A 72,089-nucleotide genomic window follows, 5' to 3' on the forward strand; every position below is an offset into this window, starting at 1 on the left:
AAGACTACTAGGAACATATTTCTAGTGAAAATGAAGTTGAACTTTTCTTAGCCTTCCTTTATTAGGTATAAGTTTAAATTCCAGACTCCTTCTGATTTCCCACTGGTATGTTGTCCCCAAAGCAATGCAAGTCTTCCAACAAAAAATGAATAAATCACAACTTAACCCAAGTACAGCCTGCAATCTGGTTTTGCTTTGCACAGCAAATATTGTGTTTCATTTAATTTTTTGGTCTTTTATATATTCTGGTAGTTTATTTGCCTTTAACTGTAACCACATTTTAGACATGTTTCATATTTATTTTTTTTTTACAGAAAATAACTATCAACAAAGACACCATTAAATCTCCAGAGCTTCTTTGTTTCTTCCTGAAACTGTTTTTGAATTTGGAATCAACTTCTACAAGACCCATTAGAAATGTTCCATATTGTTTCTATACCCCACTTTTTCTTATATCTTACACAGTTACCAGGTCGCTGCTTGTTGTTGCTGTTGTTTTTACTAGATACTGTTTCAGATTCAGTCATCTTTCTGCTCTGTGAGGCCTATAATATTGATCTTTCTGATTCTAAAACTATCTGTATCCAGAGATGGACCTTTTTTTGGATGCACATATACAAGTAATAATTTCAAACCTCTAAATGTCCAGGTACTGTCCAGAAGGGAATAGTCACTCTATAAATGTTCGACATAATTTGAATTTTGTATCAGGGTTCTGCTTATCTCCCATTCTACTGTAGTGTTGCTGCAGTTAAGCAATGGTAGATGTTTGTGATGTGTAATTATCTAATTTTATTACTTATTAAATACTGCTAAAGTCAGAGATCACATTGGCCTGCAAATTGTGACATACATCTAAGGAAGTGGAATGTGTTTCCTGGAAATTTTGTTTTCTGAAAATCATCAAAACTTCCATAAATTTGTAAAACTAATAACATTCTTTGGTGTCGTGAGGTGACCTGACACCTCCTAGAGGCTGGATAACGTAGTAAAAGAAGCAAGGTGACAAAATGTTGGCAGGGAAACAGAGGGTGCTTGGCCCTGGCATCTCTGCCTTACAGAATTCAATTACAACATTGGTCATAAAGCTCAGGAAACTTAGGTAAGTACAACAACTTATTTTGAGGGCATGGTATGGGGGGTGGAAGATACCTCTGTGTTTTAATGTACACTGAAGAGGAACCGCTTGGCTTCTTGGTTATCTAAGCACTTCTGTTGCAGTGGAGTCAGGTAGGCTGCCAAAGAATGGGAAAGCAGCAAGGGCACATTCCTACCACTGAATTCAGCACCAGTAAAAGGGAAATCTCTGTGACTGGGTATGAGGAAACCATGTGGGATTAATGAAATAAGCATGATATCTGAATTTTGTATATGAAAGAAACTGGATCTAAGGCACTTAATTTTAGGAGTTTGTTATATGTGTAGCTTGTACATATGAATATTCTACTGCTAGCTTGGGATTTATGGAGCGGATTCCCAGATCCTTTTCAGTTTATAAATTAACAATCTGGACTGAGTCCAAGTGCTCTGTCTGAGTTGAAGCCCAGTGCCTTAAGAGAATACTCATCAGCTTTCTGGCAGGCACAACCCTGGCCTTGCACTGCACTGCTTCCAGGGGTCACCGCTGCAGGGCAGATCACACAAATACACAAACCCGTGCTTACTTTTCTGAAAAGAGGTCTTAAGCACGAGGGTACAGAGTATTCTGTGTAATGACTCATGATTTATTCCCCTCTCCTCCTTTTTGTTGACAACTTAGTATTTTGCAACAAAGGCTTGAGGAGCTCCTGTGCTCGACGAGTATCAGGAGGAGCTGTGTAGATCAGCACCGCGTTCAACTGGGAAGGGAAGACTTTCTACAATCACTCCTTTATTTTGTCCAGGCTATGCTGAATATGTGTCATATATGTAGAAAGTGAATTTGACAGCACAGCCCTGTGTGCAGAGCCATGCACAGTGGGGTGTTACACCCATCGACTGGCTCAAAGTATTTTCTTTTGCCTGCTCTCTTTCCAGCATCCTGTGTACTTTAACATGGTAAAGCTTTAAAAGGACAGGTGCAGAGTACCTCACTCTAGCAGAGAAAGTCTCTTAATAGTTGCTGATATAAACCTCTGCAGACTGAGGTGAAATCCATTGAGGTGAAATTGTTTTCCTCAATGAGGACAGTTGCTAGGTAAGAGATGGCTGCCACCATCATAGTCTTCCTTGACTCCTTCTACAGGTTTTAAAAAAGAAATGTTACTATTCCACCTTAACATGTTTTAGCCAAAACACATGCATAATTATCAGACCTAACAGATCAGATCTATCAGTCATCTTAAGCATATGAACATGTGGATTTCAGATGAGTGATAGGATAGGTGTCAGTTACTGAGCTCTGAAGTGTTTCTGAGACTAGGAACCCAGATGTCTAGTGATCTTCAAAGCAAAAGAATAAATTACCCACAGAACCTGCATACTTCTAGCTTTAGGTGGTCTGAGCATTGAAATGGCATTTGCTCAATCACATCTTAGGTTTTATGAAGCTAAATTCCATTTAATTGTCATATTAAATTCATAAGCGTCTTCCTGGATTTTAGCCAGCCTCCAGGCTAGGAAGCTATTTGGCCTAGTGGTTTAATGGGTATCTTACTGTGTGAAAGTTATCAGCATGCTGTAAAGCAGAATAAGTAAGCCAAGTTCTCTCAGTTTCACGGAAAAATTTCCTTAACCTCCTGAAGCCCTGTAACATTTACATTGGTGCAACTTGGAACTTTCCTCCGGGAGTTAATTTCCTTTTGCAGGCTAATTTACAGCATTGCTTTGATAAATGGTAAGATAAGAGCTAATTACTGTATGCTTAAGATGTATATTCATGCTTAACGAAAATGTTAATAGGTCATGGTTTGACACTGTGAGAAAGTTATAATGGGGAGAGAAGAGGTAGCTTGTTAATATCCAAAGCCAGTCCTGCCATGCTCTGTTTGCATGGCTCTGGTGAATGTGTACGTCAGTGATGTGCTGGGTACAAACTGTTACCTCTCGGAGTTTGCTTTCAGTGATGCACTCCAAGGAGTAGCCCTGAGCACAGCTGTGTAAAGAAACGGCATGGAAGTTATTTGATTTCTGAGAAAGCACAGATCTCTCCTCTATGCAGTGGTCTGTCTAAAGGTTCTTCTGAGAGGAATGTCAGCAGTAAAAGCTTCTGACCTCATTCTTATATGGACTTACAATTTGAACATCTGAAGCTCACTATAATGTAGGTGAAAGAGACCAAAGCTGAAGAGGGAGATTCCCAATTGGTGAACTTGTTAAATATGACCGAGGGTGATAAAAGGAAGAAAAGTGTAAAAAAACTTGTTGTTTCACTAGTCTGCTACTTTGCTAGGCCTGCTGAAGATTAGCAGTGCCTTTGTCTGACAAAAATACTAAATGAATACTTTTAAAATCTATAAAGTTTTGCAGCAGTTTTCAGTGGACTGGCAATCCTGGTAAGCTCACACAGGTATGACACCTTGAGACACCTGAGCTCTCTCCAAATGTATGTTTTTATTTTCTGAAATTCCCAATGTAAGACACCCAGATTAAACAGGAGCAACTTTCCTTCACTGTGGGAAACTTTCTCTTCTCCAGGTTGAACAATCCCAGCTCTCTCAGCCTTTCTTCAGAGGAGAGATCTTTCAGTACCTTCATCATCTTCATAGCTCTTCACTGAACTGTCTCCAGTATATCCATGTCTCTTTTATACTGAAAAGCCCAGTTTTTCAGATTTGTCTCACTTGTTCCAGTGAGAAAAGGTTCACCTCCCTTGACCTGCTGGTGATGCCAATTGTTAAGTAAAAGCTGCAGTTGCCAGGGTATTTTGGAAGAAATTCAGTGTGATGTGTCACATTGACTCAGATGTATTGGGTCTTTTGGGTGTTTAGAACGAACATGTCATCCCTGTATCACAGCAGAGTCAGCTGTGGGACAATTATCTTGCCAGGACTGAGGCATCTTTTGATCAACTCAGAATTTCACATTCTGGGGGAATAGTCAATTTGTAAGGCAAAATATTAGTGTGCAGTTTAGCAGCCTTCAATACTTAGCAGGAACTTAAGGTGGAGGTAGGAATGATAACTCTGGATAAAGGAGCCTAGTTTCTGTTCCAGCACCATTTTCCAAGAGTGAACACTTATGTAAAAGCTGGTTGTTGATCAGGAGTTCAGTGATACAGGTAAAGTGTGAGCCAGCATAGAGATTTCTGAGTTATATTGCTAATGTTTCAGAAAAGGCTGGCAGGCAATGCCAGAAATGCAAATGTTGTTAATTACCCTGTCATTAGTTCATTTTTTTTTTTTTTTTGCTGGTGTTTGGAAAAGGGTAAATGCTGTTTTTATCACTCTTTAAATGGGAAAGGAATGGATGTCCTTGCTACTAGTACATAGGAAATGTGATAATATTTGTAAAATTGTTTCCTTATGAAAGGTTAGAATATTTTTTAAGTTTGTACCTTTGATTTTTTCAATCTAGACGTAAATATCGTCTTTGCCAACTCTGTAAAGAATCTCTGAAACCTGTGATGCTGAGCTGAGGTCAATGCACTTAAAATGTATTTACACAGCTTTCTGTCCAGAAATTTGCTCATTCTGTAGGTGAAGTGTCAATTAGACTATTGATGTCTCAGGTTTTAACTTTAATATTTTTCAAATCCTGTACTGCCTAGTGTGTAACTCTGAAGTTTCTTGTGGCCTGTTAGCTGCTGTTCTCTCATGAAGGTTAGACATAACAAAACCTCTCTAGGTTTCCACCTCAAGGACACCAGGCCCCAAAATGTGTAAACTAAAAGCCTCTGAGAGGGGGGTAAACTTGGGGAAATTACATCATTAAACTGAAGTTATAATTGGACAATTAACCCTGATATGCAAATAGACCAAACTTATAAAAGCGTGAAGAACTCGTGATCCGGGGTGTAGCCTTTGGCCTGCCCAGGGTGTACCTTTGAAGGCCCTTCAAATAAATCCCTACCTTTATTCCCTTATTCTTGTCTAGTCTCTGTTTTTAGGTGGCCATCTCAGGCATCACTATGGTGGGACCAGCAATGAATTCTTGAGTGAGTTACTGAGTGACTAAAGTACCTAAAACTGTACTTGCTGTCATAGGGTAACATAACTTGATTTTTTTCCCAATAACTATTGCATAAACAATCATTTTAATATAATTTCATAGCAGTCAGATCTTCTATCAGTTTGTGTAATTGGGTATCTTCTCACATGCTATTATGAAAATGCAGTTACAGCCCTCCTAATGACTAACTTCTGCCTAACAAGCTGTGTTGAAAATTTTTAAGGAATGAATCCATGTTAAACACATATCCTCTTGTTTTCTTTGTCAAATGAAAAATTAGAAAGAGAAAGTTAAGGTTTTTCAAAAAATATATGATAAGAAAACATTTCATTATTTTTGGATGTAATTTAATCACATTTCAGCCCATTTCATCAATTTTGTTCTGAAATTTCATTTTAAAATGCCAACTGAAACATCCAAAAATGCTGGGATAATTGTTTCTTCCATTTTTAGTCAAAATTATTCTGTGACCTTTATATGGATTAACATACATGATTAATCAAAATAAAATATCAAGTGTTGGTATAATATATTTTTCTCCTGGATACATTTGTTATTCTCCTGGATTCCATTAAGCATAATTGTATCTTCATTAATTTTGGTTCTTTGAAGTCTTAAGATCAAATCATTAATGCACATATTAGCTGCTCTGACTACAAACACATGGAGATAAGAGATCACAAAGTTCATGAAGAATCCTAAACAACAGTAGGACAAATGACTCATGATGCTTTCTATATCTCAACACATTCTTTTATGGAACTAATGAGATAGAACTGTTTGTCTGAGCATTACGATCCATCACCTGAGATTTCAGGTTCTTTTTTTAGTAGGCAACCAATTTTTGTCAAAATAGTTTTTGAATCCGTATTGCATTCTGTGCTTTATTTATAATCACTACAGTTTCCGTTAAGAAAATTAAGCTTGGTGAGGCTCACATGAACTAGAATCCAAATCAGTAGTGAAGAAATTCAGGTTACATATTGATCTCTTTTCCTTCTTTCATTTTCTTCTATAGGCTGAGCTTGGAGTGTATAGTTTAAATTTTATTTTATTAGGTAGACATTGGCTTTTAAAACATTTCCCTCCTCTTTAGCTGAAAAATTGTCAAGTGATTTGAAAAATACATAGGTACCCAAAACTGGAAAAATTTCTGTGGTACTCAGTGCTGCAATGCCTAAAAGTCTGGCTCCTGGCTGTGGGATGAGACGTTATGACACTAGACCCTAGAGGGGGAGAAGGGACCTGTCTGGACCAGGAGCTCTCAGGCTGGTTTTTTGTTTACCCCATTGAGAGTCATAACATACAACCTTTGTTTTAAACTGGACATGTGTGCTGGGTGAGCAAGCTCCCCACTCTGGAAGACATCGCTAATCCTGATGGTGGTACCTCCCCAGTTATATGGCCCCATGGGAGAAGGCAGCTGCCCACCAGAGGCAGGAGAGAGGGATCTGCTGAAGTTCACACCTGCTGTTTTACTCACCAGGTTCTCTGGCTCTGCAAGTGCTGCAGCTGAAACCTCTTCCTTGAATTTGAGAAACTCCAGGCTCTTTGTGTGATTTATGAGATTATGTGAAGCTATAAATCTGCTACAGCTAAATGCAGCAACGATACTGTTTGTGTAACAATTTGCGTCAGCTTTTCTTGACCACATCTGTGTTGATGCCGAATTGCTGAAGGACTGAGTAATGGCTGTACAGAGAGCATGACTGAAATAACAGCAGGCTCCCAAAGGGAAGTTCCAAAGGGAACTACCCTAGCTTCCTCTGGTTCTCAGGGAATTATCAGAATCAGTATAAACAAATCCACGAGAGTTTCAGTTAACCTCAAATGAAGTGACATCCTTTGAAAAACTAAAATAAACCCCCTGAGGTTTAGCTGGCAGAAATATCCACCAGCAATGTCCAGCTGACCTTTCTCTATGGAAGAACAATGCTCTTCACAGGATGGAATATATCCGTCACCATTAGTGTCTGGACCAGAATGCCAGAGAAACATAAAGAGCTCATTCTCTTTCTCCAGTAGCAAAATTAAACTGAAAATTCTTCAGCACTTTTAAGAGTTGAGTTTTACTTCTTCACTTCTCAGTTTTGGATTGGTGCCAAAAGAAGAAATATTTGGTGTAAGGTGCTCTATTTAGCTTTTTCACAGCTCAGAATAAAACTACCAGAAAATGTGTAAGAAATATTATACTTTGTGAAATTTACAACCTACTTCTGTAAACTAATAGACATATGGATAAATACAACATTTGGAAGAGCTTTAGTTTTAGGACAAAGTGTTTGGCCTGTACAAGAGATGTGTAAAGTCTAATGGGTGCATGCTAAGACTAGCCTTTGACACAATCAGCCTATTTTCACATGGTTGACAAGCTGCCCATATAATACCTTGATTACAAAAGCCAAACACTAAGTCTGAGACTGATTCAGTGCAGATTATTTCAAATGTATGTCAATATAAATTTTCTTACATAACATACCATCCTAGGGTTTTTTGTACTCTATATATGTAACATAGGCCAATTGTTTTAGGAACATTTAGACAATTTAGAAGAGACTCGTGGCAATGGGGTTTTTTTAATGTTTCCCTTTCCTTGTATCTAGAAAGTCTATTACCTAGAAGAAAAACACATGTTTTTAACCTGAGTTCTAACTGACCATTCTCTCAGTTATGGTTTTCTTTGTTATTTACATGTGCTGAAAGATTGCTTCCTCCAGAACTTTTTCAGGATTGCAGTCCTTTTCTAGGATCATACTGAACTCTACCCAATCAATAGGACTGAAAATTCATGTTTTCTGTTTTCTCCCTTTTTTAGAAACACTTCTTTAAATGTTCCTGTACTTCCTTTCTCCAAAAACTTCTTCAAGGTAATATCTTTTTCTTCTGACATTAGGTCAGTTTCTGTTATCTCCTAGAACGGAATTCATCAGATCCAACCGATTAAAATCCATTGAATTCTCCAAGTATTTTTTTTTCATTCTACTCTAGAGAAAGACCTTTGTTCCTTGTCAGTGGAGTTAATTTTGATAGCAACTCTTGTCTGACTGACCTGGGGAGCACTATTTCAAGGGGTTACAGAAAGCATCAAGTTGGTTGGCAGTTTTCCCTTTCAGTGTTCCTGCTAAACAACACTTCCAATGGTCTTTTTGCTACTTAAGAACTCATCAATTACACCCTGGTGCTCTCATGGTGTTAGTCGTATTTAGGTTTTAGCCTTGACTTTTCTGATACCCACTCTGCATGGTTGGCTTGGTATTTATTTCTTGTTAGGACTTTTATCTCTGTGTCTTTGCTTTTTGTGCTGAAGGGGAATGAAGCGTTTATATGCAAGTCAAATTACTTTCTTACTGCATTTCCTATTTTTTCAAGATTAGGCATAATTTGTACTCTTGTTGATCTCTTTATTTCCCCCTACGGAAGTGCCAGCTCTTTTAGGTAATGTTTCACATTTTTATATTTCATTTAGCAATACTGCAACTTGTCGCTATTCAAATGATGGGAGCAAGGACATTGCTCTGCAGTTATTAAACTTAGACCTTCAGATCTTCAGACCTTCAGCTTCAGCCCATGTGTTCTATTGTGTTTTTTTGATCACAGTAAGTGGGTGTTGCCATTGCTTACTTTGAGGAAAGAATAGAAACCCAAGAGGTAAACAAAATTATTGATAAGCAACTTAAGAGTTAAAATGAAAATCCTTAACAGTGAAGGATTTATTGGCATGAAATAACACATGGCAACAAACAGGAAAAATGCTTTTAAATGCGAATATTGGACAAAACCCCAAAATAACATGGCTCAGTAAGCAATTTTTATGACTTAGGGAGCCATGAAACCCAAAACAGGCAGAACAAATGCAGCAAAGCATTAAATTGCACTGTTATTTTCTATCATAATATATGTGCGCTGTATCTTTAAGCCAGCAAATACACTCACACAAAGGAAACCAAAATCTGCTGAACACTGCCAGATTTGGCTTTTCAAGAAGCTGAAAGAGGATGATGAAAGTATGTGAAGTAATGAGAGCTTTTTAAAAGACCCAGATGGTGTTTCATGAACAGCTGAAGGTACCCATCACATTGCATAACAGAAGCAAGGACTTCTGACAAAGATGTGAGCAGATGTTTTATGTCACTTATCCTAGGAGTTAGAAATGGTGAGGCAAGGCAAATGTACTGTGAATGTATGACTATTGAGTCCTGGTTTCTGTGGCCTTCTCCCATATTTTTTTTCCTGAATAATCATAAAATCATAGGATCGCCTGGGTTTGAAGGGACCTTAAAAGTCATCTAGTTACAATCTCTCTGCCGTGGCCAGGGACAGAACTCAGAGTTTCATCCAGCTCCTGATACCTAATCTAAACCTACTCTCTTTGAGAAGGAAATGTTTGAATTCATAACAGAAGAATTACACTGGTTTAGGCCTGCCTGGAGAAGCAAACTGCGTGATTTTGTTCAAACACCTTTATTGTTAAAATAGTTAAGACATGTTCTCTCTCTTTGATCTCCAGTGATAGGAAGACTTAATGATTGATTTAAGCAAAAGTCCTAAATCAGAAATAATAAAGGAAAAGTTTGAAGCACTAAGAATCTTTAGGCCACTGACTTATTTTTGTCTATTTCCTGGAACTGCATAATTGAATTTCAGGCTCTGAAATGCACAGAAATTCATGCTAATAATTAAAAAAACAAAACAAAAAACCCCTCTGGAACAAATATACAGCTCATAATGGCTCCACAAATCCTAACTTTTAAGCAGATGTATACCTACCAGAAATCTTTTAGTCCTGTTATATTCTCTGACAATGTATAAATAATTCCAGAGAACACTTCAACACAGTTCAAAGCAGTGTTTTATAAGGTATAAAAGGTGTCTAAAGATGGAAAAGGCTTCATTAAACAGAACAGTTCTATCAAAGTGTAAAATTGTGCCACATGTGGTGACAACTTAGTTGTCTAAAATGTAGGGCAAAAATAAAGCTGGACAAATGGATTTTCTCATAGAAAGTTTCAATTTCTTTGAGGGGGAAAAAAATTATTAATTCTGCACAAGCTCAAAATACGTTGACTGAAAAACTCCCATGGCAATCTCTCCTGGAAAGTGAGCACAGGTACCTCACATGACTGTCCTCCTGAGCCAAGGTCAGGAAAATAGACTCATACAACCCACAAAGCATTGGAACAAAATCCATTTCTGTAATCAGCTTTTGACTCCTTCTTGGTGGTTCCTTTATTGTACAGTTCACTGCTATGGAGACAATGTGTGTAGTCATTTATAATGAATGATTCTGCCTGCTGTAGAGTTTTCTGTCTTCTGCACCGACAAAGAAAAAGAACCCTGAAGGACACTATTTTCTGCACATCTTAGGGACGAGGTAATGGACAGTTGTGGGAAAGTATGGAAATGAGACGCTTCAAGTTACTCAATGGCCACATGAAGCTCCAGGGATCCCAGCTACCAGTCCATGTTTTCTAACACTTTGGGGTTTTTTAGTTAGTAGTAACAGTAGTATTAGTGATACTATTAATCTTGTGGTTTTTTTAAGAAATATTAATTTTGTTGATAAATATTTACAGTTTATGAAAGGGAAAAAATGTAATACAAAAGAATAGATTATCATCATAAAAAAAACCCACTTACTTAAAAGACATGGTCTGACAAAACAGAAAAAACAGCTTGGTTTTTTTATAAACATGATTAAAACTTTCTTGGGTGAGGGTAAACACAGGTCTTTTCCCCTTATATGTGGCATATGCTCTCTTAGAATGAAGACTTCACGTATTTTGAATGGTTCATAACTTCCTTTAAATAAGAAGGCAAGCAGTGTCTTTTACTCTTTTTCTCTTTAATGAGATAGGAGAATGCATGAACCAGACAATGTCATAGTTTTTCCACATATAATATGTATTTAAAGTTGCACTTGTATCAGTGACCTCAAAGCATTTTTATAGGCTTAAAAAATTTATTGTTATTATTATTATTATTATTACATTCAAGATTATACTCATTACCAGAAACAACAGAAAAAATGCTTCTTTATTATTATTTAATTATGTGTGTAGGGTTTATATGTATTGGCTATATTTCTTCATATAATTTGAAATTATAAGGACTCCCACAATTTTTTTTATGCTTTTACAGCTAGTTAAAAGCTGCAACTGCCTAAATGTTTTGACAATGAAGTCTAAATACCGAAGATTAATTCTAACACTGAATACCTTAAAAGACTTTAATGAAGATAGCCAAAGACTGTGCACGCTATGCATCAGGCTTACGTTCATTGCAATGACTCTTCCTTTTTTGGGTGAAGAACACTCACTAAGGCCGAGTGAAACAAAGCAAATTCCCAATTTAGAAACATGAAATATCCCCTGGATAACTCAAGTGTTTTTGTACGTACTGAAAAGGAGATTGAATCCACTATAGAGATCTTCACTCTTGCGTAGATTTACACGTGGCAAAAAGCCTTATTGCCAGAAGTCAAAGTGCCAGAGACTTTCCTGTGGTCCAGGGTGCGTGCCTCTGCAGGCAGGAGCACCTGGGCTGATTGTACTAGCAGCTGCGCTTCCACCAGCTTTGGAAATTGAACATTTTGGGGAATCATTATGTGAACCGGTCTGCAAACCACTCAGAACTGGTATTTCGGCCAGCACCACATCAGTGCATTTTCAGCTGAGACAACTTGTGCACTGAGTCTCAGCTAACTACTAACAAAAACCATAATGATAAGAGCATTTTAAAATATTGAGATTGGGCTGGGTAGAGGGAACAGAAATCTTTCCCAAGTGAAGCCTGGGGAAGGAGGTGCAGCTTTAGCAATGGGATTTATATCTCACAATATAACCTGCACTGAAGTATGGGGTCAAAGCCATAGTTTCTACTTCCTTTGCTTTTGTTGCAGCATTAAAAATCTATCTGACAAAAAAAACAATCCAAACCAAACCACACCAAAAAACAAAAAAGCAAACTAGGGTAAAGTATTATGCCAGAGTTTTCTGTTACTATGTTGGAACATTCCGTGGATGTGAAGACTGTAGTGGATGATCTGTTTGGTCTGTTTACTAAGAGTCTGGCTGACTACATTATGGTCTGCCTGAAAGTATCCCTGTAATCATGTGAACATCATGTCTTCATGTCTTCTGCTGAGGACTCATAGGATTCACCTAACTTTAGATCAGGCTCTGGTTACCTAACTTCTTCAGCTGTGTTTTGCCCCTGAGACCCTTCCTTTCCTGATTTTGTGGGTAGAGATGAATTTTAAGTGTGTGGGTGGAATCTTTGCTCTTAAAGACTTGTTTCCTTGCTTGTCCACACTGGCTTACTGAATTCAGCACATACTGCTCATGTGCACATGTACTTGGGTGTTCTATTGGAAAACCCGAGCTGGTGAGATGATGGTTACCATAATTGTCACAAATCTGACCCCAGTTCTGGAAAGAGAATGCTCTCCAAGGTTCTCCGGTTCAGGCATATGTGTGGTGTTCTCCAAAGCAAAGAATTTCTTAATTTTATCAGCAGAAATAAGGTCTAGTATAAGTGAAAAGTGCTAAAAAATAGCCGGACAAACATCTATTGTGTTGAAAGCTGTAATAGAGAAGAATGTTTAAACAGGCAAGTCTCCACAGGGCGGTCTTTTTTGCCTTGTGTGATTGCTTGATCAGCCTTCTGGCTGCTCTTTTATCAGGGGTGAGCACCTGTGTTTTCTCAGTCTGCAGCTTTCTGACTCTGCTGATAGCTGGTATCTATGTGTAAGTGAGTGAATCTGCTTCAGGCACATCATGCCATATGAGGACAGTGGCTGTATCCATGCTGTTCCTGTACAAGTGGATTGGCTCATCCATACGGTGCATGAATCCAAACCTTCTCTCAACCCTGCAGTTCTTTGGTCTGTGCCTGTCCAGAGTGTCAGAAATAACATGAAACCTGTGTTGCAACCTTGCAGAACAATATGTCATGAAATTCCCATAGAGAGGTTGCATCCAGTATTTACAAATTGGTAAATTTTCCATGTGTGTCTTCTGATCTAAATATTGTGTGTTCACTTTAACATCTTAAAAATATTTTTTAAAATTTGGAAGTGATGTACTGCCAAACTGCTATGGATATCTGATGTGACAAAGAGGATGATAGGGTTAGGTGGAAAAATAATTCTATGACTGAATTAGCTGAGCCTGTTTCAGAGAGCTCTGGAATGCCATTATCCAAAACCGACTCCTTTCTTAGAGCAACACCAGTAAACCAGATTCCCTAATTACACTTCTGTTTCAGTCAGTCATTCCCTTGGAAAAAAACCCTGGCCATGAGTAATTTACACCAAGTTGTGTTTTAACTAACAGCATCTCAGACCATAGCCCAGGTGTTCCAATTTGCACACTGGTATTTTGAGGCCAGTAACTTCCACAGCTTCATCTAGGTGATAGTCATAACTGCAGACTTTCCTTTCCCTGGATACTGAGATAACAAGAGCCATAATCTGTCTATTTACTGTAGAGCAGATGACAGACTTAGGTACCTACCTTAGTTTCAAAGTCCAAGAGGAGAGTGATGTAGGTCCAAATCACCCACACTTCAGGACCTTCCACTCACAGCTCCCTTTGCTGCTAGGAAATGCTGGAAGGAAGACCATCTCATGTACCAAGCCACTGACATCATGTATTTAAAAGTTTTATTCAGATTCAGAGTCACAACTCCTCTTTGTAAGGTAATTTAATAAATTATGGGTGGAGAGACAGTGCCAAAAGAAAGGAAAATATTATGATGTACTCCTGCCTCCAGTAAAATTGACAAAACTCCCACTAGTGTCTGCAGGGGAAGGGAATCTCATCCCAGATTATATCCACCTAATGTCTGTGATGAAACAGCTGTTAAAATATGAGTCCCAGTGATATATTTTGCATATTTAAAATTAATCTGATAAAGTGACCATTACATCTGGTACTGGATCAGTTAATGAATATTCAATTTCAGCCCCGATGATTGTGTAGCTGAAAGATTGTTGCAGGTATAGCCATAGCCACCAAAAAATCTCTTATTTTCCTGTAGATTGTTGAAAAGATTAGGAGAATAAAAAGAAACAGTGGTATCAGTGAAGGAAAATTAAATAATTAAATTGCAGAAGTAAAAGTTTACCACATTAAATAATGCAGAGAAATGAACATAGGGATATATCTAAATAGGGAAGAGGTTGGTTAATTTTATCATTATGTTCTTGTGTGACCTGAGAGTACTTCTGAAGTGCAGGGCTTGTGCATGACCTGCCATCACCCTCATGTTTGGGTGAGCCTGGGTCATGCAAGGATTTCCTCTCCACACTGTAGTTTCCCTGAGGGGAAGACATGGTGACCAGAGCGGAGAGTGAAGCCAGACTGGCTTCTAATAGTGCCTCATCACCCATGAATGAGTAAAAGAGAATCCAGGAATGGACATACAAAAAGTCTGGTTTGTATCTTCAATATTCATTATGACTTATGTGGTAATTTTTCACTGTAAAAATATTTTTAATAGCATTCACACAAAAACCACACAGAGTTAGATCACAACCTCACAATTTGATTATATGGCAGTATGGAATTTTGGACAAGGAGAAAACAACTTATCCAAAAGAGCTGTTTAGCACTTGTTTTAGAATCTTAGTGGTGAAGGTATCAGTGTAGGGAATTTTAATGATTGAAATGATTTTATGATTAAAACAGAATTTACCATTGAACTACCCTTTGAGCAGAAGGAGGACAGTCCATGATTAATGGCATGGTTGGGTACTTTAGCATTTCTAAGCCACAGGCTCATAGGTAACATGTGACTCTGGTTGCTTATATAAAATTTAGAGGAGCTTTTTTTTTCACATAGCAGTTCAGAGTGGCTGGCTGCTGTACTAAGATAATTCGAATTGTACTATAAAACCAGGCTTCAAATTTTGACATTTCCAGTTGAGTACCCAGTTAAAAATGTGCAGAACTCTACACGTGGGGAAATCACAGTGACTGTGTACATGGCTTATATGGACAGATGAGGCAGGCACATTCTGAAGATTCCCACTGAGTAAAGTGAAGATGCACATATAGCTTATTTTCTGTCTATGATCAGCTAATACAGCCTGATTTTGTCTTGTTATTTCAGTTATCAGTGCTCCTACTCACAGGTAGTTCTGACTGTCAAACCATAAGCCTAGGGGCTTTCTGAACTTTGAAACTCAGGGTCTAGATGCCAAGAGCTAAATGAGTTGAAATGGTTTCCTGATTCATGGGCACAGTCCTGGCATTATGGCTGCCAATGGATGAAGACTTTCAGACCAGTAAGATTTTCAATGATGAAACTGAAAAGCATGCTGAATTTTATAAGCATCTGCTGCCACACTCCTACTGACATAACCTTACTTGATTCATAAGAAGTGTCAACAATTACACAAAATAGTTTTTCACTGAATGGTGTTGAAAAAATAATTTGATTTTGGGACAAGGAGGAAAATACCTAGAGCTATTTCCAGTTCATAAGAAATTATTCACAAATGCAATAGAGTCTCTAAATAATTTTTAGAGCTCTAGTTGGCCTTACTGGAGTAGTGGGTTTGGACCAGATGATGTCCAGAGCTCCCTTCCAACATTAAACATTCTGTGGTTCTGTGATTTCATGAACCACACATCCTGAACTTATATGGCATCATATGATGGCAAAAAAAGAAAAAAAGTGGCAGACCTATGAGACCATCCACAAACTAAATCAAAGTCAGTAGTTTGTTCAAAACCAAAATAGTTATTCAATGGTACAAATGTTTCAGGAAAATATGAGTTGTTTATTGTCACATTAACAGGAATGTTCACCCTTGGTATAGCTAAAGCAGTTGTCACTTCTGCTGAAGGACTACTTGGTGGAATACATCTGCTTTATTTGATGGCAGGTAAGACAGGAAGGGGAACAAAATATAGGAAAGTGGCTCTGAGGAGAGTATGAGAGAATGACTGTGGGAAGGTACCACTCATCTGGGTAAAGCATTATGGAATGCAATAGTGGGGAGCAATCCAGTCTTGGCAAGTAGACTGATAACATAATCTAGTAAGACTTTTCCTTCTGTAATGTCTCTGATCCCTAGGTGGAGAAACAATAAATACACATTTGATATGCAGCTGCTTTGTTCCAGACTCGCTTCTATTTGGATTGTGGCATGACATATCCATGGCTCATGCTTTTAGAGTCCTTTCTGAGGACTGGAGGTGGAGGAGTGTACACATTGAGGTATTGTTCCAAAAGAGTTGGGGTTTTTTTACACACATGAAGATCCATTATCTTGGATTTTACATATATATATATATATATACACACACACATATATATATAGTCCAATACTCCTGGGGCTTCTTCAGGCTTGTACAGGAGGTGTGGGTCTTGCAGTGGTTACATGCAGTATTACTGAGGTCTTGGCACTATGGGATAAGTCTTTCCAAAGACAGCCTCATCCATATCCAATTTCATATGAAAATTCAAAACAAAACCCCCAAAACAACAGCAATATACTTCTTATTTTAAAAAAGGTCTCTGCCAGGACTCCTCTTTAAAAATTGTACTTAGTGCATTTCCTGTCTCTGTCCAGCTGGGATCCAGAAATGAGTTTTCCTTCTGCCCTCCCTGGAAGGAACAGACTTCCCCAGTTATGTCTCAACTGCTTTTTTCTAGAGATGGGACAAGAGGGCACAGCAGTCTCCTCACCACTACATCTATACCTTCAAACGCCATCCGGGCACCTTGTAATCGTGGTCTTCACAGAAGACAGAAACCAGTCCTACTAGGTCCTCCAGACAAATGAACCTAGGTAGAAAGATGGATGTGAGATCTGGATTTACTATGGACCGTGGTGACAGTGACAGGCAGGCACATGAGCTTTGGGGGATTGCAGGGATATTGATGGCCTTAAGAGGTTTTTTTCTCTAGTCAATGAGCTGAAGGTAAATTTCTGCAAATCATACCCCGTATTACTCCTGTCTATGCCTGAAATTATCCCTGTCTCTTTCCAGTGCTTTTTGCACTGATGCATTTTTCTCAATTAACAAACATGCTGTTTTTATTCTGTTTAGCATTACAATCACATCGCATGGCTTCAATGTGCTCCTGACTCAGGGCACATGTTGAGTTGGTGAGAAATACAGCTGTTCCATGTGAGAAATACAGCTGTTGGAAAAGCTGTTAAGTATTTCACTAAGAAAAAGATTAAAATACAACTGGACTAGCAATTAGAGGCATAAATGCCTGTTATCCAACCCAGACATGATTAAAACAGCCCTAAAATGTACCAGCAGGAGTTATTCTGAAATGAATTAATATAAAGCAGGCATGCAGAAAGCAGTGCTCCTCCTGTCTTAAACACCCAACACACCATGACAAGCAGCATCTTCCATTTCTTAGTGGTATATCCCTCAGCAAGTTTGCAGATGACACAAAGCTGAGCAGTGCAGTTGACACAATAGAAGGATGGAATGCCATCCAGGGCAACTTGAGAAGTGGCCCCATAAGAAGCTCATGAGGTTTAACAAGTCTAAGTGCAAGGGCTGCACCTGCATTGGGCACTAGGTGGTAAAAGAAGCTGAGGACAAAGTGCTGGTAGTGTGGATGAAGGCTGCCTGTGCCACTGGATCTGAATACACAAGTAAAGTGTCTAGTTATGTTTTTACTTAGTAGCATAATAAGCATAATAATAAGAAATAAAATCAAAAGTCAAGAAATCAGAGCAGACAGGAGATGCATCAGATCAGAATGCAACCTAACACATGAGGATTGATGAACATTGTGATCCAAAGTGTAAGTGCTGATGCCATTCCTCTGACTTACACATTCTATCATAGAGGTTACTTTTGTTTAGCAAGAAAGAAATCCATAAAAGAAGGCTTGATCTCTGTGGTATTTAAAAGACACTAGTTAAAACAGCAAGAAAAGAACATTTTAATCTAGTATGATGTAAGGAATAAATTAGGATGGCTGTAAAGGACGCTGAAAAGTCTGAATAGAAACTGCTTTTACTTTCAGTCAATAACATGCTTGGCTCCTAATGATGTATTGTCATCCTGATCCTAATTACTTGTACCACACGGAATTTTTCTCCTCCCCATGTAGAACAATTAGCTAATTATCCTCTTTTGTGCCAGCTGTTAAATAAAAATCCCATATATCACTGAATGTTTTAATTAGTCTTGGTTAAAGAAAAAATAATATACTGAATCAAATTTTTCCCATCTCTTATAAAAAGATTAATGCTATACTGAAAAACAACCCTTGGGATAAGCTTGCATTTTCTTGAGATGGTATAAAAACCATAGCTGTGGAGGAAGGGGACACAAAGGAGAAAGTGAACCTTTGAAACCTTCACACTTGGGGTTTATGCAGAAGAGAAGTGGAGGCAAATCTTGTTTTAATAAATGAAGATGAAGCTCTGTGCCACTATAAATCTTAGAAAATCCCACATGATCCAGTTACACATCTTATGCTATCACTGGGAATTTTGCAGCTCAGTACTCAAGGAAAACAGTTCTTTCATTTGAGTTGTGCTTAGGCTTTGGTATCCCTCCTCAGAGCCTCCATCTGGGATTGGTGTTTATCAGTTCTGAGCTTTAGACAGTAAAAGAATTAATCACATTACAACTGATCTGGCAGGACTACTGCCTCCACCCACTATTTTATTAAAATACTTTGTGGACAAAAAGTGGAATTTTTTAGTTTAGTATTGCCATTCTGGTCTTATGAGAGATGAATGGCATGAAAGGCCATTGAGAGGGTCACTTGCTTAGCACATTTTCAGTTGTCAAAATGGAAATGGTAAAAAAAAATCCTTCCTGACATATTTTTTTCAGATTTCACACAATTTTCTTTATAAAGGAATCAAAAGACTCATTTTATTTTACTTAGATCTTATAGTCCAATCCCCATATTTAGTGTTCGTGTAGATTATTTATGTGCACTTACTGCTGGCAAAACTGACAGATTTGGGAACACTGACAGTTAAAAATTCTTCTGCATTAGTTTTTATACAGGATATCAAAGGAAGCAGTAGAAATGCTTTGAGAATTCCACCACCAACTCAACTGGACATTCCTGCTTATAAATACCTGAGTGACTACAAGGAAGCACAAAATAAATAAGTGGGTGCTTATTCTGACTTGGTAGTGTGCTAACCCCCTGTTTAATCACATTACATTAATTTAAATTGTTCTGAGGTGAGGGGAAATAAATAGCAGGGCAGGAGAAGTTGTCAGTTCTCCAAATTTGCTCCTTGGTAAAAGACTATCTGTGTTGAAACAGAAATGGCTAAGCTTATAAAAAGCAAATAAAAGAAGATCTTGATTTTCTTTCTGCATTGGGTCCTGGAAAGATTCTTGTTCAGATAGCTAGAAAAAGCCACTCCACTAAAAGAAATGTCACTGTTCATTGTAGCTGGGCAGACATCTACTGTGGTCTAAGAAGGACTAAGAGGGACGATATGCCAGGGAAACAAGTTTTCATGGAGAAGTACCCTTTATATACTGTTGTATTTAACTTGTATTGTATTATATATTACTATTATATTATACATTACATATTATTAATAGATTCTATTTAAGAGTGAAGTACAGAAATGTATTTTAGTGAATACCAGATGCTTTAAAATGTTATCAAAGCAGAAAACATACCAAAGTTATGGTATGTCACCAATTTATTCCTAATTGAAAAGGTAAAATTGTCCTACCACAGGATAGGTTTTAATCATTTTTTTGCTACCTTCTACTTTCTTCCTATTTTCTGTCCATTCTTTATCTGTCATTACCATTCCATTTTTTTTGTTATCTCCTAAACTTTTTTGAGGCAAGAACACAGACACACTCTTCAACTAAAATAATTCCTGTCATTTAAAATCTTGCTTGACTGAGAGCTTATGGTAGCACAGCAATGAAGGAAGAAGTTTAAAGCCAATGATTTAATGACAATAAAGTGTCCCAAACTGACAGCTTCAGTTCACCTTCTAGATAGTCCTAAGACCTCTGATGCTGACCTAAAAGTCATCTAGGTCTTGCCTGGGTTAAAAGCTGTCCTTCCACTAAAGCACTATCATAGTAGATACTGAGGTTACCTTAGTGACATCTGATGGCCCAGTAAGGCTGCACAACTTATCAATCCCATTCTCAGATAGTTGTATTGTTTTAGGAGCAGTGTTTAGGATATGTCATTATGGAATTAGGGAAAGTTTTTAATTGTTTAAGGAGAGTGATGCAGTTTAAGTCCATTAGCACATGCTAAGTAAGAAGAGAAGCATCAGTTTTCTTCTGTGAAAGCATATTTTGCAATTACCAGATAGACTAAAAATCTTAAGAATATTTAGAATTTGCTTTACTGCTAAAAAATATTTACAAATGAAAGAAAGCACAGTTCAGCCAAATTCTTTATTGAGTATTGGTTTCAAAACAGAAGTAGAAAAGCATGTTAGATGATGCCTCTGAAACTTTGGTCTGCAAAATTAAGGAACTTTGAATATGTTTTTTCTACTCCATTAATAATTGCTTTTCACCTTTTGTTGATAAAAGCAGAAAACTTCTATGAATACAAAACTAGAGTTATAAAATTGACATAATTTACAGAAAACTCCTCATTATACCAGATATTAGCAAAGCATGCTTTGTTACAAAAGCTTTCGGACCTGGCCTCATTTTTGTAAGACCTTTTTCCATGCTGAGTTAACTGTTTGCATGCATTTTATTTATCCCTTTTGCAATCCACTTTAATAATCAAAAGACACATTTAGGGTAAAGTGGGAAAACACTTAAGAATCTCAGTACATGTATTGTTATAAGATTCCTTTAATGGGAATGATTTTTCTTAAAGGTAAAGAAGTCAACATGATCTTGAATACATTGCAAGAAGCTCATAATGTTTGCTTTTTCCCTTTTTTCAAGAGCTTCCATTAGCCAAGTTACTAGGAGGTATTTGGATATGCAATGTAGGACAAAAAGAGGATACATTTAATATAAGGCGTATTTGTTTGCTTAGAAAAGGTAACATTACTGGTATCATTACAAATTTAAACACATGATGAATTTTGACTTATAAAAAAGCATACAATACTACTGAACCAAAAGTGCTATGTTAACATCTCTTATTTCCTTAGATTACTATAAAAGTCACCTGAGGTGATTTTTTTTTTCCTAGAAATTATCTAATTCATTTATATTTCTTATTTAGTGGAAATAATAATAATAAAAAAATACACGCTCTGTTGTTCCCTGCTCATTTTTAATCCAATCCATCAAACACTTACTAGCCAGCATAAGAAGGGATCCTGGTTCTACAGAAGTTTTTGGGCTTCCAGGACCCCACTTTGCATAGCCCTTACTATCAAGAGCAGTAAAAGCACCTCCAATGGACTACTCCTAATGAGCACTGTGCTGGCCGTGAGTATCTGCAGCTTCACATCTTTTTGTGGATTCATGGTTCAGTTTATATTACTTCATCAAAACAACGTCATTTTCTAATGTTCTCATTTCAAAAAAACCCCAAACAACAGTTCCTCTCAAAGACCATGTTGTTAATTTGCAATTCTGTGAATTCTGTCTTGGCAAGCTTTTAGGAATGAGCTAGTCTTGTCCTCCGTCTTGCTGCTCCCCCTGCAAAACATGGAAAAAGAACTTTAATTATTACCTATAATTATGTATAACATAGTAACACTACATACTGTATTTACTTGTGAAACAGACATGTGAAAAGGAAAGATGAAGCCTGGTGGCGAACATTTCTCTCCTGTGCTGGCAGCTGTGAAATTAAATGGATCTTCCATCTTCTTCGTTAATCATAATATCATAGATTCTGAGAGTTATAAGTCCTGTGGTGGAAAATCCCAGATTGCCATTTTCCCATTGTTAAGACTCCAAAGTCAGATTTCACTTTGATGGCTTTATTTTCATCTGAAACACTTTTTGACTGAAGCACATAATCTTGGTTGTTTTCAAATATCAGAAAAAAATAATTAGCAATTCCAGATTTTTTTTGTTGGTTTTTTTTTCAAGCAGAAATACAACCTTTTTTCTTTTGGAGTCTGTATTTTTAAGAGCTTTTTTCCCCTCCTGACTCTTAAGATAACTGAGAATAATATTTGATATGTGCTATATGTTTAAATGTATGCTTTGCTTTTACCTTGTGTCCTCCTTGTTGGTTGTGCTCTCCGTACAGGTGCTTCTAGAAAACAGAAATTTTGCAGTCAGAAGTTATTTGCTGAAGCCTTTGAATTAAAACTCATTAGGAATATTGGAAACTCATTGCTGACTTTTGAAGTTTGTTCTTTAAATTTTTCAGTAAATTAAGAATTTTGTTCCAGTAGCATGTTGGCTTGATCACCTGAAACATGAATGCTTATAATACAATTCCCACATTTCACTCATGTGCAGTCATCTATTAAAGCTTAGTAACATTTCAAAAGTATTCTTGCATTTTAAACATATGAATGAATCCATTATCTGCACTGATCCTCTACAGATGGTTACAGGATGTAGGCAGGTGCCAGGGCATTTTGTCTATGCTCTTCATTCATCAAAAGCCGGGTGACACTGTCAGTGAGGTAAAAGCTCAGGTTAAGGCACAGGACTCAGTTTCAGCTTTCAGCAGAGGATATCCAGGTCTGTTGCATTGCCATTACTTCAGGAATTATTAATGAGCTAAATGCCTGAAAGCATTACAAGATGTCGTCCACATTTCCAGCTGTGTTTGGGGCTTGATTTGTAACCGCATTGTGAGCCCACCGTGTGATTCCACATCTAGGGTTCAGTTAATTTTCTCAGGCTTCCGCTATAAAAGGTGGAGCAGAGCAAGGGCTGTTGAATACATACCACCCCGATTAGATATATCCTTTTTTTTTTTTTCACTTATTCAGTGAAACTATGGACATGTTTTTCTTTTTCTCATCAAACCTTGAGCCTTTTTTTTAACCAGATGTCTCCTCATTGGGAGGAAAAACACATCACAAGCATAAGAGGTAATTCTGTTACTGTCACAGAAATGTTACTGCAGTGATTTTTCCTTCTTTACAACCACGAAGTACTTATTTATTCACTTAACAAGCTGCAGCCAGTTTTCTTTTCATCCTGAGGTACAGGATATACCAATGCATAGCCCTGAGATACAGGCTGGACCTCATTCCAGCTGAGGCTAAACACTGGGTATCTGCCTCACCATGGCAGAAAATTTCAAGCTCTGCACTGCCCTGACAAGGACAGAATATGGTTCATCCAAACCATGCTTTCCATACTTAGGTGCTGTCTGTACAATTATTCTTTCAGATAAGCCTCATGTTTGAAGATCACACCCGTCTGTCATTTTCAGGCAATAGGGGACTCCCCAGCCTGACTTGTACTATTCAGCACCAAAGCTGTACAAACACTATGTATCAACCTTCACTGTTTGGCACAGACTTCAAAATTAAAAAGGTAGAAACACATTTATTTAATTTCATTCTCCAAAAGCCATAATATTTTCTCCTATGTATTTGGTTCAAAGGCTGACAGAATAACCTATTCTGCATTATTAGAATTAGAATTAGAAAAAGACATAAATACAAAAGAAACCGTAAGCAAATTACTTCTTAACTTTGAATGAAGATCCTTAAACAATGATTGTTAAACTTGAAGAACAAATTGCTGCTATAAAAGCAGATTGAATTCTAAATGGGTCCTTTTGGACCTTTATTCCATTCTGGGTTTTCAAATCCAAGAGCTTCCCTCATTTAACAACAGGACAAAGGTAGAGAAATACCAAGACACTGTGAGATATTTACTCAACCCCAGAGGTTATATTCCCTGCACCCCACCCACTCCTTCACAACGCTGAGAAACCCTCACAGCAACAGATCACATTTACTCTGACAAGAAATAACTCAAGTTAAAAGCAACTCACGTGGTCTTCTTCTTTATGTGCTGCTTAAAGAAAAGTCAATTCTTTATGGTGCATTTTTCTTCAAAGGTTTTACCTAAGCTTTGTGGTTGGGCATTTCCTCCTGTCTACTATGCTTGCCAAACGGTTTAGTTACTTTTAGCCACAAGGTAAGCCTCAGCATTTTTCTCTGCAACGTCAGTGAAAGGATTCCTTTCCAAAACAATTACAAAATTCTTGCTAAAATGCTGGCTTCAGACCTAGTAATTTTTGTGAACAGATACTATAAAATCACCTGGAATGATCACTTTAGACAAAGCAGGTCTTAGTGATACTGAATTTTTAACAAACTAACCTTCCAGATGAACTTTCTTGATTTCTCTCTCGATAATCTGTGGCTCCCCCTCAATTACTTTAGTAACCTTGGTGTACTCAGTTCCGGCTACGATAAGCATCAAAAACAAATGAGTTAAATCTGGCATAGCATTTTTCCATATACAAGGAGCCTTCAGTGGAAACAATGTCATTTTTGGGCATAGATGTTGCAGGATGCCATGCTATTCATGCCATCAGGCATGTTATTTCTAAGGATGAGTTGTTCATTGCAGTCTTGGCTTAAAGTTTTGTTTTAGCACACTGCTAATTGTTTTAAGCAGTGTTGGGTATTTTATGAGCAGAATTAAAGCCCATATGAAATAATTCCTTTATTTAGACAGTGATAATACATTTGTTTGTGACTGTACTCAAATTTAAATGATTAGGAAATTCTCAGTAAAAAATAATTTTGTGTAGACAAGGGGGCCATAAAGCATTATCGCCATTATCACCCACAACCCTAAAGCAGCATGTATATCTGCTTTTATTGGCTAAATGTCTAGGAAGGTATTATCATGGCAGCCAAGGGCAGCTGACTGGATAAATCATGGAAAAAATAGAGAAAAATCAAATTAAAGCAAAAGACAAATCTGCCTGTTCGGTCCATTCTGTGAAGCAGGATGCTTAGGCAAACTAACATATAATAGCAAGGAAAATAGCAAGAATTCAAGAGATGATGTTGTCTTTTTCAAATTTCCTGCAGAGAAACTATTTATCTCTTTTCCATACACCTATGCTCTAAGAGGTATCTCTACAGATTATCCCTGTTTAATTGTATACCTCTGTATCTGAAGGTGATTACAGGTACAGTTATAATTATTAGATTCTGGCATCAGATCTGTCAGTTTTGAACAGTTCTACAGATAAAGTTTGATCCTGCTCATTGTTGCCTGGTTTAAACCAGTAGAACATAGTGCAGTATATGGAGGAATTTTCTTGCTGCAGTTTTTAAATTTCCAGCTTTTCTTTTAAATATTCAATCCAGAAATAGGCATCTCCAGAGAACAAATCTTTTCACATAGATGGATATTTAGGATAAAATTAAAAATCCTCTGGAAGTTTAGGTTTCTGTCCAATATTATAGGCAAATTCTGGCTTAGGTCTGTAAAACTAAGATTCAGATGTTTAAAACAGAACAAAGAATTACAGTCAACAGGAGTCATAGCCATACCTTGGCTTTTCTCTAAGACTAGCTGGGTTATCAACCAGCATGTTTAAGTCTGGCAGACAGCTGTTCACCTGCTCAGCCATCAGGAAATTTTTCACTTGACTGAAGTTTTTCACATCCATAGAATAGTTTTTTTAAAAAACTACAAGATTTAGTTCATTGAACTAAATGTGGCTGCAAGTTACTTTACTGGTATACAACTTGGTAACTTACTAAAAAGTGAACATAAAATGAAATGGATTCATTTAATTTATGTCAAGAGAAGCATCCATCCATATTTTTGAGCTTCTGACTCAGGTTTAAACTAACTTTTACGAAAACCTTGTCACTTAAATTCCTTTTTTATTCCCCATTGCTATTATAGATAGTTTTTCTAAACTACATTAAGCAGAAAACATTCCAAATTCATAGATAAAGATTAATTTCATAAGCAGAAGTTCTTTTACTAAGTTTCTACAGCTACTGGTTATATACTGCCAAAACTGTTAGAATTAAGAGAGCAAGAAGGAAAGAAAACCATTCCTTGGAATGCTGTATTTGAAGAGAATTAAAGTTAATTTCTTGATATCCATCACCTGTAAGCATTTAAAGAAGGATATTAAACATGCCTTTAATTATTAACTTGAGGGCAATGAACATTCATTTCTGAAGAACTGATAAGTAAGATGAATTTGGCCTGTTACAATATGTTCCATTTCATAAGTGTTTTTCACAGATTTAAATTTACTGAAAAAAAAAAAAAAGGAATAAATCTTCATTGCTCCCCTGAGTTTTAATTAGGTAACTTTTTAAAGACTGAAAAAACCCAAATATTTTATTTTCTGTGATCAATGTAATTAAAAATATTGATAACTCAGACTTTGGTATTTATTTCCATTTCACAGATATGTGACATTAGAATAGAGTATTCTATTTTTTTCCATTAAAGTTCCACTTCTACTATGTCAGTCTTTAAAATGTTGAGTTCAACATATCTGAGAGGAGTTTCAGTTATCATAACCTGTTGCAAAAATGTTAGTTATAATACACTGAATTACCTCCCTGTAGAAGTCTTTTGATTTCTTCATCTTCCAGTAAATGACCATCACCTTCAATAAATTTGGTCACCTTGGTAACCTCTGATAGGATACAGGTTATGGCAAAAAAATTGATTTACAGAAAACATCTGGTAATCCCACAAGAGCATATGAATGAATTAATCTTGTCATATCATTGTTCTGAACTGAAAAATTCATCTGTTATGATATCAAATTCCACATAAACACTGGAAACACCATATTCTTCTGATAAACATAGCATACTATATAATAGACCCAGGCAGCCTCAACTCTAGAGCTGACTGAAATGTGAAGGTCAAGAACTCAAACCAGAACATTACGTTTGGGTGGTTCCAAGGTTTAATCTCTGGGTAAGATTTAGCAGTATGAGCATCATTTTTTAAAACATGCAATATCTATTCATTATTTAAGTTTTATAGAGAATGATATATATGCATGAAAGAAATTAAACAAAACAAGCAAACTAACCTTCTTCGAAGATTTTCTTTAGCTTCTCTTCATTGTCTGGATCCCCTGCAGTAATTCTGGTGTATTTTATTTCAGGACCTGGAAAAAAAATTTATAAGATAGTGGCTTTTATCAGATATACCAGGTTTGTCCTTTAAATTATTTTTTCCTATTTAATACATGTGGTGATTCCATGGTTAACATGCTGTAATCTCCTTATATGATAACTTTATTTTTTACAATTTCCCAAATTAAACAGAAAGAGCATTAAAAACAGTAGTTAAAACTATTCTTGAAAGTAACTAGGCAAATTTATCATAATTAGAGTAATTACCTGCTTACATTCTTAGACTAAGACAATTTTAAACACTTCTGTATTAGGTCATAGATCAGATATTTCTGCAGTCCCATGATTAGTCTTAATTGACTGTTGCAAATAGACATTTTTGCTTTTATAACTGTTATGATTCATTTGAAAGCTTAACATTTGAGATTCCTTATCAGTTTCTACAGGTTAAAAATAAGGAGATATCAGCTCAGAAACTCTGGCATTTTATGTTATATTTACCACTTCCTGTGGGATATTAGTGAAACTTGAATCCAATAATTGAGAAAATTATATTTTATTCATCTCCCCCAAATTTTTTTCCAGAAAATAGTCCCAGCTTTATTCAGAAACCTTTAATGCCTTTCATTCAGTTATCTTCACCGTAGCAAAAAGTTGTATGATAATAACTTAAGTATGGTTCTTTATTTCTGTCTTGCTCAAATGACTTCAGTTAAATTTCAATATTTTCTAAATAAACTGAATATTAAGACTTACAGCTAATTCAATATGTTGTTATAACAGTGTCTTTTCCTTGCAAGCTCCCTGGCAGACAGAATTTTAACGGCAGCATTCAAACTGATTTTTAAACAAGGTGATCAAAAAGTGTCAATAAAGAACTCCATATAGCACCTACTATGCTTAAATACACCTCACTCCACTTGTAAATTTCTAGGATGCTTAAAGAAATATCTCTGTAATAGGTCAAATACAACTGAAATTGGCCAAGGAATTTGGGAGCTTTTGTGTCAGTAAATCAAGGGATGCAGATGCACATTAATTTTCACTCACATTAGCTGTATCCAAGTGTCTAACTTGTGGATGTCAGATAAAGTCCCCACCTTACAGAGAAATAGAGATCTTTTTCTGACATGGCTGTCAAGAGAGCCTGGGATGACATGCAAAAGTAGGCATCTACACATTAAATATCTGTGTTTGGTAAAATGAAACCTTCCTGGAGGTATATAATCCAGAAGTTCTGGAAAAAAAGTTTTCCTTCTAAAGGAAGACAGAGAACAAAAACACAATAAAAGCAGTCTCACTGTGAAATGATAGCAAGAACTTTGCAAAAGAAGACACTTAGCTAATATATGAAAATAAAAACCAAAAAAAGAAGACAAATTTTTGTAGTTTTCATGCTGTTAAAATATTGTTGCCATTTCTGTATATGTGTGTAGGACACATGGCCAGTTTTTCAGCCTTACAGAGACAGTGGGAAGCATTAAGGAAAATTCATCTGTCAAGGAAATGCAGTTTAGGCACTAGGACAGAACTTAAGATGTGTTATGTTTGTGTGTAAATGTGGACTTTACTAAGAATGAATATCTCAGCTTAATTTACCTTGAATAATTCTTTCTTCTGTTACTTTTTTCTCTGTCACTTCCACAGGCCGTCCATCAATGATTTTGGTATATGTTTTAATAATTGGTTCTACAAGGATTTTTAAATTGAAGACATTAATCAAGTAATGAACTTTCAAGGGTTCTTTTTGAGATGTGGAAACTGACTGAAGCATACAAGGAGATACCATAGAATATCTTATGAAAAATAAAAGTGTTCAGAGACCAGGAACTAATTCTACTCAAAATTTTGGATGATCACATGTGATTTTTCCTTTAAAAACATCCTAAATGTGAACATCTCAGTGCCCTTAGCTAAGAGAAGGCAAGGTTTACCTCACTTTCTGACAAATTAGCCTTTTATTCACAGAATCATATACTACATATTTGATAGCAGGACAACAATGACCAAATAATTTTAACTGAGACATATGTTATGTCAGCATGCAGAGTATTTCTAAAACTGTCTCGTCTATAGCTATGGAACACAACTAAGGAAAAAAAAACATTTTGAAATGCATGAGAATTAAGAAATAAATGATGCAATAAAATTACAGCACTTCATAAAAGTTTTGTTAAAAGCAGAACGGCTGTCTAACATGAATCACCCAGATAAAGTAGAAATTGACGGGGAATAGTGAATGCTTCCAATTTAAGCTAATACAAATTGAGTTGCTGAAAGCATACCAACCTCCATGAATCACTTTAGTTATTGTCTCCCCTTCCCTGACTATTTTGAACTCAGGTTCCCCTTCAATAAATTTAGTGAGCTGTGTGATAGATGGGTCTGTGACATAGGAAAAAAACAACACGTTACAAATAGTCATAAAATAGTCATAGTATTGCATGGGGGTGAGATGAAGCTTGCATTTCTCCCCCTACTCTAGATAAACCAGATGATTGTAATAAATGTTTAAATCTGAGAGGTTATTTGTGGCAGCATGGTACAATCCTTTGTTTCCTCACACATGATCTCAAATATAGATCCTATTGTACAGTAACTCTTTATATTTTTTAATATAATAAAATTTAATTTTTCAGTTTTGTGTATATGATATTTTTAATGTTTTTTGACCAGTTTCAGGCAATAAACCAGATCCTCAGCCACAGAAAGGAAGTCTTTTTCTATATGTATTGGTAAGAAGGCTGCTCTGCATCTTTGCAGGTATCTTATAGCTATTGCTCCACTGGTGATCAGCATGCAATCTACATAGTGAGACCTTTTATTTTTTAAATTTTTTTATTTTTTTTGTTTTGGAGGTTATTTTAATTGTTGTTTTGGAGTTTCTTTTATTTTTTGCTTTGAGGTTTTTTATGTGGCTTTTTTTTTTCCCCCATTGTATTTAAGACTTGGCCAGTGATTACGCAGCTTAAAAAAAAAACCAAAAAGCAGATTTCTGAGGTCAGCTGGAATGCCTGTAAGGGTATTTATCAGCATTACTGGCTGTCATTATCATGAGTGAAGTCATGTTGATTAAATTAATCCAGATGTATCTAAATGTATCTAAAGCAGGAGATACTGGATAAATTAGGAACATACATCAATTAGTAGTAATAACATGGTTCTTCTCTAAGGAGTGCCATGGCACTCCTTCTACTTACGAAGCTGCTGTAAAACAAACTTCCTTTAATCATTATTCAGAGACAGAGACTTAGCATAATCCATCTTTTTTACTTTCCTTAAAAATCCCTTAAATATCTTTATATGAATTTTTGTAGAACTTGATTATGCATTGGGGTTTTTTTTCCATAATTACTGATCAGGATTTAACAACAGCTTTTAAATATGTGTGCCTCATGTGAATTGTTGAAAACAGCCAGTTTAGGCTAAGTTTAATAGAGAAAAAATAAAAATGCACTTTTTTTTTCATTTGCAATAGCAAATGATTGCATAAATTAGAATTTAGAGGTAAATAATTTATTTATTTGCTGCAGAGGAGATGATATGATGAGATCATAAAGATTCTCTGTTATTATAGACCTCTATTTATCTACTCTGAGTTCTAAACAGCTGAACAAGCCATCTCTTCTTTTATTTCCTAACAGGTCTGGATGAAAACCATTTATAAATATTTTAAAGAAACCATCTTAGAAGACTCATTCCCTTGCTTCTGTTTTAAACTTATGTTGAGAATCCATTAAATATCAATTTACATTGATACAAGTGAAGAATACAAATGAATTAATGTAAAAGGTGTATTTATGAATGTTTGTAAATACTTTATTTTCACATTTCTCAAAAACTGTACCTTTCCATGTGACTGGTACAGCAGATGTATGCAAACCAAAAAGTGAAGGTGCAGCCAGCTATATCGCTTAGTCTAGGATCAATCCTTTGAATATTCAACCTGTTAAGATTTGGGTTTCAGACAGACTTAACTCTTCAAATCTGTTTAGTCTTTTAGATCCCATACATGCCTATGTATGAACAATGGAAACTCAACACAAGTAGAAAACAATGAGAAAGGAAAAGGCACACATTCCCCTCTAAACTTGGTGAGGAGAGGTGTAATTTTTTTTTTTAATGGAAATCTCCTTCCCATCATGATCTGGTAGAACTTCCTGGCAAAAAAAATTAACATGTAACTTTGCCAGCATTTATTTACAGACAGTTGTGGATTTATGTGGTTCTGATGGGATCTGCCACTTGCTACTATTACTGAGAAAGCTCAGAAGGGCCAGAATTGGCTTTATTGGGTCTATATCTGAATCAATCATCAACAGAAAGGCTTCACTGGCCAGAGATCACTCCCTGGAATGTGTCCCAAAGCAGAAATACTGTACTGGAAATGGAAAGGACTAACCCTTCTATACTCACTAATGTCTAAAGTTATTTTTACTCTATTTGGTGAATAAAATATAGTTCTACATTTGACTATACAAGTGCTCAGACATTTCACTTTTTCTTTAAAAGACAATTTTGTTTCAGTTAATTTTCAACTTCTAAACATCCTATACATCACCTAGCCTGTATACTCTCTATCTTTGGGTTTAACAGGGGAGGGGTACTTTCAGAGAGTGATTCATCCTCACCATAGGAAGATTTCTAAAATAGCTTGGATGAATCACCATATGAAATAATCTATCCATTTATATTGCACTGTGGATCTGATTTAATGATGGAGACTAGGCAACAAAGATCAGCATATATGTTAAATGGTGTCTAATCCTAAATGGGATGAAGCGCAGTCAAGCTCCTGACAAAATAAGCATTTGTTACTTCTTCTGGAAGAAAGCCCTCTCAGAAATACTGATTAAGCAGTCTGGATAAAATTCTTTGCATGAAATTTTTAATTGCCTTTCTCAGTTGAGCTCAAACAAGTTCCCTTTCAGCATTTTTATTTCAATGGGAAGCTGGATCTCATCGGCTTTAGTTAAGTTATAAATCACAAGTGATTTTAGCAGTCCCATCCACATTTTGTTCTCTTCAGCCCCAGCACTAATCTTTAAGTCATGCTTCTGTCTCAAGAAATTAAAAAACAAAGTGTGGCTAGATATCCTTTTCAGGCATCCAACAGATATTGGTAGTTAGAACTGATTGAAAATGATAGAAAAATGAACCAATTCTTCTTCAAAGTATGAGAAATATATCTACTTCAGTTTTTCAAATATATGTTTTAATTAAAAAAAATGCAAATGTCTTAATTGAAAAAAAAGGTAATAAATGTTTTGGAAAAAAATTATTTAAAAAAATTTTAAAGGCCTGTAGAAAAAGGAGAAAACTCATTTGGGGAGAACAACTGTGGGTAATCTTTTAATACAAAATGTTTCAGTCAGTTCTAATTGCAATATTTGTATCTTTGCTTTTCCAGCAAAGCGCTTAGCATCCTGGAGTTGCTATGTACAAAGTGCATCCCATTAAAGAAATATATTTAATATATATTCTGAATATGCATATGAACATATGCAGAAATATATATAGAACACAGGCCTCTTTTACCTTCCTTTGTGACGATAGGCTGGACGTTGCTTTCAATTATGTTAATTTCTGAAAATATAGAAAATGGAATATGCAGTACATTCCATTCTTACAATTTCTTTCTGGCAACGATCAGTTAGATTTGGTCTGCTCATAAGGATGTGGATAATATCATAGATATTAATGGGTGGAAAAGCAGCTCGAAAAGATCTAGAGTATGAATGTTGGTTCTGGTTATGGAATGGTGAAACACTCAGGTCACCGGCAGACAGAATCTGCTGATATGCTATTTCCCTTTGAGCCTCACGAAACCCATGATGGGTCACGGGACCCACCATGGTGTATGGTACATAACAGTGAGGGCTTGTGCAATTACCCACACCAAGGTTTGCACAACTCCCTGACATACCTTATATCTGAGCATTGGCCTTTTCATTAGGGAGCTGATCTGGCAAACACAGGAAACCTTCTGGCATTCAGAACTATAGATAGAACATCACAGAACGTATGACCTTGGGAGATCAAGTTGTCCCTCTACACCTAGGACAGACTCAAGTATTCATGGAACAACTCAGATAGTTGTTTGACTCATGTCCATTCACTGGTGGAGAAGCCCTCACCGATAAAAATTCCAGCCTTCCTAGTCCTGTACTTAAATCTATGGCTACAGCTTTCTTGATGTCCACATTGACCTCTCTTGCTTCATTTTTACAGACACTGCTTCTTGTGCTACTCTCACTGGCCATGGGAGGTAGAATCATAGAATATCTCAAGTTGGGAGAGATGCATAGGGATCATCAAGTCCACCTTCCTTCTTCTCAAAGGACTACCTAAGACTAAGGCATATGACCAAGAGTGTTGTCCAGAAGCTCCTTAAACTCTGTCAGGCTTGATGCTGTGACCACTTTCCTGAGGAGCTTGTTCCAGTCACTGACCACCCTCTAGGTGAAGAATCTTTTTCTAATGTCCAGCCTGAATTTTCCCAAAGCAGCTTCACTCCATTTCCTCGTGTCCTGTCATTGGTCACCATAAAGGAAACCAGCACATCCCCCTCCACTGCCCTTCTTGGGGAAGGCATAGGCAGCAATGGGGTCACTGCTCAGCAATGAGGTCACCCCTCAGCCTTCTCTTATCCAAAATGAACAAGCCAAGTGACCTCATAAGCGCCTCATAAGTCTTGACCTCAGCACTTCTCACCATGTTGGTCACCTTCATTTGGGCACTGGGCCCAAAAGTGACTCCCAAATCTGCCCCCAGCACTTGAGGTGAGGCTGCCCTGCAGCAGAGCAGAACAGGACAACCCCCTGCCTTGCCCGGCCGGCAATGTTGTGCCTAATGCACCCCAGGACAGGGTTGGCTCTTTTGGCTGCTGGGGCACTGTTGACTCATGTTCAACTTGTCATCAAGGTGAATTATTCAGTTTTTTGTTCCAAGGGTTTTTTAACCTCAGTGTGTCCATTCCCAATTTTCAATAGTCTGATGTGATGGTTTCCATTTCTACTGTGAAATACGGGTAGAACTTCATAGGAATTTAAAAAATTGTCTAAATTCATACTGCCTCACAAAGTTACAGCAGGACCTTTGTCTTCTAACAGATTGTTTCAACACGTATTCTATATTCAGAAACTAAATGCATACCCTGAGAGAGGCTGCAAGGGAGCTAAAGGGGTCTTTTTTTACATTTACTCCCTAAAGAGAAAATATTCTGATCAACTGTCGCTCATAAAAGCCTCATATTTGCACATAAGGGAAACAGGCAGAAGAGGTACATTCTGTCCCTCTGGAAATATTTATGAAAAAGAAAGTATCTCAGTGCACAGTCAATGCTGCATCTTGGAGAGTGAGTACAGTACAATGCTACATCTTAGAGAGAGAGAGAATACAACTCTGCTATGCACTGAGCCCTGAACCTTGGCTAAGAACTGAAAAACAATCTTTTCCATATGTATCTTGCCTAACCCAAGAGTTTGAACAGCTTACTTCAGGGTTACTTTCCAGTCACACATCTGGAAAGGGAAAAATACAGTAGCACAGCAGCCAGAAACATTCTACTTTGAGTCTTTCTCTTCCTTTTCTTCATGGGTACATCTTACTTTCCCAGAAATTGCTTTCTTCCTTATTGAAAAAGAGATGTACAATTCCAAATTGGAATTGGCAACACTAAAAAGCAATATCAAACCCATCTGGAAGTATTTACAATGAACTTACTGTAAAATGTCAGTGGAATCTCTTTGAAGGTACTGTCACGAACAAACTATAAAAACAGAAAAGCAATTTATTTAAACTTTAAAAGAAATACCACTTGCCTTATAGTTTCCTAGTGAGTGTGGGTAGGATTTACTGCTTCATTGACCTAAAAGTTAGGTGATGCTACTTGTGTAGGTTCTCTCATTCGTTGTTGAGGGAAAATGTAATCTCAAGAGGATAACTGAGACAGATAAGAATGCCTGCTTTTCTTCACAGGCTATTGATGCTTCTGGCTTTGATGACATAAGAATTTAGTCACTCAGTGTTTTTTTCAAATAAGTGATTTGTTTTCCAAGAGTGATAAATTGAACCAAAGAGCAGATTTGGGCCAGTCTGCACTGAAGTTATCCAAATGCAAATATTCTACAATTATTTGGCACTTAAAAACCTAAATTCTAACTGTTGAGTGCAGGGTATCATTCACGATTATATTTGGGTAACTGGGAGCTATTGAATGTGTTGTCTGCTGAGGAAAGCAAGGACCAGAGAATCACTTATGACTTATGAAGTGTTTGTTCAGTTTCACACACCCTGCCAGAAAGACAGAGGGATAATTACTGAAAGAGTACCTTAATTTGAATGTACTTAATCAACTTCTTCAGTATTGTGAGCAGCTGATCATTTCCAACAGGCAGTTCTGACAAAAGAAGCAGGCATGTAAGAGGACATATACAACTGTATGCATTTTACTTTCATTTACAGTGATCAGGAGATACAATCATTCTCAAACACTCACACAAGTGTGTACTCAATATATATTATTCCATAGCAGCAGAAAAGGTAGGCTATGGCTACTCTTGTCTTTCTTATACTTTACTTTCATAACATTTCAAAATCATGGCAAGGTTTCAAGCAAGGTTCTTCCACAAAATGAGCAGTGAGGTAAATTTCTGTTTCAAATTCCACCTAAGAATTGTATCTTTAAATTAATTAACTTCTTAAGGTTATTGTGGTTACACAGCATGTAAACAGATTTAAGACAGTGGGTATAAATTTCATGGAATAATACTCACCTGCTGGATATAGGAGTTTGTCAATGACATGAATGACACCATTTGTTGCCATGAGATCGGATTCTCTTGATTTCAGTTCATTAACCAGAAGAGTATCATTCACCTGGTAAAGGATCAAAAGAGAACCCGAGTTATCAGGGACATTAGAAAATAACCCCAAACCCTATTATAACATCTGGAGAAATGCATGCCATTCTATGATGTGGATAGACACAGAATATCAAATCTCTGTTACAAGGCTGTAGCAGGGAGACATTTTCTATACTTAACTGTTTTCAAGTACAGTTTGCCTCCTTGGATGGTTTTAAGAATATTTGTTACACCAGGCTCAAAGCCACTTCCAATGAAAACTCCTTGTGTCAAGTGGTAAAGAAGAATATTCCTGAGAGCATTTTTGTCTCCTATGTAAAAATAAAAAAAGTAGGAATAAAAATTAAGTGGTAGGGGATAGTTCTTTGTGGGAATTGTAAGGGTTCACATAGACTTGAGCTAGAATGAAACATAATATGTATGAAAATACCATCAACACATAAAAATTGTATTTGTTAAAATTATGACAAAGGGAAAAAGCCCAACTATATGACAAAAAGGTCAGAACATAATCACAAAGATCCTCTGAGAAATCTTATGGAAAAGAACATAAAAGGGGTCAATGGAGCAATTAGAAATGCTGGCTTTGTCTGTTCTTACAGAGGAGAGAAGCAGCTTGAAGAAGTTGGCAAAGGGGGAAACCACCTTATTTTAGGGATGATTTCCATATTTCAAAGTTTGAAATTCCTATTTGGGATGAAAAGAAAAAAAAATCCAATGTTTTCAAGACTGTCTTAAAAAAGAAATGTATCCTCTAGCCCAAGCTAATATCCTGATAGGTCTCTCTGGGTCTATGGAGGCTGACAATCATAGGGTGGGCTGCAGAAAAACCCATAATATCTGAGGAGAAAGGGTACCAAGGAGAGCAGCTTTAAAACATGTCTGTTTGCCATTACATGGAATATTGACCATTCTAAGTTCAATACTAGAATTACACACTGATATTGGTTGTTATTAGGAGTTCCAGCCTTGATGAAACTGCAAGGGAGATCCTGTCTGGTCATATTCTTTTCCTGATGTCTCTTTCAGTGAACATTTTCCTTTTTTTTCCCTGTGTTTTGCTCTGATCACTGATAGTACTGCAATTTATTTCACTACTGAAGTGCAATTAAATGATCTTTTTCTTCCTAGTAAAATTAGCACTGATATTTTGTGACTGGGTCACTCATAGATAGCATTAAATTACATACAAAGCCTAAATATGGCCACTTCAAAGGTTTTTTCAAAAGCTATCAATTACTTTCATAAACATGCCACTATAGCTACTGGTTAAAATAATCTTTGGTTTGTATCTTTCTTACAGATAAACAAAGTATTTCTTTATATTTTTTAAAAACGTTATATACTTTAAGGTTTAATCTTTATGGAGAAAGCAACATCATAACTTAGAAAACCAAGGCAGAATTCTAGAACGTAATCTGGCACAAAAAAATTAGACATTCTGCTGCAAAAAAAAATTGTGAGGGCCAAGAAAATATTAAGTAACTGAGCCACAATGATAGAAAAGGGGCATAAAGCCCCTTGAAAAGCAGAAGGTCAAATAAAATTGTCTTCTTAAAGACAGAATTAATTCAATTTGGCATTGGCCCTGGGCAACTTCAAGTTCTGAATTGAAGACAAAAATAATCAAAGGAAGTAACACCATTGAATAAGATATTGAGCAGTGACATTTAAATTTAAAAATCAGGTTAGATTCTTCTTTCCAAAAAGATATTTTCTCTATGCCCAAGAAGGGCATATAGACAATTTAGGGAATTCCTATGACCTGCTCTACGCAAAAGGTGAACTGCTTCAGCAGACAGCTTTTGTGTGAAAGGCACATTAGTCTCCATTCCAATCAATTTTACTTTGCTTATAATTCCAGTGTTCTTATGTTACTTACTTATCAGTATGTCCTTGTCATCATCAGTCAAACCTTTAAAAGCATCATTGGTTGGCACAAACAGAGTCCACTGTCCAGGCCATGACAGAACATCATCCAAATCTGCAGCTTTCACCAGACTGAGGAAAATGCTGTTTACAGCAAAGAGACAAACCGCAAATACATTTTGTTGAAATGTGGTAACTATAATTGGGTCCAGGTACTTAGTTCCTCAATTTTCAAACACTTTTACTCTTTCCCAGAAAAAAGATTGTGGAAAAGGAAAATGAGAAAAAAAAAAAGGCAAAAAAAGGGAAAATACAGTCTTAAAATTAGCAGACAGAAGAAAAACTATGCAAAAAAAATATTGGGAGCCTGGATCAGAGCAGGATTCATCAAATAAAAACCCCTGCAGATCAAACAGATGAAAAGAGGATGCCAGGGATAGTTCTTGCTGTAGGAGTGTTGAGATACTTGCAGGAAAGAGGCAGAAATAAGTTCTGGAAAGGCATGCAATCCTGCGTCCACTGCATTTATAGCTCTGGATATATCATACAATTCCTTCTGTCCTCTTACTCCTCTCATTCTTGTGTCTTACAACCCTTTGTGCCATAAAAACCCATCCTAGTATAGAATGTGGAGGCCTTTTCTGCATACAGCCGGAGGACACTTTTTCTTCCCCCCCATTTTTTTCCTTTTATGTTATTTGTGTAGGTAATAAACCCTTCTCTGCCCTCCCTGCTCTCCAAACCCCAACAACTCACATACTCACAGTCCAAAACTTTTTCTCAGACCAGCTGTGATGTATATACAGTTACCCTCTGCAGGAAAATCTCAGTTCTGTGAAAACTGCTACTCACCTAAAACGCTTATCATTTCTCAGCATTTCATGCAATGTCTTTTCTGCTGGATTGATGATCTGTCTTAAGATGTGAATAAAACCATTTCTTCCTTCTTTGCTTCCTCTGACCATGCATGAATTTTCAATACATACAGCCTTATTGAAAGAGAAACAAGTGTAGCTGTTTACACAGTGTTAAAAATAACAACCATATGTATTTCCTACAGTCAAATCATGTGTTCTTGCCAGGAAATTTGCCATTGCTTGAGAAAGCAAAAGTAGCAAAATCTAGAATAAAATAGCATGGTGCAAATATTTCCAAACTTGATTTTTTTTGTGTTTCCCCTGAGAATGTTCTCAAAAACATTTCTAATGTTTTAAAAATGTTCTAAAAATGAGCTTTAAAAATTTGTAATCGACTGAGTGCCCAATTTGAAATTGTGTTGCATTTTCCCAAAGAGCTTTCCTTGCAAAGAATGCTCAGATTGATAATGATCAGATTTTCATTTTTTGTTATCTTAAAAGTTTAAGGATTTTTTGCTAGATTCTCATAATGGTAAATATTGTGGGTTTCATTCAGCTTTGCCTTTTATTGATTGTCCATTTTCATAGTTGGATGCATATTTTTAGAAAGACTCATTCACTTACTGTGCGATACACAAAGACTCTAAGTAGTTTTCCTCCAATTGTTTCCAGCTCTTGTCCATTGTACAGTTCATTGAGCCCAACTTTCACTTTTATAATGTGATTCTGCAGGATTGTTTTGAGAAGACGTTGATCCAGCCTTAGGGTGTCATCTGCAAAGCCATTCAGATATTAATATATAGTAATCTATATAGTAAATTTTTATTCAAATAAAGTTAAAAGACTCTGGAAATACTGAATCTCTCTTTGAAATGCTTCAGTTAAAGCATGGACAGGTCTGGTTATACCGAAGATGAATTGTTTTGTAGCTCTTGCCTGTGACCATTCCTCAAATTCAGTCAAGAACTTTTGACATAGCCATGATTAATTACTATAACTAATATGTCTGAAGATTGATATGTGGGCCTGTGCCATCTTCTGAGTTACTGCCGTAGTTTGTATTAGAACTAATACTTTCTGCATGCACACCTTAAAATCTATCCAAATTTTCTCCTATGGTGATGAGACAACATTCTAATTCTTTGGGGAAAGGCAAGATGCCCATGAGGTCACCTCTGCAAATATACAAGCACCTGTTTTATGGTATATTTGTATCAGTTTCTCTCTGCTTTAATGTACTGGCAAATACTAACTTTCTTGTATTTCCTGGGTTTGGCTGGGATAGAGTCAATTTTCCTCCTAACTATGTCCTACAGTGATATGTTTTGGGTTTAGTATGAAGATAATGCTGATAACACGCTGATGTTTTGGTTGTTGCTGAGCAGTGCTCACCCTAAGCCAAGGACATCTCATTGTCTCATGCTCTGCCATGGGCAGGTGCACAAGAGGCTGGGAGGGAGAATGGCCAGGACAGGTGACCCAAACTCACCAAAGAGATGTTCCATACCATAAAGTGTCATGCCCAGTATATAAATTGGGGGAAGCTGGCCAGGAGGTGCCAGTCACTGGCTGGGCATTGGTCAGTTGGTAGTGCACAATTTTATCATGCATCACCTGTTTCTCTTAGGTTTTAATTATCTGTTATTATTATTATTGTTTAGTAACATCAGTATTATTAATATTATTATTCTACTTTGTTACACTTATCAAATTGTTCTTATCTAAACCTATGAGGTTTTCTTATTTTTCTTTTCCCCTGATTTTCCTCCCCATCCCAGAGTGGGGAAAAGAGGGGAGTGATCAAGTGGATGTTTGGTACTTACGTGTTGGCTGGAATTAAACTACTGCATACATTTTCTGAGAATAAATAAGTTTTGAATCTAATGGAAGTAATGTAAAGATTAAGTCAGTTAATCTTAACTGGCAGTTCATTAATATATTTACATTCCCACAATTTGTCTGTTCATATTTTGTATCTTATTTAAGTGCTACTATTTCCATTAGCAAATGATATTACTGAAAAAAAGCTGTGCAATCTGGTGGTTAGGCTTGTTTTGTCTTTCTATGAGGTATGTAATTTGAAAGGATGAAGTAATTCCATTTGTCTATGGTGCTCTTGCAGTGAGACTTAGGTACTGGAAGTTATTTGGAAAACTGTCAGGGTATCACACATTCTCGTTTATTTTGACAATCTTTTAGAGCTACTAACCTGAGAAAGCACCATTCAGAGGTGCCAGGAGAGTGTATTGGCCTTCTGGCCTTAGAGAAGAGGTCAGACCTAGCTGTGCCACCAGGTCCGTAAAAGTAGTCTGCTGGGCACCTCCAAGCTCAATGACTTGTTTGGCTGCAAATAAAGAAATAAGAAAAGGTGTTTTAACACGCAATATCTTCCTATTCCTGATTTGGATTCTTTGTGCTTATCCAGAACTATCTATCTGAGGGAATCTGGGTAAGGAATATATCTTCAGATATTTCAGGATAAGAAATATCTTCAGTGTAACAAGTTTTTAATACATATCACTGACCAGAATCAGGAATTAGCACTTGATCAATGAGGTGGATAACGCCATTGCTTGTCACAATATCTTTGCGTTTCACCATTTTCACTCCATTCACAGTCAGACTTTCACCATCACAGCCAACTTCAACAGTGTTTCCTTCCAAGGTTTCATAGACAGCTCCACCTGTGATGGCTTCGGAGCACTGGAGAGTATTTAATATATGGAACTTCACGAGAGCTGCAGAAAAAAGAACAGGAATTTAATAGACGCAGGTGTTAGGACACGTATTTGTATACATATACCTCACACATAAGTGTGGAATAAATTATTACAGCTACTCTATTTTTAATATTATTCTAGCTTAGCTAGCATATTTTTACTCCCAGATACTTTATTGAAATTTAATGATACTGTAGGCCCCTAACTAACATTTACTGTCAAAACTATTTGGCATCCCTTATATTATGAAAACTATATAGGTTATGCTACAATCTGCTGGTGATTGCATACGATACACTCCAAAAGGCCCTCTGAGTACAAAACTCCATAGGCTATGCAAAGGGGTGAGATAATCTCATATTCAGATAACCCTGAACTTCTAGAGACAGGAATGTCTATCAGACCTGTACAGCTGAACTATTAGAAAGTCACTGTGCCTGTATTTCATAGTTCCCTGTAAGCTGTTTTGGAGACTAAGTCTTCAATGACTTTCTATCCTTAGGCAAGTGGAAAAATTAAACACAGAAGAAATAACTCCTCCTATACACATGAAAGTAGAGGTGCTTAATTCCAGAGCAATAAGGATAATGTAGTTTCTACCTCCTGATCCACTCATACGTATTTCTCATTTGCAAAAAAGTTCAAATACCTTCAGAAGCCACCTTGTCACCCATGATTCTTTCTAAAACTCCTCTTGGAAGTCTCTCAAAAGCTTCATTAGTAGGAGCAAAGAGTGTGTAATGACCAGGTCTTCCAAGAATATCCATGACACCTGATGTAATGGCAGGAGCCTAAAAAACAATTGTTTATTTTAATGCTGATTATTTGAAATATTACTAAAACACATTATCTGTCTAGTTTCACCTCATGCCCACAGATACTTGAATGCTAGACTGAGATCACAGTGTTATAAAAAGAAAGATCATGAATTTTATAGAAAGATGAAAAATTTAATCGACAGAGGAATTTTCTTTTTCAACTGAAGACTAGAAAGGATTGGTTTTTATATTATGATTTTTCTTAAAAAGGTTAAATGTTGTGGTTGCCTGTAACTGTCATTAGCTGGATTTGAGGGATTCAGAGGATCTTTTCCATCTTTATGCCTCTGGATTTAAAATACCTTTTTGCATTTATTGAGGAGATGGAAGATGGAAAAGGACAACAGTTATTTGCAAACCAACGGCGTATTTTTTAAATTTACAGCATGAAATCCCATTACACTGGGCAGACACGTTTTTCAGAAGATGGAAAAATTAGAAATTTGGCGAGTTTCTAATTATACTTCCTCTGTGCAAGAAAAACCCTTATGTGAGTCTACTGGTGCTCTAAAACTTGCTATGAGTCAGGTTCTGAAATTTGGTGTCTTTACCATTTTCTATCATCCATTTTGAAATTGTTGTTATTTATCTAGCACCAGACACTGTAACTTCCTGCTCATGTTTCATTGGCTCAGTGCTGGAAGAGAAGACACTTTTTATGCACAGGGACACATTCTGTTCTATTGATGTTGCCTTTTTATATAACTAGATTTGCAATATTAGCTGGCTCTCTTAATTTAATTTATTTCTCTCTCTTACTGAGCTAACCCTTCTTACTTCCAGGTGTCACAAACAAATAGAAAAGGAATGAAAAAACCCTCCTTAAATAAACAGAGAAGAGTTTTTATTTTTGTCCACTTACTCTAAATGACGAAAGATCATCCTCAGCTTCAATGAAATCTTGAATGGTATTTCCAACAGCAGTCAGGACACGATCGACGACATGGACAACACCATTGGTAGCAATCTGGTTGCCATAGATGATCCTGGCACAGTTAACAGTAACAACCTATATTTGAAGAATCAATTAGTAGAAGATTAAATATTACCTTGATCATAAGCTTGGAACCTCACTTTCACAGACTGGCAATGTAGGTACTGTACATCGTGTATTCACTGTTGTTATTTCAGTTGGGTTTTTTTTAAATTTGCAGTAAAGCCTTGTAAGATTTGAAAGTTTGACTAAGCTTCTGGAAAGATAGCAGCAGATTTATTCAGGTTACATTGATTTCGTATTCATGTTTAATTTCATACTGCAATTATTCTGATTTGGTTTTGCTTATCTGGCTAATACGGTGATTGTATTGTTTTTGGTGATGCAACCTGTAGACAAACATAAACATTTTTATGCGTTTAAGAAAACAAAGATGAGTGACTTAACTCAGAGGTGTCTAGCATTTATAAAAATAATTTTTTTCTAGCCAAATAATGGATGTGTGTTTCCTACAATCTTCAGTGCTCCTACCATGCACTCAAATTTAAATAAAAAACCTGCTTTAATATTATTTAGAAAAACGATGAAAATGTTTTGATTTTTTTGTCAAATTTTTTATGATCATGTATTTTGACCACAAAAGTCTTTGTCTTTTATGAAGAAAGTTAATTTTCATTTGAACTTTGATTTCTAAACAGCAAACAGCACAATGTTTACTTATTCTTTCTTAGTGATTAGTCTACACAGCAGGCAGAAGTTCTTCAAGAAAATATTTATTTTTGTCAGTGGCAACTGACTTGGTAGATGTTAAATTTTCAAGAATATATTTTCTTAGTTATAAAAGGAAATAAAGGAAGTAAAGGCTACAACTAAATAAATATATTAGGGGGGAAAAAAGAGAAGAAACTTACCCCATTAGGATAATGGTTAATAAGCAATTTCTGGCCATTGTACATAGACACCAGGGTCATACCATTCTTAAGGTCTTTTGTCAACATGCGCTTGTTTAACATGTGGTGGTGGAGAGCATTATACAGTTCAATATTTACATTGTCAACCAAATTCCTGTGAATTTCCTGAAGAAGAGAGGAATTTAATTAATTAGAAGCTTCAACACATTCTTCCCCTCAGAAAGATGTAGTTATTGTTTTACTTTAGTATATGCTTCCAACATATTCAACATCTGTTAGGGAAGACGACTTTGATGCCTATAAATCTGGATCTACTTAAATGATCTTTAAGTCTGATTTGCTCACAAATGGAAGATGAGGCTTCATCACAGGCATCATTGGAGGAACTTTAATTCAGTGTTTATTTAACTAAAATCATTACTAAAAGAAGGACACCTGAATTACTGACAGTGTACAGCCATACGTCATGCAGCTGCTGGAAATCCTAGAAGTTTCCCCAAAACTGTGTTAATAAAATTAACAATGCTAATATGTGTCATGCAAGTGCTTAAATAAGAAGCAATTACAGTTGCTTAGTACTCCTAAAAGTAAACCCAGCCTCTCCAGCTTCAGAAATGTATGTTAAACATGCAGATTTTTTCATTATAACTTGTGTTATGTCCTTTTATGTCTAAAATCTCCACATTGTTTCCAATCTATCCCACACTAGCTGCTTCAGCTAAAATGCTTAACTCATGCACGTGCACACACACACACACACACACACACACACTTACTGAATCTAACTGGTCCCAGGCTTCATTGCTTGGTGCAAAGAAAGTGAATGATCCTCGTCCCTCAATCTCTTCTCTCAGCTTTGATATGTCAGAGTACTGCTGTGTGGAGGTAGCTCCCACAATACCAAGTGTACCATATACATGATCAATAGGAGCAACTAAAAGAAACATGAGGTAAGAATACTGTAAATTCCTCAGCCCCCCAGTTTATCACAATCAAATTTACTTTGTGTCTTTTGGATGCAGAATAGTTCTGACACTGTTTAAGTCAGTATTAAACAATGTTTAGATTAAAAATTCCATTGTCAACATACTCAAAAATCATCTAAACATATCTGCTTGCTATTAATTTTTGTGTCTTTCTTAAAGAAAAATTAGATCAAACAATACTGAATATTGTAAAGTTTCTTTTAGAAGACCTGTTGTATTTTGTACCAACCCAACATGAAATGGGAGGCTATCCATGTTTAATCACAAAAATTTCAGTGGAGTGAGTCTCATTCAGTCATGATGGACCAGAGTTCTTTTCGTGAGGCCTCTTGCTCTTCTTCCAGTGTCTGGTTTATACATATACTGATTCCTCCCAAGAGTAAGAGTGGCCAGAGTCTCACAATTAAAACATGGCTACATGAGAACAGCATTCACCTCTCCTAACTTTAGGCATCTAGAAGTGGGACATTTGCATGCAATCTAATGGTTCTTGGCTCTTTTTATGGTTATGGAGAAGGACAGGCCATTCAAGACTATGACTGATATCCTAATGTAAACATCTGAAGGGAGATTAATTCATCTAAACAAACTGAACTCTGCATTATTGAACATAAAAGGATTATTTCAGATATTTCAGATCAAAAACTATGAAACATATTCTTTCTCATATTATTTTTTCCTGCAGCAATTAGTTTTATTTATACAAAGCAGAATAGCATAAATAAGAGAGATGAAGAATTTCTGTCTTCATTTTCACTCCTTCTTTGATAAACTCTATAAGATTCTTTAAGTAAATTAGATTCAAGTTTTTTCAGAAGAAAGAAAATACAAAATTTAGATATGGTCCACCTTGTGTCCTGGCTTTCTGACCACAGTGGCATGCTTTAGACTAGTCTTGGATATGATGGGAATAGGAATTAAAGTTCTTCTTTGGCAGCTTTGGGAACTGAAGACACTATCAATTCTCACCAATCCAGAATCTGGAAAGAGCTGGGAAATTCAACCTAAACTCTATGATCAAATTCAGTGCTGGCTGATTTTTGACTGTGTTTGCTGTATGCAAATGAAGCTGTGCACTCTTAGGCAGTACTTCTTAAAAAGAGGCAATTGTTTCTCATCATGACCACCTTTGAAACTCTGCTGTATTTATACTTCTTTCCATATGCCGACTTATCCATAAGAAAATAAGCTCATACCTGCAGGACACCCTCTCATACCCTCCATCTTCATATAGCCAGGACAGCACTCATATAAGACAGTCCTGTGGGATATAGACAAAAGAACAATTAAATAATATACCAGAGAAGTATACTAATTTTAGCTAAGTCTAATTTAATTTTCATTATCTTTTTTTCATTGCTAAGTGCATACTCTCCAGATTCATCCTTTTTTTGTCATTCAGCCTTTTTTGTGTTGGTTACAAATTGGTCATATTTTACTAAATGTAAAGCTTTTGAATTTAAAGAATGACTGAGATCATTAAATTTAAGTGTTGGGAGGGAACATGGGTGAGCATATTGTAGTCATATAGAGTTACTAAAAGATGATGAGACTAGAACAGCAGTTGAAAACCATTAATTTTTCTATTCTGTGTTGAACAGATTATATGACATTGAAGAAAGAGGAAAAAACCTATGAGGACATTAAAATAAAATCCTGGCAGAAGAATTGTAAATGAAAAAGACAAATTTAAATGAATGGAATCGAAGTTAAAGTGACAGAACTACATGAGGTCACTTACTTACTGGTTATAGGAATTAATAAGTATTTAGGAGAAGGTCCTGTGCATTGTATGGTGAAAAAAAGTTGGATAAGAGAGCCTCTGTTTTTCAAGGAAGAATGTGAAGAAGCTCAGGAATTAGGGAGAGAACTAATTAAGAGCAGACATAAAACTGGTTACGGAGAAGGAAGTCACTGAAGACTGGATGGATGGACACAAGGGTAAGTTCACTGGCAAATGTAGCATGGATGAAAACCAGAATACAAGAAATCAAAACCAGAGTTAAAAAAGCATGTCATTACAGCATACAGAGACTTTAGCATTGCCAGGGGCCAGAAAATGTTATATAATTATGCCAGTAAAATACTCGCATTCTCAAATACATGTAAGCTACACATAACAGCAAACCAGGGCTGAATGATAATTCCATAATGTAATGATCATTTTAACATTGTGTTTCTTATAAGATATAATGCCTTCTTAATTAATAGACAGAAATGAAGTTCTACCATAGACCTGTTTGAATTCTCCTCTCTTACATGGAAATGGAAATTCACTAAAGTTATCACAGAGGTATTCTGGCTCCTTGGGAGAAATTTAATACATTAAACTTCAGATATTATTTTTTAAATTATGGTACACTGTACTGTATATGGTACACTATAATGACATCACTGTTTTACATAATAGATTTATTTTTATAGGTGCTGCTGATATTGGCAGTTCAAAAGTTCTGAACACTAATTCCTTGAAGGTTTTTACTGGGTTTTTAACCACTACAGTCCAGCTTTTAATTTGCAGAATCTTTGGTGGCAGCTGAGTACACTTCTCTCATTTTTCATAATCTAAAGATGACAAAAAGTTAACCACAACCACATTAAAATGAACAGCTTATTCAAATGAAAAATTGGACTTCATATCTTCAACATCCAAACTACTTCAAGAGATTTTAAAATAAAGTAGACTGGAGGAAAAATCATAATAAACAGCATGATTTAAAAAGTGAGGATTATCATTCCGTAAAAGAGAGCAATCTCTTTTTGAGGTGGGGAAGATTAAAGATTTCTTTTTAAAACACACTCTTTTATTTCTCCGTGCTATGAAAATATTTTGTCTCCTTTTCCTCATATGCATATACATACATGACATATTCACCCTTCTGCTATGTGCATATTTTCAACTGAGAAGCCATATATTGAAAGTATTTGTATAGTTCTTTTTAGTACATCTCTTTCTTTAAAGCAATTCACTGAATGGCTATTTCTCTGGAATACATGAATAGCACAAAATTTAGGCTACAGATTCTTAAGCTAATAATAAACCTTTTACCTAATAATAAACCAAGTTCTTTTTGCATCCTTGCCAGAAGCTAATAATAAAAACATAACAATCTGATTATCTGATTGAAAAAAAAAAAAATGTAGCCGAATAGGAATCAAAGTGTTCTCTCAACTGTGTGAACTGCTTTGTCATGAGAAAATATTTTTTCCTTCCCTGGAACAGAAAATCTTTCTCCCTCATCCCATGAGAAGCTATGAAATATTGCAGTTTAATTAGATTTTGGAAAAAGGAAAGAGGCAGCTGAGTTATAAGCATAGAGTAAGACATGGCAAGTTTAATCCTCATACCGTATCCAAACACGATACAATTAATGAAAGACAGAAAATTGGCTGAAGAACATAGTTAAGAAGAAAATGCTTTTTCAGCCGAGCATTACAAGATCAGTGCCTTTTTTTACCACGTATCTTGTTATGCACAGCCCAGGCTTCTTTTCAATTATCAAGTTCCTACTTAAAGTACTCATATTCCCTTACAGTTTTCTTCAGTTAAGTTAGTTTGCTGTGCTCACAATGTAAGAAAGATGGGATGGGAGTAAAAAGGTTTGTATAGAACAACATCCCACAAGAAGGTTAGAACCAGATAAAACTCGGGGCAAGGTGCAGTTCCTCAGTGCCACCCATGTGCAGGCACAGCACACCGGGGCAGTACGACCTCAGACCAGACCAGAAATTATCCCCATACGTATCCCTACTAGTTCAATATAAGCCTGTGCCCAAAGAAGAAAGCAAGCAATTATTCAAATGAGAAACAATGTTGCATTCTTGACATTTTGGTGGGGTTTATATCTTTATTTGTCTTGGGATTTTTTTTTGTTGTTATTGTCTTTTTTTTTTTAGTACAAAGTTGTCCTGATCTCATCCAAAGGAGTATATTCCAAAGGAAAAAGACTGAACAACACTACCTTAATCCTTGTTATTCTTGGCTAAGAGAGACAGTTTTCAGTTTATTCAAATCAGCTCTGTGACTCATCTGTTTCTACTTCTTGCTGGCATGGAAATAAAATACTGCTGAGAAACAGTGGAAAGACTTTTGGTCCAACAAATGCTGATTTTAGGAAATTTGTAAGTTACATTCCCATTGTAAACTTATAGCAGTGGACAGGAATTGTCCATAATTAAAACATTCAACATTTTACAGATATAAGTTAGGGATGACTTGTTAATATTGAGATACTGACATGAGAAGAGCTGTTGTCCTTTGGATTAGCATTCTTTTTGGAGTAACCTCTTTAGTCTTGTGTGCATTTCTGGTTTTAGTATGCAGAGTATAAAACTCATTAACAGCTAAGACTAAGTTATAACAGATGCTCAATTATAACCACAAAAACCCCTTAAACAACCCTCGGAGTTCTATGGCTCAACTTATTCTCATCCACATTCTTTTCCTCCTCTAGCCTTGCTCTGAGAATGCTTGTATAATGGTAGGGGGGTTAAAATGGAAGGGAAAGGGCAGGTGATAATTTTATGTATACTCCCACGACCAAATCCACACAGCCCCACTGCTCAATGTCTTCCACTGGTTGTCTGTATTAGACTTCTTGGGACCTTGCACAGGATTTGTAAAATGTTTTGCAACTTACATTCCTCTAAATTCTAGTCATGAAAAGAATAAAATCTTCACGTGACTTCAGTTTGATGAATCTAAACTGCCTATTGCTTCAAATTATTTTTCCTAACACATGAAGGTATCTATCATTGCTCAATGCATTTTGCTTCTGGAGCTTGGCAACGCAACAAATTCCCTCAGATTCATTCTGAGAGCAGACTTTCTCTCATAGGAAGACATGACATCTATCTAGGAATAAAACCACAGGAGTAGGTTGTTTTCCAAAACTGCCTGTGAGAATATCCAAGTTCCAGTCTAAGCATTTTCAGGAAACACCCTTCTTCCCAATGTGTCTGCGGTAGAATAAAATTTAGTGCCAAAGTTGTCAGTGGTATGGCAGACTTTACTGAAAGGTGAAATATTTTGGATGACTAGCAGCATGCCCAGAGAAGGAAAGGGGAAGTCAGTATAGCAATGCCACCTGGAGGAGAAGTAAAGTTTCTAGTATAACCCATAACAAGTTAGCTTGTCTGTGAGAAAAGGAGTTTTCTAATTGTACATTTTATTATCTCAATCAATGGAGAATAGTTTGGAAGCAGAGCATACTTACGCTTTCTTTCCACAGATGGTTTGCTGGTACCAATTTCTGCAAGTGCTGAAGTATTTCTTTTTTGTTCCCATAACTTGCTGAAGAGCACAGACATTTGGGCTATGGGTGCAGTGAGAAACATTTTAAAAAGAAGTTTTTGTACATCTTTCGAAAAATTCTACATGAAATAGCAGCAAATACTCTTCCTGTTGAGTAAGAAATTAACATCTGGCTTCAGTTCCTGGGACAGGTGTGCTTTGAAGTAGTCACAGTGCAAGCTCTTGGGACTGCCCAGCTGGATTCCTCGGCAAGCCCACCCTCCCCGCAGAGACAGAATCTTCCCCTTCATTCTGGTTTGACCCTGTGTCTCTGATGGGCAGTGATCACTAGCTGTGCCCAGTCAAGTCTCGGTATCCATTTCTCCCTTCCCCCTGCAAAGTGAATTACCAGCCACCAGGGACCAGTGAATACCATCAGGCCCTTTTCTTTAAAGGTTTTGTCTTTTACACATCTGTGCAGCTGAAGGTCATGGGGAGATGGGGAAAAAAAGTGCCTTGTTCTTCATGTAGAAGGAAGCCCTGTCTTCTGTAAATCAATCAGCTATTTTGATTGCCAACCATTTGGAGTACTGCAGGCACCTAAATAAACATTCTGGGAATTACTGGGGACCAAAGGGTAAATTGGCATGTAAATAAAAGGAGTCACAGACTTCAGATGAGGAATACGTGTTCCTTAGCATGGTGGTGTACAGAAGAGGAATTTCTTATGGTTAAATTCCACGGGGCAAGGGCATTTCATCATTAATTTTTATACTTCTGCAATTAAAAAATTCATCACTTCAGGACTTAGAATATATACTTTACATCACTGGGAAGCCGGTGAGCTTTTTTATTTGAAAAGCTAAAAAAATATTGAAAAGTGTGTGTGTGTAGCAGGCAGTGGGAAGACAGGATAGTAAACAATTCTTATTCACAGAATGTTTTTTGCTTAAGACTAGAGGAAAATATCTTTAGGCACATGTGTTTCCCTGGCACCAGCTGTTCAAATTATTTCCATGTCTCCAAGCAGCCTGGCTTGTGAGCATTGTCTTTTGGAAGCCCTGCTGAGCAGCTTGCTGCATTGCTCTAGTGGGAACAGAAGTTTTACAAAGGGTTCCCAGTATATATTCCCATGTTAGAAAACATGTAAATAGAGTTCATGATTTTCATCAGGATGGAATAAAGAGAGCAAATACTGTGGGATAGCTCTCAAATCTCTAAAAGTTTGAAAACGCACATTAAACTTTTCTGACATCCCATTACAATACTTATGAACTGAAATTAATTTTGGTGATTCTGAATCATATTTTATCCATTGAGAAGTGGTTATTTTAGATTCCTTTCCATTTTATGAAGTTGAACAGTATTCTGTCTCTTTTTAAAACTCCCAGAAAAGCTTTTTATTCAGGAACAATTATTGTAAAATGAATTTAAAAAGAAAGCTCCACTTGAATGACAGTAAAAATTCATAGTGAAAAATTACATGTAATATAATGCTAGAAGAAAGAGGAGAATAAAGTTTAACAAGCTTCCTTTTAAATTAGAAATAAAAGCCAGTTACTTACCCCTGGTCGCGTGCCCTTATTCGACTATGAGTTAAAATCTTGTCATAGTGAGCATAAGCAGCTGCTTGTTCAAAAGCAGACAACAAAAAAGTCAAAAATGTGAATAGGAAAAAGATCTTCATCTTTAGTCCTCTGTTGCTTCTGGCAAGTCTAGAAGAGAGAACTGGCAGAATGTCTGGAGAGCTGACAGTTTATATACATGTTAGAAGGTGGTGGGAGGGAACCACAGGATCAACCTGAAACCTTGTACCACCCCCCTTAGAACAGCAGCTTTTGCTGCCAGCTTCAGTAACCTAAATCAGTACCATACATTAGCCATATAAATAATTTCTTTTAATCCCCAACTGATTAATTCTTCTTATTACAGAGGCTTAACATTTTATTCTGCTGACACAACAACAGAGAGAGTTTGAGAAGTTTAGACTTTGACTTATGGTTTAGTATTTATAGCACTGAGGCATCCAGAGGTCATGATCATTGCACGTGGTTTTATTCAAAACCAAAGGAAGATGTCTGTTCCCATAAGAACTGCATTGCTTTCCTTTGTTTTCCATGTCCTCACAGTTATCAGCTATGAGCTGTTTAACCAGTGAAGTTGATGAAAGTTTCAAGTACAGCTGCCAATAACCTGGAATAGCATTTTTGTCTTGAGAAAAAAAAGCTGTATTAACACACATTCTGATTATGAAGTAGTTGCTCAATCAAACACAGTACTAGTTTAAATATTCATTTTAATTCTAATTAAAGAAGTACTTTATTATGTAAAAGTACTAACAAGCACTATTACATAATGCTTTTATTCAGAGCTTTATGTAATATATGATTACATGTCATATCCAAATCAGAGTATCTGAAAATTTGAACGTGCACCTCTCTGTACTTGTTAGTCAGTCCTTCAAAGCCTCTTCAAAAGGGAAGTGTAATTCTGAGCTGTAACTGAGGAAACTGAGGCAGAAGTGGCAGGCTCAAGCCTCCTATGAAGTGATAGCCTTAAGGGGCAGTTGATGTTTAGACTGCAACACAGGAGTTTGAAATTTTCATGTCAAGGAAAATATTCTGCCATTTATATAGATGTGTTTGCGCATGAATACAATTTCAAGGGAAAATCCATAGACTATTTCAGATCTTTATTAACATAAGGTGAGTTCTCATGGCTGTACTTCTCTGAGTTTCTCTCTCAAACCGGAGCAAGTATTGAGGTGAATAGCTAGGAACGGATGCAGGATTGGACTGACACACCAGTGGGACCAACCTATCGCTACAGAACAAGCACAAATGGGGCAAAGAGCAGCAGACACAGACAGTGACTGTTCTGTATATATTATTGTAGGTAAAGGTGGTTATAACTACGCATAGATGACTTGATATTTTAAAGGTAAGGTCTTGCCTTATGTATCCATAACCCTTCTTGGTTTCTAAGATTAAGAGCATTTTGTTAAATGGTATGTGGGCTTCTCTTCTATCATGACCTCTACATATCAAACTTGCAAAAAACTCAAGATAGCTCATGGAAGTGTCAGCCCCTCTTGATGTGTAAACTCCATGCCTGAAGCCTCGCTGACAGATCCACTGATGGAGGTGATAGGTGAGCTCTGTGATTTCATATTACCAGCTTCAGGAGAATATCAGTGCGGTGCTCTAATTCCTCTCAGAGCTTTTTATCTCTTTCTGGTCTTTGCAGCAAGAAATACTCTGAGAAATATCACCTCTTAAGTGCCTAGCTGTGATAATTCAAGCTGCTAGATGGCCTTAGTTGAGTAGTCTTTGCAGTTCTCAATTTAAAGGTGAAAAAATCAGAAGATACACTGTAAAATTAATCTGAAAAACTTCAGAGAGTCCCAGAACTGTCTCAGCAACCTGTTCTTCTCAGGAGCCCCTCCCTCATCTCTGGCCTCTCAGCATAGCTCAGGTTCTTCTCTTCCACACTTACCATATAGCATTAAAAAATATGTAGAAATTAATGCTGCTGCATCCATTGAGCTCTTGTTTACAGAGCTATCCACCACAGCTAAAGATGGAGCAATCTCAGCAGGGCAACCATTTTTCTTTCCATATTTTTCCAGCTTTCTGATTAGTTACCCTACCTCAAGTCGCAGAGAATTCTGTTTGTTCTCTGCATTGAGTACAGCACGCTATAATTCAACACCTAATAACAAGCCTAGTGACATCATTATATTATATTTAATGAGGTAAGCTTTAGCAAAAAATAGTAAATGCAGATATGAAGTTCATGGAAATAAAGTAGCATAAGGAAATAAAATAATGAACATAAGCTTCATTTTCTGAAAAAATATCTAAATTCCTGAATGAGTTGTTCTGGTGAGTGGTATATAAGTGCATAGATCTTGAAATGTACAAAGCTTACCTTTTAGTGGAAATTAGTTTTTTTAAAATATCAAGCCAAGGAAAATGTCACACTTTTAATTGAAAAACTAATAATAAACAAAATTAAAAGCATACAGAAGACAAAACAATCCAACTACATGAACCTTATTCTTCATTTATGTTTATGTTAAACTAGATATATAAAACAATATTGGAGTCAAGATCTATTTTGCTTGTGATATAATGGCACACTGAGCTGCACACCAGAATAACCATTTTATAATTTGCCTACTAAAGTACTGTTCTGGTTAACGAACATTTTGTTCACTTGTGCGCATTGCTACTTTATTTATTTTAATTTGTTGTTAATTTAAGAGATTGGCTACCCCACCAAGCTGCCACCTTAGTTTTTTCCTTCCTCCAACTAAATGCTTTGTGCTATTTTATTTCCTAAGTGATGTGATGCTGAAGTTCTAATTATAAATGTTAAATATCTAATTATAAAATAGATTAACACACCTCATGGATTTGAATTATTATTGTAGTTATAGGAATCTTTATTATCCACAACAGAAGGAGCATATCCAAAGAAATACCTGGTATAAGAATAGAACAATTGTTGATTTTCATCTTCCAGGAAATGTAAATAATGTCAAGAAGCTAAGTCTAAGGTATCTGCTATTCTGAACAGTTTATTGCATTTCTCTAGAGACCTCTAGTGGAGAGAAATCTGTAAAGTCATTTTCTGAAACCTGTGTTAAGTGATTACACTAAGAATTTATTGTATGATAAGCAATTCATTTTATTATTCTTAAACAGGATTAGTTTACCTATATGATACAAATTCCTTGTATTCAAATATTTAGGATTGTGAATAACTGCTTTTGCATTAAATTGAAGCAACAGAAGCATCTGTCTATTAGGAATTTGTAGCCAATCCATAAAAATGAAATCTCAACAGAATAGCAATATCGTTCAAAAGAAGCCAGTACTAATTCTGGATTTAATTCTCTCTGGTCATTTACTTCAGGACTTATGAAAAAGGATTCTGCTCCTGAATAGAAATTAATTTTGTTTTACATTTTAAATTTCATTTGGCATACATTGTCAAATATTTTTTCTCCTCATATTTCCACCTTTTTTTAATAACTAAACTTATTCTGTACTATACTCTGTCTTTCCAAGTTTTAGCAGCACTAAGGGGTTTGTCAAAATAATTGCATATGATTTTCCCTATGACATCACCCAGTGAGTGCGTGACATAGCATGTATATATATACATAAATGGGAATTAAATCACAGAAAGCATTGCCAGATGGAGAAACACGAAGATAGCTCGTAGCCATCTGAATTTAGAAGAGAAGAAATAGAGAAAGGAAGAAAGGAAGACCCAAAGTTGTCATTCTGGTGATTCAGAGCTGTAGATACTAATCAATACTTTGGTTCCTTCTATATTGTAAGGAAACATCCATCTTTGGATATCCTCAGAAGCTGTAGGTATCTGGTTTTAAGCAAGTCAAAAGGAGCTGTAAAATCAACCTGATCTCTTAGAAAGTGCTATTTTATAGTCAAATTCTGATGGAAGAAGAAATATTACTAAATTTTAAAATATCATGTACCTACTCCAGTTTTTGTATATTATGAAATTATTCTATCATTTTTATGCATAATGGTTAAATTTAAAGTGTAATGTTCCTAGATGTTATTCTAAACTAGGACTTAGAATATCTTGTATGCCAATTTGTGGCTTTGTTTTTATTTACCAAACCATATTTAAAGGTGATTTACAAACCCAGGGAGGGATTGCTTCTAATAAATCTCTCAAAAGTTTTTCATTCTATGGACTGATCCTTCTTATGTGTTTTGGGAAAAATCTACAGCCCCAAACATAAAAATATTCTGCTTTCTCTGTGTCAAAGTGACACTAGAAATCCAAACATATGAATTGCAATGTGAACATGGCAAAATTTTATAAAATATTGCAGTAAAGCATGAATCATATGTTCTGATTTCTCAATCCTGATCTGCATATTCAGCTCAGTTACCCTGAAAAATTAAATAAGGATTAGCCTAACCCCTCAGGAAAAGGGAATGTTGATTTCTCATCCAGCAGCAGGTGATGCTGTTGCCATAGGCAGTTGTTTTCTTCCTTAGAGAATGAGCACATCTGACGAGGCAGCCTGCGATAAAATCCGACTCATTCTCGACTTCTTGTGCTTGTAAAGCACGTGGCAAGTGCCAGTCCAACACGGAGATAAGAGCTGAGAGGAACAATCAATAGGGGTTAAGAAGCGATTCAGGCAGCAGGAGAATGTAGTACAGAGTCCCAAAGACACAGTAGAAGCTACAAGGGTGTTTGTGTTGGGCCCCACTGATTTTTCAGGGTTGCCCTGGAATGAGACGGTACGGTAATGAGCTACACTGTGTGTCTACACCCTCTATTCTCTACTGCTTAAAGGAAAAAGCACAGACAAGCAAACAAACAAAAATCCTGTGAGTCTGCCAGTGCCATCCAGTTTATTTAGTAAGTGAACCTGCCTCGCAGAACGGTATTTTTTTGGTTGAGATTGAAATGACAGCAAATTGTCAATAATATACATCCTAAATGGCCCTATTTAACACTTATTTACTCTGCTGGAAAGCTTTTAGAGATTTCAAAGGTCATTTAAACTACTCTAGTGCAGGTAAAATTTACCATACTTTTAGTTAATCAGAAGGTGATTTAGTGCAGTGTCTGTATTGTGATGAATGTAAAGGAGTGGTGCCCAGGATATATATACTACACAAATGGTAGCTGTTTCATCTGATTTGAATCTTGTGATGGCTACTGTCAAGGCAAAATTCTAAGCTTCTTGCTATTTACAGACTGTATAATCCTTAATGTCATGAGTCTTTCTTGTAACAGGCAGACTTCAAAACCTAGAACATACAAGGGCATCAATCAAAACCTAGAAAGATGCTGGAATTTATGGTTGAGGTGGTGTGGTGGGTGTGTTGTGTGAAAAACATGGGAATAATCACTATTTATGATGAAAGAGATCTTTTAAGTTAGGGCTTTGATCAATAAGACTATAATAACAAAAGACCTGCTTTTGCTTTTCACTAAGTATAATATAAAAACACTTTGGAGTGGCTCCAAGAGAAACAAATACCTTCAGGTTTTATAAAGTTAAACACAAGAAAGATGGCATTCTGGAAGATGTGAAAATAAGAATTACCAAAATTGAGGTGTAGTGAAACTTCAAAGATTAACTTGCTCAGGTTGAGCTTGTGTATGTATGTATGGAAGGGAAATTGATTTGACATTAAAATTATTGTTCATGATGATTGATTATTTTTCTCAAGTTTCAAGTGCACATGCTATACCAAAATAGAGCTTTTGTTAAGTAAAGAATGTAGTAGTGTCAGCTGAATGTGGGAAAAGAGAAGTAGTCTAGGCAACTACGTGAAGTTTTTTGAGAATTATCTGTCAGATTCTCAGAGATTTCAGGAAACAGAATCATCAATATTGTTAGCAAAATCTAAAATTACTTCTTGTTCAGATAATTTTTTTAAGTGAAAGCAATGTGAACTGAATGCAAAATTGATCACTGATAAAATAGTGATAAATATTAAAATAGATAAAAATAATAATTGAAAAATAAATTTCAAAAATTACTGTAATTCTATTTCCAGGGGTGACTATAGAACACAGATTAAAATCTTGAGTTTGCAGAGCTACTGGACAGCGACAGCTTCCCCTCAAACTGAGCACGGAGGGATTTGACCCTGGATTCTCACATGGTGTAAAATATGAGGCTCTCTATTTGTCTGAAACTCAAGTTTGTGTTTACTTCCCAGAGCTGAAACGAAAGTCAGGGAACCAATTCCAAACATGACAAGACACATTGCCTTCCTTCTTGCCATTTGCATTCCTATGTATCCTGTCTGGAGACAGGGCAATCGTCTGGTGTCTCTTTCCTACAAACAGCTATAGTACATGGCACAAATTTTAGAACCTTCTTAGTACGTGATTAGGCTACAGTATTGTAAATATGGGGAAAAAAATCAGTATGGGTTCTAAATCAGGGATTCTCCATATAAATATTCGCTACGAAATGTAGTTACTTTGAGTTGGAGAAGCTTAAGACATGTTAACTTTTCTAGGAAACAAAGTACCTCCTCCAGGAATTGAAGTATTTTGGGTTTTTAAAAAATTATGCGTTCACTTAATAAGTCCAATAAATAGCTCTGCTATTTATTGAACTTGGTGCTGAGGCATTGTCTTATGCCAGTGAGACCCTGCACTGTGCATGAAACAAAGGACAGTGAACAAGACCTCAAATGTGGCCAGACTTTAGTTTTCATATACAGTGTGATAAGGCCAAAAGGTAAATGTTTCTATGACAAAAAACATGACTCTCTTCACCATGAATACTTAAAAATACACAGGTTGACTTCTGAAGAGCTAATATGGCATGAAAACATGGGTAAGGTCACCTTTCTAAAGTAGATCATACAAACCAGCTTGAAGAAAATCAAACCTGTTTTTAACTGGATTTCATATAGATTCACACTTAAAGAAAATGAGTGTTGCACTAGTAGATGGATATGACTTTCAGATTTCAATTCATCAAATCATGTGAGTACATTTATTGCATTTTAGAATTTTCAAAGCATGGACAGTCAGATTCGATCTGTACTATGTGTATTTGGATGCAATTTTTGAACATTTGCACATCAGTTTTATTTTCAGTCCTTTCTAGAATATCTGACTTTTCATAAGAAGTGACATCTACTGTAGCTTTTAATATTAAACTGAAACTTTGTTCAGTTTAAAGATCATGATTTACAAGGCAAAATTACACAAACAAAATCAAAAGAAAATTGATTTTCTCCTTGACATGGGTAGAGGTTTGAGAAAAAGATTAAGGATATCAGTATTGTATTTTGGAGGGAAAATTAAACCTTTATGTGTAATGTCAGGCACACAAGTATAATTTCACTGATCTGGTGAGTTACCGCAGCAATAAAATCCAATGGCTTTCGAAACACCTTATTTATCTTAGTCACTGGAGGGGAGGGATTATTTTATTCAGAATCAAGCTGAATCAATATGAGAGAATATTTTTTTTTCCACAATTACAGAGAACAGCCCACAGCTTCACAAAATAAGCTTATTGCTTACAGATCCATCTTTTGAAATCAGCCTCACTTCTATACTTAATGAATGCATGATTGCATTGTGAAGAACCAAGAGTAAATCACTTGAGTGGTCACTTTTCATGTCATTAGGACCACAACTTGCAGTGAGTCTTATCTGTTTTGTGGTGTTTATAGAACACTAGAAATTGTAATTAGATAACACAGCTCATTGGTGTGGGCTGGCATCGACACTGGTGTCAAACCAGTGAGATAAAATGCAACAGGTAAATTCAGAGCTCGCCTGATAAATCTTTCAATAACACGGCTTACTCGTTTAGCAGGCAGCATTTATTACAAGCAAGGATTTCACTATCAGATAAGCTCTTACTTCATTAAAGATGAATTAATAGGAACTGGACTGTAATACTGGTTTTTAGAAGTAAAAACCATGGAATAAAACAAGCATCCATGTCCACAGAAGATCAGAGATTCAGCAAAATAAAAATCAGGTTAATTGAAAGCTCATGGAAAGATCTGTGTGTAAAATGACTGGATTTGTTATGCTGATGAACAGAATTACTGTTTGATTATTCTGTATCTGAAAAAGGTAAGTTTTATGATTTCTTGTATCACAAAATAGTAAAGTATAAGCCCAAATACTGTACCATAAATCTTGGATGCTATATCTTCCCTGAAGATAATTATTGCAAAAGGAGACACATTTTTTTGAGGAATTGATTTTCCTTTTCAATTGTACTTAGAAATTTATACCAGATTGTTTGAGTGATTGGTTAAATCTATATATTTTGTAGTACAGATGATACCAATAAATTACATGCTACAGATGGTACCAATCTGTCAGATCATTAAGTAAATTTTAACTTCACTGAATATACTGATTTTAATGAAATTGTATCTAATAAACTATTAGACACATGGCAGCCACCTCCTTAAATACCTATACTGAGATTTTTCTCACTTCAATGCTACTGAGTGCTGTAGAGTGTCAATATCAAGAAATTTAAATATTATGTATCTGACTTATCCTAAGGTTATCCAAGCGAACAACCAGTGTCTACAGTTCTTATAAAACTCAGACTGTTAACAATGCTTAGTGTTTATGATGTGGAAAAGATTAAGTTCTTAGACTCTATTAATACAAAGAGAAGTTTATGAATCTAGTTATAACTGATAAGGGACAAAATAAAAATGAACATATTCTACTAACTTTCAACGGACACCACATTTGTACATCACTGAGTGACAAATTTGATAAAGTTCTTTAACAAATTAGAGAGCATTCTCACCCATGGGGAGAATTCTACCTGCAATTCTGCACATCTTTAAATTATTTTGAAAGCCTGTCTGCAGAACTCCTCTGAAAAGGTGATCTATTTCAAAGTAAAGACTAGGACACCTGACAGCATGCATGGCCACAGTTTCACTTTGAGACACTGGAAGAGAGCTTATGGTATACAGGATGCCCCAATATGGGGTCAAACCTTTGTCCCAGTGATATAAGAGTAGCCAAGCATACAGTGCAGAAAAAATATCTAATTTAGGGAGAGGTTATCTTAGACTGAATTTCTGGGGTTTTTTGTTTTCTTTTTTTCCATTTTAGGTGACAATTCTCTTCTGAGCTATACAATCTTGATTAAACCTGAGAAATGTGAGGGTTACTTTGGTCCAAGAGAAGATGGGATAGGTATTATGTGCCCCCCTGCCCCTGGGAATTAGGCTTCTTGCTTTTTTTCAGACTTCTATATTTGACAGAATCATTCCTTGATGTGAACATGTCACCAAAGATGTATGGAGCAACACTTGGTCAATATTATGTCTTAAGTTACTTCAAAGTGAATAATAATTCAGAGTTCTAGCTTGAGCAGTACTAGATAATTCAAGCATGAGTAATCATCAGTTCCAAGGTTTCTGTTTTAAATACAATGTTGTGTCTAAACTAATTCAGAGTTTCCTCCTATGCTCTGCTCACACAGGCTTTAATTTGGATATGATAATTGTCCCATCTGTAATTAAACCCTGGAGTTAAAGAGCATAACGCGCAAAAAATGGGAGAGCAGCAGCCCTGGGGATACTAAGATTGATCTTTGTTTCTAACAGATGGTATAGGCATAGAGTTTAGTACTGAAAAACATAATGCTTTACTCTGTCATTTTTAGCAATACTTCCAAATCCTTTGCCCTTTGTCACACCATTGTTTAAAGACACTTAAGTCCTCCTTCTGCTTCACATAGCTCCCTCTGGCAGAGTAAGGATGGCTGAAGTGGCAAGGAAATAAATCTACATGCACTTTAAGGAAGCCCATAGGAATGCCAGAGTAAAGTAAAAAGGAAGATATACAATTGAGAATGAGGCTGTCAAAATAAATTACAACCAGTCCCAGCTGTATTTAAAGTTGATAGCAGACTTTTAAACATACTGCTAACATTTAGTGAGAGCTGCAACTACATGTGGATTTTTTTGCCATTGCAGAGCAACTTTGCATTCATGTTGATGCCTTACCCAGACTTGCCTTAAAGTTCTGGCTGGTAACATCAAATCTGGAGAAAAAAACCCCTAGAAGTCATTAAGTGGGCATAGACATAAGATATGTGACAGTGGGCACTACCCATTTTCTGAAGCCCTGTGTACTGGGGAGCCACATGCACACTGAGTTTAAGAAACTCCTCATTGCTGAAGGTGCCATCAGCAATAGTTCCTGATTTTGGTCTGGTTCTCGTAAATTCACACAGAATGGCCCTTCCTATGTCTAATTTCTGTCTGCAGAACTCCCCATCCACAGCTAACAGTTCAAACCGAGGTTTGACAGAGCTGTGTGTATACAGCACATTGCTGCCCTTCATCTCTGGAAGGAACATACTTGAGCAGAAGTCATTAAATAACAGTGGTCGTCTGACTGTGGGCCTGCAGTGCCAGAGCAGCCGAGGTCTGCCCTCTGCCAATCACAGCCATTTACAGCTGGCTCCAAACAGCTTGGCAGCAGACAAACCCTAGGTCTTAAATACGGGTTCAGCAAGGTGAAGGTTGGGATATGTTGTGCATCCTTTTGTCTTCTTGAATGTTCATGGTGAACTGCCAAATTTTGCATAGTATTACTTGTCTAAAAAATTATGTTTAACACCATAAGAAAAATCTGATTCTCCTGATAAAATTTTTAGTCTTTCCTTTAATTAGTTGTGTTTGAAGGCAAGAGTGGGTTTTTTTTGGATAAATAGCAAAATTTGTTAAGGGTTTTTCTTCTCCATAAGGCTTTGATTAATTTGACTTTCTCAGCACAGAGGTTCTCATGAGGTAACTTTTCAGCAGCTGCCCTGGAGCTGTATGGTTTATGAGATGAAAAATTAAACATGTTCATGTATTTCAGTAAATAAATCAATCAAGTTTTGATGCATATTTAGTTTCCAAACATTGTTTTATTTATTTTCATATTAAACTGTGGGCAAACAGTTGCCAATCTTTGTGTCTTGAATAGCTGAAGGTATCATATTTGTGTTGCACCAGTGATTATTTCTTCAGGCAAGGTTCCTTTGCAGATATAGCTTTTGGAAAGAGCAAATATTTATTTGTGCATTTCAGAGAATGATTACAAAAATTAAATTTGGTGATATTCATTCCATAAACACACCTGAGCCAAGGAACTTTGCACTCCTCAGTTGTCATCATGCTGTTGGCACCGGTTGCAGAGGCAGGATACATGGAATAGCGCCTGTTGTATGTGCTTGTGTTGGTTTGCAGGCTGCAGAAAAGCTTGCTCAGGAATCTGCATTCTAATGCTGAAAAATATATCATGCTTGAAAATCCTTAGGAGGCTGCATAAATCCTATTGGAAAAGGATTAGCCCATTAGAAAGCCTATTGGCTAAGGAAGTAACCCCTATTCTAAGAGAATGACCCCTAAAATACAAAGATGTTTGATAGCAAAATAAAGTAAATAAAAGAGGTAAGATTATTTGTGGTATTCTTATTATTCAAGAGTAACCACAATAAAGACAAAATTAAAAGAAAACATGAAATAAAGCTAATGAGTTCCATTTGATAAGAAGTGTTAATATGATTGCAACAACATGTTCATCATCTTGTGTGACTAAAACATTTTTGTCTTACACTAGACACATAATGAGAGGTGCTGAAAGGAGCTCAGTGTCTGAGTTTCAAGTTAGCTCTTCCAGGGGAGGAATATCATTCCCAGCCCAGGAAGCATCAAGTTACTGTAAAGAACAGCAACCAGACAGATCTGCTGCCATAATTCTTAATCCTCTCAGACTAAAAGCTGTGTTTGAGGAGCTGTGTCTGTGGAAGGGTGTATTCAGATTGTGTTGCTTAGTCCTTTGGGACTACTGAGAACTGATACATCTCTCCTTCCTTGAGTCTGAGCCAGTGCTATGGCTTGGGATCAAGAAATTATAAATGGAAACTGAACACAACAGTTCATTTCAATCACATGTCTTGAGTTTACCCTTCATCTAACTGCTGTGGTCGGTAAGTGTTCATAAGTGTCATGGAAAGGACACAAATCTGAAGATGAATCTAATGCATAAACCAAACAGAAGTGAGAAGATTTCCCTTTGTCATCACCAAAAAATTAAGTCCAGCAGCACTTCAATATGACTTGAATGTGAAAAAAAATAAAGGAAGCCTTATGGTTAAATATTTTTTACTTGAGTATTTTAGACTTATTTTCAGATAAAATCCCCTAAATTTAGCTGAGGTTTTTTTGTTTTTAATAAACTAACTTATTTTGCTCTTCAGCTTTATGACAGAGTTGTGGTTGGCTTAGATTAATAAAAAGTGACTGCACATAAACATTAAAAAAGAATTTGAAAGGCACCCACTCTACTCAAGAATGTTATGTTCCAGAACACCATTTTCATTCATTTGTTTTATACATTATAGCTTTATCAAGTGACTGATTGGTGAAGTAAAAATTCCTCTTAGGACTGCAGATGCTGCAATGAGAGTAATGACTCAAAGAAAAGATGCACTTAATTGTGGCAGGGGTCCTCTAGGAAGTAAGTATAGTCTGACATAATAAATAGCAAGAGTTTTAAATGAGTCATTGCAGATTATAAAGTAAATAACAGTTGCTTGAAAAAAGGAAGTAGAATTGTCCATGATGATGATTACAAATCATCTGGAAAATATTGCCTGCTGCAGAAGAAATGCCATGGACTTTTAAGCATTTGTATGCATCTTAACCTCCTCAAATGCACAAAACTCTTTCTGTGCCCATCCTCCTTAAAAGAAAAAGCACATGCCAACATAAAAGAGGACCAGAAGAATCAAAGGAATCAAGTGTTTTTCTACCACCCCTCCCACCTCCTGTTTTGAGGGCTTGTTCTCAGAGATGGAGAGTTGAGCATGTTGAATACTGGCTTCTCAGGGATGGATGGGTTTCTGCATGTGGAAAAGCTTAGGGCTGGTCATGTGGCTTCTCTGAGATCAGAGGTACCATCTGTGTACTCTGTCTAGTACCTAAAGCATTACAGATACACTGCAGGCATTATCCCCTGGTATGGTTTACCACAAAGGAGACTGCATCACCCGGCTCCACACAGTTTTCATTGTAGGTGGACAAATGAACTAGGAGAACTTAACTCCTGAGCTGTCTACAAGCAAACTCTTCAATTTTTAAAGTTTTCCTTTTTGGAGGCTTTCAGAAACACACTGCATTGCAAACCTAAAAAAATGGTACATAATTTCAGTGGAGAGGATATGTACACATGGCAGTTCTTCCACCTGAATTTTGAAATTTAAAGCTCTTCAGTTTAAAAGAATAGAGCTAGAAAAGAATGAGGAAAGAAGTCAGCTCTAGGGACTCCCTTGTCCAGGCCCCTTCAAGGGGAGAATCAGAGGAGGTTGCTCAGCATTGTGTCCACTCAGGTTTGGCATATCTGCAAGGATGCAGAAGATCCCACAGCCTCTCTGTTCAAGTGTTTGATCACCCTCAAAATAAAATATTTTTTTCTTATGTTTAAGTGGAATTTCCTGTATTTCATTTTTTGTTTATTTCTTTTTTTCCATTCACCAGACACCTATCTATCACTAGATATATGGCTTTTTAAAAAAAAGTTATCTAAGTTCTTTCCAAAAACATCTAGAGACTGTTTACTCTTGTGTAGAACAGAATGTGACTTTTTATGTTTCTGTAAACTGATGAACCAAGAATATAAAATCTGAGTGATCATTTTATTATTAAACAAACAACAACAGAAATAAAAGATTTGAACATTAAACCTTATCTGCATGAAAGTTTTTATCCATTATTCTTGATGCTTGGCATCTTTAAACCCATTGCCATATTTCTGTAAGGTCTGTAATGGACCATTTATTCCCCCTAGCAGATATAGCACAGGGTACTTCACATTACACTCCCTGTGAACTCTGAACATAAACCCATAACCCTTCAGCTAGGATAATTGCTCCTATAATGGTTCCATTTCAGTTGTTTTAAATTGGTCTTTCATTATTGCAGATTTCAGCATCTTGGTTACAGAGTCGATAAAAATAAAAGTGAGTTTTAAGCAAGTTTAATTTGCTGTGGCTTATTTCCCTGCTACTTCCAACGTAATTGTTTTCTAAACCCAAGGAGTAGGCATGGATCCTAAGCTAAACCAAAATATGTTCCAATAAATAAGTACTAGAATTATCTGAACATTTGTGCTGCTTTTGCTGGGGTGGAGTTAATTTCCTCCACAGTGGCAAGCATGGGACTATGTTTGGGGTTTGTGTTGAAAACAGAATTGACAGTATAGAGATGTTTCTGCTGTTGCTGAACAGTGTTTGCACAGTGTCAAGGTCTTTTCTGCTTCTCCCCCCACCCATCCACTGAGAGGGTTGGGGGTGCACAAGGAGTTGAGAGGGGACACAGTTGGGATAGCTGAACCTGGCTGAACAAAGGGATATTCTACATTTATATGGCATCGTGCCAGCATATAAAGCTGAGGGAAGAAAGAGGAAGGGGTCATGTTTGGTGTGATGGTGTTTGTCTTCACTAGTGACCATTACACATAATGGAGCCCTGCTTTCCTGGAGATGGCAGAACAGCTGTCTTCAGGTGGGAAATGGAGATTTAATTCCTTGTTTTGCTCATTCTGTTTCACAGAATGTTATACATCAATCTCCTGAATTTCTTCAAGGCAGAAACATGGATAAGGGAAAAATAATTTTAAGTCATGTTTTAGCCTTTTTGCTATGAAATTCAAATGAATGCTCAGCAACAGATACATTTATGTTCCCAGGGATTTAATGGGTGGGGCTGGGTTGCTTCCAGAAATTCTTAGGAGCTCAAGTTCATTGTGGAGGTGCTGCTGATGAAGTTACAGCAGTACTCAGGGGCTGCCTTTTTTTGCAAATGAAGGACCCCCTGTAGCCTGAGCTAAGGAGCAGCTTAAGGTGCAGCAGCTCATTGTGCAAGAGGAACGCAAGCTGTTGCCAAGCATTTTTCCAGCTAGGTCTAGGTTATGCTTAGCCTTTCATGCCAAAGTAGGATAATGCTGACAAAACACAGTAATCTAGGGGAGACTTAGCTACTTGCTGATACAATGATCAAATTCCATCTGACACAGTGTGCTGTAGCTGGGACAAATGCCAAAATTGCCGGAGTATTTTATATTAATAAGCATCTTTCCCAGGTTCTCCCCATTTTTCCACTCTATAAATAGTGGTTTTTGATGAGAATAAAAGGAGAAACTCTTCAGGGTGCTTACCTGGGGTTTGGGATATCTGGGTTTCTTTTACTGTATATATTTCACCTAAGAGGGGGAAACTTCCTCCAGGCTACCTAAAATCCTTGAGATACAGACAGTTTTTTTTTTTAGATGTGCACCTCAGGGAGAGTGAGAATTGCAACCTGGTCTTCTAAGCTGAGTGTCCTTTAAAATAGGTCTAGCAATATTTTGGAAAGAGGGCCAGTCCTCTTCTCACATAGGAGTCTAAGTCACAGGAAAACATTTCCTTGCCCTTTGCCTCTTCAGTTTTCCTCAGAGTAGCTGAAATTATTTGACACTTGGAGGTTTTCATTCTAATCCTCAAAAATCGTGAAGGAAGGTTGGGTGCTAAACAAAGAGTATCCATTTTCTTTTTTTTTTTTTTAACAGAAATGCCTAAGTCTGCTTCCAGGTATAGAGCTGAAGTATTTAATTTTCAATATTTTGTTAACAAGGACATCATGCAATAAAGCAAATGTTAACTTCTCCTCTGTTGTGATTGTTTCAAGCACCTCTGTGAAAAGACATGGTCTAAGCATCAGGAAGCATGCTTGGATATTAAAAATATATGCTTGCTGACTTCTTTGATGTCAAATCAAAAGAACAACCTAAATGTGTCCAAGTCATTTAGTGGAAAAATACAAAGACTACGAGGTCATGATTAGCAAACAAAACATGATTAAGAAAGGAAAATATGCTACTAAAACACAAGTTATTCTCAGGGAGTGGAAGGCTAGACTATTTCTGGGAAAGAGCTGAGAAGTTAAGTGTTGTTTCATACCCAATGAACAAATTAAGAAACTAAAAGAAAAAAAAGTATTTCAAATATTTTTTGAAAATTAATTTGTATCTAAAAAGGTTTAAAAAGAAGCAAAGATCAATTAGTAGATTTTCCTTCAAATTGCCAGAATTCTTCAGTCTTCTCCCTGTGCACTCCCTCTTTCCACTTACTGTAATGGTTATGTCTGAAAAAATCAGTATGAACCTCAGATACAGAGGCATAAAGCACAAAATAGGCTTTGAGCTGGAAATTAGAATGATGAAACAGAGTCCTAAATCCTCACTGCTTACCATCATTAAAAATTAGATATTCACTATTTTGTGAGTAGGTGTATTAGACTAAATGTCTTAACTAAACTGTACTGGAGGACTGAATTTTGAAGGATGTAGAGTCAATAGTAAATACCTATAGAAACAGAAGCAGGGAGAGAACTTGGAATAACAGAAGTAGAAGCTTGAAAGAAGAAAAACCAAAGTGAACATAGAAGTCTGTTTATTGTTTATCAATGTAATTTACTGATGGAGTAGATTTCGAAGAGCCATCGACTGCATGATTGTGCATGATTCCTGAAGCAGGTCCTGTGTACATGACTTAGCACGCTGTTCTTTTCCTCATAAATTCAATTCACTATCGTATTCCACAGTGATGGAATCTCAGATGGCATGGGAACTAAAGCATAACCCTCCTGTTCATACCACACAGCTCAGTCTTACGTAAAACTGCAGCAGCGGCAGGTATAAATATTTCCAAGAGTCACTGGTCTTGGCCTGCAGATGCAGAAATAATGCATATTGTTGTAATTTGCTTCTAAACTATCCATCAGAAAAATTATTTAGAAAAGATGTAGCAATAGAAGATTTCAAATTTCTTCTGCAATGTACGTATATCTGGGATGAGTCATTATCTCTGTTTAATGGGATAGGAGAAAGGTGTTAAGGGAGCAATGCTGGGGCAGTGCCATGCTCCTGTTGCATGCCTTTTTGAAGTTGCAATGTCCAAGGATCTCTGGGCTTTGTGGTTTTCTCAATCCTAACCCTAAAAGTAACCCTTACCCTAAGCGGAGCAGTAAAAACAGCCTTTTACTGAGGTGTCCAGCACATGGGTGGTTCCAAGAAGAAAGTTATGAAGAGAACAGTCTTTGAGCAGTGGGATTTTGTTTTTTTGAAGTGAACTGGAAAACAGCCAAAATCATACTTATAGAAATCCCAAAATCAAAGAATGAAGTCAAAAGAAAAGACAGGACAAGAAACTGATGAAATGAAATGCTTAAAGATAAAAAAAAGATGAACCGAATAGAAAACAATAAAAGGGAATGGGATGATGTGAAGTGCACAGAAATGGACGAAACCTTGCCAAATTGATCCTCAATGAAATCTTGAAACCAGAGAAGAATATGTAACAAACATTCTAGAAAAGAGATATGATAAGTAAAATGCAATTAAAAAAAAAAGAAAATTTGGGAATGGAGTGACTACAACCAAATGTATTGCGATGAAATGAGGAACATTGAAAATTACAGAAACTTACTAAAACTAAATTTACCAAAATCCCAAAATCAGGGAACTAAGTCAAATGAAAAGACAGGAGAAGAAATTGATGAAAGGAAATGCTTAAAGAGAAAAAAAAAAAATGCTGCACCAAAGGGAAAACCATAAAATGGCGTAGGATGACATGAAGTGCCAGGAAATGGACCTAACCTTGCTGAATTGATCCTAGTTGAAATCACAAGATTTCAATTCCTTTCATGTTATGAAGAATTTCTCTTCATGAAATTAAATGAAATCCCAAAGTCAGAGAAGAAAGTGAAACAAACTGACTGGGGCAGACTTTTAATGAAAAGAAACTCAGTGGAAAGAAATAAAGAAAAATTCTGAAATTAAATGATTGTAATCAAATGTAATGAGATGACATGAAGTGCTCCCCTTTGCATGTCTTTTGTAGTTGCCATGTCCCTGGATGTCTAGGCTTTGTGGTTTTCTCAAGCCTACCCTTGAGCGTAAGCCTAACCCTATGCGAAGCAGTAAAAGCCGCCTTTTGCTGAGGTGCCAAGCACATGAGTGGTGCCAATCACGAAAGCTGGGGAGGGAGCAATGTTGGGGCAGTGCCATGCTCTCCTTGGCATACTTTTTGTAGTTGCAGTGTCCCTGTAACTACGCTTTGTGGTTATTTCAAGCCTTACCCAAAGCGTATGCCTAATCCCACACGGAGCAGGAAAAGCAGCCTTTTACTGAGGTGTCAGCACATGGGTGGTGCCAAGAAGAAAGGTATGAAGAGAGCAGTCTTTGGGTAGTGGGGCAGTGGGGTGTTCTTGAAATCAGAGAACAAATTGTAACAAACACTCAGGAAAGGAGATATGATAAAATAAAATGAAATTGAAAAAACCAGAAAATTTGGTAATGGACTGACCAACCAAATGGATTGCGATGAAATTACATGCAGTGAAAAGGACTGAAACTCACCGAAATTATACTCATTGAAATCATCAATTCAGGGAACAAAGTCAGGCAAAAAGACAGGAGATGAAATTGATGAAATGAAATGCTTAAAAAAACCCCAATTCTGCACTGAAGTGAAAACAATAAAAGAGAATGGGATGACATGAAGTGCAGAGAAATGGACCCAACCTTGCTGAATTGATCCTCATTGAAATCACAGGATTTCATTTCCTTTCATGAAACCAAGAATTTTCTTTCATGAAAGGAAATAAAATCTTGAAATCAGAGAACAAAATGGACAGTTTATCTTGTCTGAATTAAAAGACTGTGAAGTAAATAGTCATTCTTCAAATTGTATTCCTTCCCTGTTTTGTAAACTGAGAATGAAACGGGCCAGAGAGAAAAAAGAAAAAAAAGACAAAGTAAAGCTTGAAATGTTTCTCTAAGTTTTAATAGTTGCTCTCACACAATCAGCAGATAAATCAATATTGTTATGCTCTCTTGGCACTGGTGACAATGTCACAGAAGATCAATAAGAAAATCCCAGGTGAGATTGCAGAAGTTGACTAATGAAAATACTTTAAAGGATATTTTAATACTGCCTTTATGTGGGAAATAGATTTCCCATGGAATTTTTTTTCCAGTTTATTGGAAAGACTTTTGTCTTTTGCAGTACTAGCAGCTTGTTTCAGGTTTATAATTGCTTTTATTTGGCCTTTCATCACTTACTTCTCTTGACTATGCTGGGTAAATCTTGGCTCAGTATCATACATCTGGTTCTCTCTTCATCAGCTCCAGTGTGTGTGTGTGGGAATATTTAAGGTTTCAGAGGTTATTCATGTTCTGCAGAAATAGAAAACAAACAAACAAGCAAAGAAAGAAGTAGCTTCCAAATTGAAGTGCTCTTTCCCCACCATACATGGGCCTTAATGAATAAACTTTCTCAGTATTCATTTCTCTGGGGAAAGATAAGACAGATTTGGGGTTGAGTCTGACTTCCTAAAACTCTGGGTGTTCAGGCTGATGTTTTGGGTCGGCCTGTTTTAGACAGGCTTAAATACTGAAATGCTTTCTCACATATACCGTGCTTTTATATTTTTGTGTTATTGTTACTGTTGTTTAGACATGACTTTCAAGGTCTCTAAATCACTGAGGGCTCTAAATCTAAATTTACCTATGATTTGGTAAACATCATTATTATAGATTCTTAAAACGAGCAGAGCACATTTCTCTGTGGCTGAAATCCTGAGGCTTCCTCCATATGGATCTGATTTCAGATCAGAGCCACATGGTTCAAGGACAGTGCATTCACTTTGGGAAATGGTCAGGGAATTTTAGATCTTCGGAAGTTACAATCCTGTAAAAATAAAATCAGTAGAACCAGTCTTCAGATGAGGTCTCTCATGATCTCTCCTGATTTACAATCCCTCAGTTAATGGAATTCTTATTAATTAAATAAACTTTGGGGTGTCTTGCAAAGCAACCCACAGAAGCAACTGTATCACTTAAAACAATAAAAGTTGAAAAAAAGGTCTCTCTACTTTTACTTAATAAAAGTGAAGGGAACTAAGAATGCTGATATTCACTAACTCTAATTTCATAAAAATAGATCTCTTTCAATTTTCTTTTCTCTGCTTTGTTTTCTTGATGTAGAACTGGATTCTGCCAAATTAGTCATAGAGAAGGATTATTTCCATGCTTTTCTAGGTGCATTCATGTTTTGGATATGGCTGAAACAATATATCTGAGTACCACATGTAATTCACCCAAATAAAATTATGTCTAGTATTCCTTAGTAAACTATCTTGCAATCCTATGGACACAAGATCAAAGGTTATACTGCAGATGATGCAACATAAAATCCTGCATTATTT

The 72,089-nt window shown here is 36.5% G+C and overlaps 1 protein-coding gene across 8 annotated transcripts; it reads right to left on the reverse strand.

Moving 5' to 3' along the window:
• Positions 1-20,461: 20,461 nt before the first annotated feature.
• On the reverse strand, positions 20,462-52,218 carry POSTN (periostin). Of its 8 annotated transcripts, XM_048295133.1 has the most exons (24): positions 51,828-52,218; positions 50,246-50,344; positions 46,226-46,290; positions 44,820-44,977; positions 44,044-44,208; positions 43,061-43,207; positions 42,030-42,171; positions 41,186-41,398; positions 40,870-41,004; positions 39,285-39,433; positions 38,656-38,792; positions 37,817-37,947; positions 36,115-36,245; positions 35,845-35,947; positions 35,401-35,468; positions 34,793-34,838; positions 32,606-32,653; positions 29,357-29,452; positions 28,667-28,756; positions 27,022-27,099; positions 26,533-26,613; positions 24,308-24,394; positions 22,225-22,266; positions 20,462-21,698 (listed from the first exon to the last, which is right to left on the reverse strand). In XM_048295133.1, exons 1-24 carry the CDS (start codon positions 51,947-51,949, stop codon positions 21,658-21,660), a joined length of 2,574 nt encoding a protein of 857 aa, XP_048151090.1. In that variant the 5' UTR covers positions 51,950-52,218; the 3' UTR covers positions 20,462-21,657. The 8 variants fall into 8 exon arrangements, with proteins under 8 accessions (XP_048151090.1, XP_048151091.1, XP_048151094.1 ...); XM_048295134.1 differs by lacking the exon at positions 32,606-32,653; XM_048295137.1 differs by lacking the exon at positions 29,357-29,452.
• Between the last annotated feature and the right edge of the window lie 19,871 nt (positions 52,219-72,089).

This window comes from Corvus hawaiiensis, chromosome 2 (genome assembly GCF_020740725.1).
Source record: "Corvus hawaiiensis isolate bCorHaw1 chromosome 2, bCorHaw1.pri.cur, whole genome shotgun sequence".
Taxonomy (NCBI): Eukaryota; Metazoa; Chordata; class Aves; order Passeriformes; family Corvidae; genus Corvus; species Corvus hawaiiensis.

Bases quoted from the DNA above. Each gene is read 5' to 3' on its own strand.
- POSTN (XM_048295133.1), bottom strand. From the start codon at position 51,949: ATGAAGATCTTTTTCCTATTCACATTTTTGACTTTTTTGTTGTCTGCT. The intron at 44,209-44,819 runs GTAAGTGTGTGT...TCTCTTCTTCAG, and splicing joins CCTGGGACCAGTTAGATTCA to GAAATTCACAGGAATTTGGT. The intron at 29,453-32,605 runs GTAAAAGAGGCC...CCTATGTCACAG, and splicing joins GCCTATCGTCACAAAGGAAG to ACCCATCTATCACACAGCTC.